The sequence below is a fragment of the Dipodomys merriami genome, unplaced genomic scaffold (assembly GCF_024711535.1).
Source record: "Dipodomys merriami isolate MVZ:Mamm:240054 unplaced genomic scaffold, mDipMer1.0.p SCAF_802, whole genome shotgun sequence".
NCBI classification, from domain to species: Eukaryota; Metazoa; Chordata; class Mammalia; order Rodentia; family Heteromyidae; genus Dipodomys; species Dipodomys merriami.
In genome coordinates, this window is record NW_027206405.1 from 345,305 (window position 1) to 417,393 (window position 72,089).

Sequence of the window (72,089 nt, forward strand, 5' to 3'; positions counted from 1 at the left end):
CTAAATAAATATCTACCAGGACACAAAGGTCACCAGCTACTAACTTACTGGTTCCAAGTTTGAGGCATAGGTGTGCTTTGAAGAATGTACAGTAAGAGAGTAAAAGGATTTCTGTAAGGATCATAACTAACTTCAATATCATAATACATTTCAAAGTTGTGAAGTTTGTGCCCTCCCAAACCACTAACAGTACCTATAGTCTACTTAAGAGACTTTGGGGAAATACAGTTCCCTGACTTTCAATTTTGAAATAATTTTAGATATATAGAATAATTACAAAAATATTTCAAAGAGCTACCTGTCATTTATCAGCATCTCCTAAGGCTAAAAACCCACAGAACCTTAGTGTAACTACCAAGAGGTGTAATGCTTTAAACTAAACTTCTTTAGTTCATTGGCTTTATTAATACTCAACAGCATTTTCACTAATACTCTATTTCCATCACAAAATCTAATCTAGCCTGCTTAGTTATCCTGTCTACTTAGCTTACATAATATGTGACAATTTCTCTATCTTTCCTCATCTTTCATTAATTCAAATATTAACTATTCAAGTGAAAGTCTGGAACAAAGTCTTCCAAAAAAGTGGCCCTCATAAACAGGCTGGGGTAGTAATACTAATTTAAGATAAAGCCTATTTCAAATTTCGATTAGAATTACAATTAAAATATAATTTTAATGGTCAATATTTAGGAAGATAGCTGGGTACACTAGGAATTAGGAACCCCGAGTTTTCATGTATCTGTATATTATTTGTCAAGCTACAGAGATCCTTTTTCAAATTACATGCCTCTATTTCTCTAACTTGAAAACTTTCAATCTGTCTGCCTGTCAATCTGTCTTTCTGTCTGTCTATGTATTTAGTGATGGTACTGGTGCTTGAACGGAGAGCCTGGGATTATCCCTGAGCTTTTTGTGTTCAAGGCTATCACTCTTCCACTTGAGCCACAGCTCCATTCTGGCTTTTTTGTTGATCGATTGGAGGTGTGTCTTTTTTTCCTGCCCCATCTGACTTTGAGTATTATATCTCAGCCTCCTGCATAGCTAGGATTACAGGCATGAGCTACCAGCCCCCAAGTGTTTCTCTATGTTCATCTAGGAAATGTCTACCATTTATTGAGAGCTTGCTATTATAACAAGGTATACCACTTTTATAATTTAATCTTTTATAAGTTATAATCCAGCTACTACCATTAACTCTTTTTTCACTGAAAATGAAATGGAATTTAATATCAAAGTCACAAAGACATTAAACAGTCAGTACAGAAGCTCCCTTCAGATCTGTTTGGCATTCAGGCCACATTTTAAACTATTGCATAAAGGTTCCAAATTAGAAGCCCAACGGCAAGATTAAGTCCACCAATTTAATTTCCTTATTAAAAATAATTTTTTGGAAATATTGGGGTTTTCCTTTTCCATGGAAATAATCAGCTGACTGAACATTGCTCTCTCAAGTTTGCCATGATCTCTCCCAAAGAATCTGCCATGGTATTTGTCTAAGAGTGCAGTTAATAGACTGGAGGTGAGGCTCAGGTGGTAGGGCACCAGCTGTGAGCAGATAGTCACTAGCTGTGAGGGAGACTATAAGGCCCTCAATTCCATCCCCAATACTGTTAGTCCTCCCCCCAAAAATAGAAAATTAAACTTTAGTTAATAAGAGTAATTGTTCAATTCCTCTTTCTGTAAAATAAATAAATAAATAAGAGAGAATAGAGTACAGAGAGGCTATGGTTTTACAGATTTATATCACATTCAATATTCACTTGGCTTCTCTATATTATCTATGACATTTTTGGGGGATGCCGGTTCCAGGATTTGAACTCAGGGTTCTTATGCTATTTGCTGGATGATTCCTGCTGATGTTCTGCCACACCTCTGGTGTGGCTTTTTGCTATTTATTTTAGAATGGGATCTCATAGATTCTGCAGACCAAGTTTGTTTTGCACTGTGATCCTCTACATGTCAGCCACCTAGTAACTAGTATTACAGACATGAACCACTGAAACTCAGGTTATGTGTACTCATTTTAAACAAATATCTACAATGAACAATTCTCTTGCTTTCACACACAAAAGTATATGTATTCTAAATTAACCAAATTTCATCCACATTTTGAAGGAATAACCTAAAATTTAGCCCATGTTGCTATGTTGTATATATTAGAATTTCTGAAAATATATGCTCTTTACCATGTAAGAACAAATATGAGACTATTACCCTTCTACTGGGGACACTTTCCAGAACCCTAATGCATGCTTGAAATGGCAGAGACCCCTGAGCTCTGTAAGACTGGTTTCTCCATACAAACTGGTGCCAGGTAGTGAATAACAATGATGACAAATGATAATTGTTTTCATAATATACTGTAATACAGCTTTCAATTAAACTATTGTACATTTAGGACACAATGTTAAATCAAAGAAAGGCTACTTGAGCTCTTTTGCAGTGAGAGCATCAGTCAGCCTGATGACTGACAGAATTAGGTAATCAATAGGAGAGTAGTGTAGGCTGTACAGATACACTGCAGAGAAGTGAGCTACACTGTGTGTCAGGATGAGGAAACCTGGCTCCCAATCTCACTATGCTATCAGTAATAAAAGGATGCAACTTGAAACTAATGAATTGTTTATTTCTGGAATTTTTCACTGAATATTTACAGATTATGATCAATTATATGTAACTGAAGCTGAACCGCAAAACCATGGATAACAAAATAAACCTCTTTTTAATGATTAAATCTTGATAAGAGGAAAACTATACTGTAGGGAAAAAGTGAATGATATAAAAATAATTTTTTACAGGTTGGCAGGACATTATTTGTTCTATTTTTAATGGACCTTGACATTTTAAACATCTTTTTCCAATATTTTATGTGTGTCCCATTCAGATATATTGTTTCTCTAAAATTACTTAAACTCCAGTCTTCTTTAGCTCCTTGTGGCATCTGTACTCTTAATTTTCTATTAACAAAATTTCACCAGTGCAAAACAAGGTTTGGATTTGCACAAATGTTAATGTGATTCCTTTTTCTAAGGTATTGTACTGTTAATTGAAACATCTCTGGTTGTAAGCTTCATTTAAATAAGGGTTTAAATTTGTAAACACTAGTGCACCTGTTAAGAGAAGCATTCTGCATCGATTAAACGCGAGGCAGAGATGGCTGGGAAGGAAATAAAAAGACAGATGCTTTCTGATTAAGAGTGCAATATTTATGACAGTCTGGTAGTCCAAGGCACAGTTCTTCTGTCACTTACCAGCTGTTTCACACAATCCTTGTTCCAGATTGCTCTAGTTACTCCCTGTAGGCCAGGTCAGAGGGCCTCCCTCTCTTAGTATATCAAGAGATCAATTCATAACCTATCAAGCTTCATGCCACAGACAGAAGCTTTGGTTCCTCACTCTGCTTAACCTCATATTTCTTGCTCTTTTGTTTGAAACGTTCTACTTTAAACCAAATTTACCTCTAGAATAGAGCTTTGACATTTAAATAATAATAGGCTGAATGGGTATTATAGCTTTTATATATTCGAAGTCATGATATCATTATTTCTATATCATTTAGTAAATCATAGGTATATATCTAAGTAGCATTAGTGTATTGAAAGTTTTTATTAGCTTTTCCTTACATGCTAGATGGCCTGAGTGACAATTGAGATTCTTTTTTTTTATTGTGAAAATACCGTACAGAGGGGTTACAATTACATGGGCAAGGTAATGAGTACATTTCTTATCAAGCATTGTTGCCTCCTCCTTTGTTTGCTCTTCCCATCCCACTACCCCCCAATTGAGATTCTTGAATCAATATTCAACAGAATGTAGGAAAGTATTTGTGTGTATGCATCCATGTGTGTGCATGCATACGTGTGTGTGTGCATAAGTATGTGTGTGACTTTGACGTGGAAAATTTTATGGAGTAAAACCAATAATTTATATTTGCAGATATAGTAAAATACAGCTCAGTAACAAATATATACATATTTTTGATTAAAGTAATAAATAGTTTACATGTTGATGCATCATGCTTTATTCCAAATAGAAGAAGAATTTGTACTTTATTTGGTGATCACTATTTTCTGCTTGGAATTTGCTCCTGTCCCTGTTTAGTTACTAGATATTGTTAGTATAAATGTCAATTATAATAACCAGAAGAGTTCTGCTTCACTCTGTGTTCTACAAGTGATTTGCAGTATATGATAGAATGTGCTCCATACTAAGTGCTAAACATACTTAATCAATGCTACTCACTCTGAGATGAGAATTTCTTGTTTCATTTTTTATTAATTTGCAGGTAGTGCATTCTCACTCCAGTTTGTTTGATTTTCTGGCACTCTCATAGCTGAACCATTCCACCAGTCCAGCTTTTTGCTGGACTGATCCTATGTACCTCAGATTCCTGGGCAGTTAAGATAATAAGCTTGAGCTACTCAATACTCAGATCTTTTCTACTTCAAATTATGCCAACCAGAAAGAAAGGTTCTTTAGGCATGTCTCTGGCCTAGTCTTTGTACTTTATTTTAGCAAAACCACTGAAAAAATTGTACCAAGATACATGGCATTATTATCTCCTGATCAAATTTGCTTCATTTGAGGAAGTTCTTGCCCATTTTTGATCTGACCGTCTAAAATTCTGAAGATTGATTCCCCAAAATAGATTTTGTTTTCTGAATAATATGTACAAATATTTATCATATTAGGAATTAATTTTTATTTAACTTTCATTTATCCACTTTTATTTAACTTTCATTTATCCACTTTTATTTAACTTTCATTTATCCACTTAAATGACAATAATCCCTAATTTATTAATGATCTATTGTTAAATTTATGAAACTTAATTAACAATGAGAGTAAAATTTAATATGAAATATGGAAAGAACTTATTTTACAAAATATAACCATATTTACAAAGACAAAAACAAATAAATTAGAAGAGTGGTTTTGTTTCCCATCTTTGCAAATTTCTTACAAAAGACTTTTGCAAGATGCAGCTGGATGTTTCTGTTTCTGCATCTCCTTTCTGTAATGTCTTGTTTTGGTGAATAAGCAGTTGTGGTAAGTTTCTCTGTCTGATACAGAAATCAATAAAACATAAATATGGAAAAAAGAACTTTGCCTCTTAGTAGCCAACAGCCTAGATTAGGAATTACAGATATAAACCATCAAGTGAGTTACAAGGTAAGAGCATGTTGTTGACTCACAGGCTGAGCAGACAGTTCTCACTCATAAGGATCAAGACTCAAGGATCTCTTCATCTTCCCCTTCAAAGAGTCCTTTCTAAACTTTGTCCACTTCTTTCAGATTCAGGGGTATGATTGCCTGGAGTCTATGAGATCCTTGCATCTACCTATGACCCTTGAATTTAAAATCGATAATTACATAATTTAATTATTACATAAATTAGTGCATAATAAGTAAGAAAAAATAATATTACCTTAAAAAGAAGCATCTAAAGCCAAGAGCTATGGACTCATTCCTGCAATCCTAGCTACCCAGCAATCTGAGATCTGGATGCTAACAGTTCAAGGCCAGCTTTAGTGATGAAAAGTCAGAGGTACTGTGCCTCTCATCTAAAATAAAACCAGGCCAGAAGCATGGCTCAAATGGTAGAATGATACCCAAGCAAATACAATCAGCAAATATTAGACCCAGTACCAAATAACACAAACAAAAATAAGCTTCTAGTTAAAAAAAATATGTATAGAGAAGAGGCAATGTTCAGAGACTGGAGAATTTTAGTATTACTGTAGATGCATTTTGCATCTAATATGAAGTAAAATGCCTTTTATAGTATGTTTATCTTTGAAAGTTCTACTTTAAGTAAAAGGTTTTTTTTATTGGGGGGGCAGTCCTGGGGGCTGAACTCTGGGCCTGGGCTCTGTCCCTCAGCTCTTCAGCTCAAAGGGAGTGCTCTACCACTTGAGCCATAGCGCCACTTCAAGCTTTTTCTGCTTATGTGGGCTGAGGAATCAAACCCAAACTTTGCATTTCAGATATTCAAGTGACTGAATTAAAATATGCAAAAACAAGCTAAAATTAAGCTATTCCAAATATGACCATTTACTTTCATAAATGTAAAATAATGAAGATATAAGCTGAGTGCCGGTGGCTCACGCCTGTAATCCTAGCTACTCAGGAGGCTAACATCTGAGGATCGTGATTCAAAGCCAGCCCGGGCAAGAAAGTCCATGAAACTCTTATCTGTGATAAACCACCAGAAAATCAGAAGTGGCACTGCAGCTCAAGTGGTAGAGCTCTCGCCTTGAGCTGAAGAGCCGAGGGACAGCACTCAGGCCCAGAGTTCAAGCCCAATGACTGACCAAAAAATAAAATAAAATGCAAATATGACACTGGGGCACCTGTAGTTCATGCCTATAATCCAAGCCAATGAGGAGGCTCAGTGCGGAGGATCATGGTACAAATCCACTTTAGGCTAACAAATCCAAGAGAATCGTACCTTTAATTAAATCAATTGGACTTAATTTAATTAATTAAAATAATTAAAAGACAGATATGATGATTATTTGGCTTATTTATTCTTTCTTCAAGAATTGTCCACATTATGTAATAGCTACCAGCTGTCTGTGTGTGTGTGTATGTGTGTGCATTCCATCCTCTGTTTCCTAATTTCATTTCCAAGTTAATTTTGGAAGCTAGAAAACAGACAAATTCTTTTCTTCTAATTCAGTGTTCATGCCAATTTCTTTGAATATTTTTAGATCTACAGACATTTGGAAGAACTAATTTAGAAAACTTCTTTTTTTCAAAACATCGAACTAAAATGTTAAGAACTTTGGTACCAACTTCCTTTAGTAATGAAGTCTAGAAGTCTAGATGGAGGGACTTACCTAGTGCTCACATTTTGAATGAGGGCTGTGGCCACCAATGAAATATCTTGTGCTTTCTTTGCCTTGATACCTTTGTCATTTCTCTTCATTTGTGTCTGGAGTCACAGATTTTCTGGGTTATTTTTCACCATTTACATAAACCAAAGTTTCTAACTTCTGAGGCTTCTTTCCCCCCTCCTCCAACCTCCAACTTGGGCTTCTTTTTTAGATAAGCAAATGTTTCTATATGAACTACAAAGAATGACATGTTTCTTAAGTCCCATAAATGTTAAGACATTTTAAAAAATTCCTCAGATGAAAGCCAAGGACACTGCCATATAATGATCCTTATTACTTCCTAATGAAAGTTCTGACTTTTCTCTAAGTCTCAAGAAAGAGATCATTGTCTTTGGTCTCCTTTTTTATTTTGTTCTTTAAATGGAGAGAGGATTCTACTGGAAGAGAAGAAAGTGTTTATCAGACTTTTGATTTCTTTTTTAAAATTTATTGTGAAAACACTGTACAGAGGGGTTACAAAGGTTACAAGGTAATGAGTGCATTTCTTATCAAGCATTGTTGCCTCCTTCTTTGTTTCCCCTTCCCATCCCTCCCCATCTCCCCAGCCTCCCCACCAAAGTTGTGAAGTTCGTTTTTGACATAATGTCTTGTACATCTCATTGTTGCAATGGGTCCACCTGTATCCCTATTTAAACAATTTGGTTTTTCCGTTCCCCTCCACAAATTATACCAACATCAAATACAGTGAAAACAGGGATTATACCTTGTGGAAGGGACATACAAAGCAACAAAGAAATTATAACTATGTTAGAAACAATCTCAAGAAAGAAAAAACATTTGAATCCTTATCTTGGGGTTCATTTCGCCTAACATCAACTTATCTGACCTTTTCTGCTTGTCTCAGATATATACTAGTAATTGCAAATAAGGGAAACCATGGGACTTATGTTTCTTTGGGCTTGGCTTACTTCACTTAATAATATTTTTTCCAAGTTTTTCCATTTCCTAACAAATGGGGCAATGTCATTCTTTGTGATGGAGGCATAGAATTCCATTGGGTATACATACCACATTTTCTTGATCCATTCATCTACTGGGGGGCATCTGGGTTGGTTCCATATCTTAGCTATGGTAAATAATGCTGCAATAAACATAGTTGTGCTGATAGCTATAGTAGGGTCTTGTTTGCGATCATTTGTGTAAATGTCCAAAAGTGGGATTGCTGGGTCATAGGGGAGCTCTATGTGGAGTGTTTTCAGGAATCTCCATACTACTTTCCAAAGTGGTTGAATAAGTTTACTACAAAGTGTTATCAATAGCTTGCATCTTGAAATTATTCTGGCCCTATTTTCTCTTATCAGAGAGAGCATTTTAAACCTAAATAGTACAGTATTTATGTAGTACTGAGAAGAGGGCAAAAGTGGGAAAGAAGTGGTATCTTTATGTACAAAATGACCTGGGACAAGGGCTGCCTAATCAGCATATCTGAGATTTTAGAAATAAGGATAATGAGAAGTGGGTATCGAAAAGGAGAGTTTTGGCTAGCTGAAATATATCTTTTTGAGTAGGCTAAAAAACTACAGACCATAAAAAGTACAAAACAACAATTAAGCTCTAGAACTTGATGTCCAGTATCCCAAATGATAGATAGTCCCAGTGCAGAAAAGTTAACTTCTTATAGACAGCTGCTCAGAGGCATTAGACTTGTGAAATGTTTGTCATTAAAAAACCTAGAGACCTGAACCAATTATTAAAATGTCATTGGCAATTTCATTCGTAAATTGTGAAAAACTGGGTTTACAAAGTATGGATTTGTAGCTGAAGCTTAGGAGGTACTGTAATACAAGATGAATTTGAAAATTTGTTCAAAGATATCAGGCTTAACGGGAACATTAAAAAAAACAAAACCTAACAAGTTGGCCTATCATGAAGAGTCTTCAAAGGTGTACACATATTCGGTTTAGGTAGTATACTTTTAAGGGAAAATTCACTGCAGAAGACTTTCTAAAAATAGAATACATGGGCTGGGAAGATGGCTCAGTGGTAGAGTGCTTGCCTTGCATTCAAGAGGCCCTCGGTTTGATTCCATAAGCAGAAAAAGCTGGAGGTGTTGCTGCAGCTCAAGTGGTAAAGTGCTCGCCTTGAGCTGAAAAGCTGAGGGACAGCACCCAAGCCCAGATTTCAAGCCCCACCACTGACACCAAAAAAAAAAAAAAGGAATGCATTACTGAATGTGGATGACTGAACTAGATTCTGCTTCCAGTGCTGTCTGCCACCAGCTCCATTTCAGAGCTATGAACACATACATGGTAGTTTGTGTGTTTAGAGCAACAGAGTGTATGGGTATGAGTAGTAAAATGTTTCAAGCAATGCAACATCTTGCATGTTTTTGACAGAGAGGTATTACCCTTTACATGTTTGAATCCTAATCAGAAAATGTAAATTCTAGATTTAAACACTAAAAGGAAAATAGAAAATGTTAAGTATTCAGGTCAACTAACACAGGTTCCTTATATTCTATCATTAGCCATGGTATTTAGGTTCTATCTTGCCAAAAGAAACAATATGTAGACTAATAAAACTACAATATTAGACCAGAAAATAAAATAATTGTGCTGATATTATATTTGTTAAATGAAAGGGTGAGTAAATTCATACAGCAATGTTATTAGTATTTTGATTAGTTTCAAGACACATCTAAACTTTAACCTTTTCTTTCCTCTCCTTTCTCTTCTCCTCCCTTCTCTTCCTTTTCCTCTCTCTTTCCTCTCTTTCTTCCTTCCTTTTTTGCTTCCTTCCCTCCTTCCCTCTTTCCCTCCTTCCCTCCTTCCTTCCTTCCTTCCTTCTTTCCTTCCTTCTCCTTCCTCTTTTTTATTTTTTTGTGTTGTCCATATTTTTACATTTATTTATTTTAAGGAATGTTAATGGTATTTTATTTTATTTTAAAACATGATCATAGTGTATAGTATTGTCATGCCTATTATAATTATTTACTCATAATTAGAAGTTACCATAAAACCATAAAATATTTTATTGACTATTTTTAGACTTGATCATTGTACTTGTCTCTAGTTTGTCTTGATAAATTCCTATCCATAAAGTTTAGATCAAAGTATAAATATTTAAAGCCCTGAAATGTACTGAAAAGAAACCGGCCTCACTGGTTATACATTTCAGAACCTTTATATAGAGATCAAAGTATTCTTTAAAGTCACTCTTACTGAAAGTTAGTGTATATATTTTTTTAAAGTCTACAGATCTGTGTTCCAATCAATTTTATCTTATTTAACTTGCTCAGCTGTAGTTTACTGATATGGATTATTTTTTAAAAGATATTCAATATAAAGTCAGTTTTGAGAAATGAATACATTAGCATAGAACAAGAAATTGAACTTTCCTTTCAGAAATAAAAATTGGAAATATGGCATCAAATTTAACCTGAGGACAAACCAAAAGAGAATATGAATTTGTAATTAATTTACTAGTTAGTGCCAAGATGGCATTCATAAATGATTCTGTTTAAGTTTAGCACTGTTGGAGTGTTTCTGCATACTCACATATTCTTGAGATGTAAGAAGCACTGAAGTGTTTGAAATGTTGAGACTGGAACATAGAAAATGTGTGAGAACCAGCTTGACAGGTGTCAGAGATTTCCTTATGAAAATCTCACTACTTTTCCCCCAAAACTACTGCAAAGAAATAGCATATAGAACTCCTTCAGCAAGGTCAGAACAGATCCTAAGAAAGGGAAGAAAGGGGGAGCTAAAAGTGTGCAAAAATCAAGGTTAATCATTCCAAAGACATAATTTTAACATTACAGATATTTGCTTTTAGTGCTGAACAAAGGTATATGTGTGTGCTTAAGGATGGGTAGTGCGCAGGTTTTTAAGAGACTCAAGACATGATTAGTATCTCTGTCTAGTGAGCATGCCACCCTTCAAAATAGCTTGTGCTATTACTACACTATGATTAACCTGTAATGCAACAGAAAAATAGACTCACACCACATTGCTTTCTATCATTCTCTGAAATCATTTTTTAGAAAGTGCCATAAGAAAAAATTACACTTCAGCTTTGGTAGTTGGGTGGATAGTTCAGTGCGTAAGGTGCAGGTATAGATTATTCGATCTAAATTCTATTCAATACATCTATTTTATTAGTAGATTATATCTGCTTTTCATATATGATGCAATGTAAAACATTTTTTTCAAAATAACAAATGGAATTTAATTTATGTTAAACATAAAACAATGTTGGGTGTAACAATGTTTGACAAGAAATGTCCTTATTACCTTGTTTATGTAACTGTAACCCCTCTGATATCACCCTTATAATAACATAATATTAAATTTTAAAAAAGTCTCTACCTCTCATGCTAAAAAATAACATCAGACCTGAGCACTTAGAGATTTCTTACAATCATTTATAAGGCAAGCGTATATTTGTAAAAAAAAAAAAAAACCAGATTGGGGAAGGTGGAATAAACAGGCATCTTATGGTAACAGGAAAGTAATTTCATCTTTTCTTCCTTAAGAATATTAATCATAACTCTTCAGGATACTATACCATTTGCAAAGAACAGATAAAGCAATGATATAATCCATAGTCCTCAAGGGATTTATAATCTCATTAGAGCATCCAAGCATAAGCATAAACAAATATATGGCAATAAAAAGAAGCCAAGGCTCAATGCCAAGAGATTTCTGTAGACAGTAAGGTTATCTGTGGCATATCAAACAGAGTGGTGCATTTAAATATAAATGAATATTTAAATGTACCTACAGTTATATCTATTTTAAAGTTCCTTGGATAGTACAGATACATATACTGAAGATAAAATTATCTTGAGTAACAAGAAAAAAAATGAAGCTATGTCTATCCAGTGATAACTTAGAGATAGTGGTTTCAGATAAGCAGGTATTTAAGTGTTCAAACCACTCTCCAAAAATGATGTCGATTACCTTTGTATAGTAATCAGAGTGAGTTTCTAGTATCACCCAGGTAGAATCCATTTTTAAAGACTTCTGTTGGAAGTGGCACTGTGGCTCAAATGGTAGAGTGCTTGCCTTGAGCTGAAGAGCTCAGGGACACTCAGGTCCAGAGTGCAAGTTCAATGACTGACAAAAAAAGACTTTCATATATAATAACATATTTATTTCAAAACTTAGACTTGTATTAATACCACTCACCAGGAACATTGTTATAAACACCTCAATCTAAGTGTTGATTTGGATTTATTTTCTGATGCTGGTACTGGGCTTTATAAGCATGTTTGCTGAGCTTTTTCTGTTGAGGCTGATGCTGTAAAAATTGAGCCATACTTCTACTTCCCAACCTTTTAATGCTTTATATTATTGTTTGCTATTTTCATTTCTCACTCAAGTCAGTTTTTAGAAGTACTGCTATTGACAGTACTATGTAGTTGAGTTCACTTTTCCCCTTAAAGACTTTGTATCATGGCCACCAATTAATTGCTAATAATTACTACTCATTCATGCCATTCAGCATTCTTTCACATCTAGTCCTTGTTGCTTTTTACCAACCATATCATCCTCTACATTACTTGAAAATGGTTGTCTGAACAACTTTCCATGTTTGCTGTGAACGATTCTTTATGGTACCATAAATAAATACTACTATCTTTTTCTTCTTTTTTTTAATGCTAGTACTGGGGCTGAACTCAAGGCCTAGGTACTATCCCTTAGCAGCCATGTTTTCCCCCAAAGCTGGCCCTCTACCTACCATTTGAGTTACAGCTCCACTTCTGGGTTTTGGTGGTTGATTGGAAATAAAGAGTTTCATGGACTTGCTCAGGCTGGCTTTAAGCTCCAATCTTCAGATCTCAGCCTCCTAAGTAGCTAGGATTACCGTGAAGATCCATTTGTGTCTGGCTATAGTCTTTCCTCTTTCCTGTTGTCTTTAGCATTCTCATGACATTTAAGAGGGCAGTAATATGAAGTTAATTGAGTTCTTTTTTTCCTAATAGTTCACTGAGGGTTGATGATATTTTTCCTAGTCCTTTTATATACTGCATATGTGCCCAGAGTCTAAAAAGACAAATAGTTCAAATTGTTTATTGAGATAGATTTAGTGCATAATTTTTAGTCTGTTAAGGTTTTGGATATCTATAACAGAGAACCAGAAATCAGATGTTTTAACAACAAAAAAAATTACCGTCTCTGTCCAGAGACTACAAGTTCAAGGTCAAGAGGTCACCAAGTAAGGCTGGTTGCTTCTGAGGACTTGGAAGACAGTGGCTTTAGAGTATTCCTTGCTTTTATAAAGCTTTTTTGGTCTGTTGCAGGATAATTTCCATCAACGCATTTTTTTACCTTCATCTAGCTGCCTAAATTTTCTCTATTAATACTACCTTAAATATTTTATTGTAAAATTCTCCTTTGATATCTCAGCTTGAAGACTTTACTCCTCAACAGAGTCTATTTTTGGATGAGGTGAGCCCAATTCACAATGATGATGTTGATGCAATAATATAGATCAATGGCTATTGAAGAATTTAGTTTGCAGGTTATTTCCTATGTTGCTATTTTTTCTCTTCCTGAAGTGCTCCTATGACCCTATAACATGCCTATAAAATGTCTTACTTTCCTATTTTTCCATACCCCTCTTTTAGCATAGACTTAAGAAACACTTGACACCAAGTTTCAATCTTGTTTTACAAAGAGCTTGAGTGATTTGAGTCAAGAGGATCTAACAAACTACTGAAACATTTCCAAGTTTCATACTGTGTATTTGTTTATGTTCCAGTTAGCCTGGTTCATGGCTCTGAATGATTATCTAATCACATTGCTACACAATATTGCAAAGTAGACAACTGCATAAGTTTTCCTTGATCGGTCATCATGGAAAATAGAATCTTGATTCGATGTGGTTCCAGATGGTGGTTTGCTTACAATAGTTCAGATTTAATCATGGTCATTATAAAGGAAATGCAAATAAATTATACAACCTTTGTGAGAATTTTTATGTTATGTGCAACTACAGGCTTTCATTAAAGGCATTGTAGAGACAAAAGTAGATTTTCTTTAGGATTTAAAAAAATATTTCTGTTATCTTCACCGTATGAATAATTTAATTTTTAAAACCAGTACCTCATAGTTTTGATTGTTATTTACTTGCTGTTCATTGCTTTGAGCATGTCAAGATGCAATATTTTTTTCAGTGTTCTTAAACCTGCTCTCCAGAAACATGACAAGTGGGTTAAGATTATTACTAGCATTGTCAATTTTTTCTGAGAAAATATTTTTAGTATATATTAGTATAAAATCTCTGTAGTTTAAAAATTATTTATATAAATTCAGTATGCAACATTTTATGCTAGCTGTCCAGAATCCTGCTCTGTATGACTTACAGAACATTTATTTTTACCACTGAAGTCATAAAAGTTGTTTTCCATATCCTCTGTCAAACTTAACTACAGGCAAAAAGCAGTAAGAAATTACCTGTCAAGGGTATAAAGTTAACCCCCCAAAATCAATGGCTTTTCTGTATGCCAACAAAAAGTATGCCAAAGAAAAGTGTGGCTGAATTTAGGAAAGTAACTCCATTTGTAATAGCCCCACAAAAAATAAAATACCTAGGAATTAACTAAACCAAAGAAGTGAAGGACCTCTATGATGAAAACTTTAAAATCTTGAAAAAGGAAATCAAAACAGAACTTAGAAAATGGGAAAAACTCCCATGCTCCTGGATTGGAAAGATTAACATCGTGAAAATGGCAATACTTCCCAAGGCTATCTACAAATTCAATGCGATACCTATCAAAATTCCAACCTCATTCTTCAAGGAAATAGAAGAGGCAATCCAAAAATTCATATGGAACAATAAGAGACCCCGAATAGCAAAAATGCTCCTCAACGGAAAGAACACTGCTGGAAGAATATCAATACCAAATTTCAAACTCTACTATAAAGCCATAGTAATCAAAACAGCTTGGTATTGGCATAAGAACAGACCTCAGGACCAATGGAATAGAATTGAAAACCCAGAAATGAACCTACAGACCTATAGCCATCTAATCTTCGATAAGGAAGCTAAAACAATAGAATGGAAGAAAGACAGCCTCTTCAGTAAATGGTGCTGGCAAAATTAGCTAACAACTTGTAGAAAACTAAAGCTAGATCCTTATATATTACCTTGCACCAGAATCAACTACAAATGGATCAAAGACCTCGAAGGCAAAGCAGACACTCTGAAAACATTACAGGATGGAATAGGAGAAACCCTAGGTCTCCTTGGCTCAGGCCGAAATTTTCTGAATAGAGACTCTGAAACACAACAAATCAAAGAAAGGTTGGACAAATGGGATTGCATAAAGTTGCAGAGCTTCTGCAAGGCAAAGGACATAGCTAGCAAGATCAATAGAAAGCCCACCGATTGGGCGAAGATCTTTAATAGCCATACAACAGACAAGGGTCTCATATCTAGAATATACCTGGAACTCAAAAAATTAAATCCCCCAACAACAAATCTTCAAAGAAACAACTGCCCAATAAATAAGTGGACTAAAGACTTACAGAGAAACTTCTCTGAAGAAGAAAGAAGGATGGCCAATAGACACATGAAGAAATGCTCAACCTCCCTAGCCATAACAGAAATGCAAATCAAAACAACATTGAGATACCACCTCTCCCCAGTTAGAATGGCTAAAATCAAGAACTCTAATAACAACAGATGCTGGAGGGGATGAGGACAGAATGGAACCTTATTGCATTGTTGGTGGGAGTGTAAACTTGTTCAACCAGTTTGGAAAGCAGTATGGAGGTTCCTCAAAAGACTCCACATAGAGCTCCCCTATGACCCAGCAATCCCACTTTTGGGCATTTACCCAAATGTTTACAAACAAGACCACACTAAAGCTACCAGCGCGACTATGTTTATTGCAGAATCATTTACTATAGCTAAGATATGGAACCAACCCAAATGCCCCTCAGTAGATGAATGGATCAAGAAAATGTTGTGTATATATATATACACAATGGAATTCTATGCCTCCATCAGAAAGAATGTCATTGCCCCATTTGTTAGGGAATGGAAAGGCTTGGAAAAAATTATATTAAGTGAAATAAACCAGGCCCAAAGAAACATAGGTCCCATGGTTTCCCTTATTTGCAATATCTAGTATATGTCTGAGTCAAGCAGAAAAGGTCAGATAAGGTGATGTTAGGGAAATGAACCCTAAGATATGTATTCAATTTTTTTTCTTTCATGCAATTGTTTCTAACACATTTATAAGATGATTTCTTTGTTGCTTTGTATGTCCCTCCCCCACAGTATAACCCCTGCTTTCACTGTATTTGATGTTGGTATAATTTGTAGAGGTGAAGGGGAAAAACAAATCATTTAACTAGGGATACAGGTGGAACCATTGCAACAATGAGATATACAAGTAGTTGTGTCCAAAACGAACTTGACAACTTTGGTGCCGGGGGGGGGGGGTGGGAGGGAGGATGAGCAGGGATGGAGGATGAGAAGGGATGGGAAGGGGAAACAAAGGCTACAATGCTTGATAAGAAATGTACTCATTATCTTGCCCATGTAATTGTAACCACTCTGTACAATATTTTCATAATAAAAAAAAAAACCTGTGAGATATCTTGCCAGTGCTAGGTCATGCCTGCAATCCTAGCTACTCAAGAGACTGAGATTTGAGGATAGCAATTGAAAGAATGTCCAGACATGAAAGTCCATTAGATACTTATCTCCAATAAACCACCAAAAAACTACAAGTGGCACTGTGGCTCAAGTGGTAGTGTGCTAACCCATAGCTGAAGAACTGAGGGACAGCGCCCAGGTCCAGAGTTCAAGCTCCATGACCTATATATATATATATATATATATATATATATATATATATATATATATATATATATATACATACATACATATATATATGTATGTATGTATGTATACATATATACATATATTTATATGTATGAATAAATGACCTCTCAAGTAGAATAAACTTCAGGTCCATAAAATCGGAGTCTGCTTCTGAGATACTTATATTTCATATATGGTTTTTATTAGAACAGTTATATTAAAATTTGACACAACTGTACTAAAGATATAAAAGCAAATTACTTTTTTTCTGACCTGTGAGGGACAAATAAAGATTGAAAAAAAAACATGAAAAAAAAGTTACAAAGAAGCACAGGAAACCATACAAACTAGGAACAGAAATGAGAATGACAGATCTGGATAAAACTATCATTTAATCCTGGGTGTCTGGTCTCTTCTCATTTAGAAGCTGAGTTGAGTCATTACAAAGTCTCCAATCTCAGGGTAGGTTGTAATTAGATATAGACCATGTTAAGTGAAAAGGGCAGTGTTTTCACTTCTGCCCAAGGATAGGCTCCACTGAGAGATGTCCCCACCGTGGCCATCCTAGAATGCCTAGTCTCCAAGTAGGACAAGGGCCATTGGCCAATGTCCTCGTGGTCCTCACATGGTTGCCATGGTAGCAGTAGAAGCATCTGTGGATGGGCCCAGAATTCCTTGACAATGATCCTCCTGGCCCAAGTGCATAACTGCCGGTGGGTTTGCCCTGGGCTCTGATTGGCCCATTTTCTCACTGATGTCAATGGCCTGACTTCTGATTGGTCCAGTTCCTCCTGATGTCACAGGCCATTGTGAGGTATGCCCAGCAGGATACATAAGAGGCAATTGCCCTCCAACTCTGTCAGTTACAGCACTGGGAGCTTTTCCTTGGTGACCCGCTGGACTAAGTCAGAGCTACTTGGTTGCTTTCTTTGGGTATGGGGGTTGTGTTTGTCTTGTTTGGGTTTGGGGATTTCATTTACTAGTCTGGGGGTTGTATTTACTTGTTAGTTTACCTTTTCGTAAGATTTATTAGTTGGCAACTTCATTGAGATCATCTTAGGTAATAGTTAAGCTTGATCACTTGTCATCTCAGCTGAAAGATGGTAATGTACAACAAAGTCTCCTTTAGCTCTTCCCCCAAGAAGGAGTTGATCACTGTACAACTTGACAGAGATCATCGACTATGGCTGCTATGGCTATGTCAATCTGGCCCATCACCGCCTCACAGACACCACAGTGGTGGTCAAAGTTCTCTGAAAGAAAGAGCTGGAAAGCCATGAGATAGAAAATGAGGTGGCCTTTGTGAAAACTGTACGTCACCCACACATCATCTGATTATTCCAGGTGATGGAGAATGAAGACTGTGTGTACCTTGTCACTGAGCTGGCCACTCGGGGTCATCTCTTGAGGTGGATCAAAAAATCCTCCTCCAGCTACCTTTTAGAGTTTGAAGCCAGGAGGCTATTCAAACAGATCACGAGTGCTGTTGACTACCTTCATGAGAATGGAATTGCACACCTAGACCTGAAGGCCAACAACATCCTATTGGATGCCAATCTCAATGTCAAGGTCAGTGAATTTGGGCTGAGTGACAGGGTGACCTACACAAATATTCCTACACAAAATGTTCGATGGGTACCAGGTGGACATTTGGGACTTAGGCGTGCTATTGTATGTGATGACAATGAGAAAGTTCCCATTTGAGGGGAGTAATATGGCTGACATAGGGTTACAAGTCCTAGAGGCCAGTACACTGTTCCCCTTCACCTATCTGCAAAGAGACAAGATCTCCTTTCTAAACTGCTGACTGTGGACTTCAATCTGAGGCCTGCTATTGAGGAGATAATGGAACACCCATGGCTGGCTCTAGGTGTGGGATTTGGCCTGCTTCCTGATGAGCCACTGCCTGGCAAGCTGGATCGCATTGTCAGAGTCATGTGTGACATGGGGTACAATGTAGCTGGCATTGAAAAGGCAATCCAGGACAGAGAATTCAATGAAGCCATGGGCACCTACCTGCTCATCCAAGAAAACTTAAAAGAGAATGCCAGAATTGTGGAATCAAAACTGATGCTTTTGGATAGTCCATCTGGCACAACTCCTGAGGACAATCCCACCACAACTCTCCCTCCACAAAGGAGAGCCAGCTTTTTTGCAGGACATAACGCCTTCAGCTTGTCCTCAGAATTTCAGTTACACAATGATGATGATCAGTTACCTCTCAATAAAACCCGAAGTGCCAGTCTGCTTGTCTTTCCTCTCTACTCCCTGCAGAGCTACAGTTCCAGCTTAATGTTGGGCCAGGATTCTTTTAGCTGCTTGACAGAATGGAGCATTCACACTCAGTGGAAAATGCCCTTCCCTCTGGGCAGCCTTAGGGGGAGGCCACAGCCCCCAGGTGGAATATTAGACAGGGCTGGAGGAGGGTGGCTAACAGGATAGTCACCATATTTCGCAGAATCTGCTGCTGTGTGAAGGCCCCAAAGTAATGTCCACAGATTGAAAGTAAAGCTGTCCCAGAGAAAGTGGTGCAGAACTCTGAAACAGCACAATTGAAAACCACCAAACTCAGACTTTCAGGGTGACTCTAACTGGGTTGTGGAAAATCTGAGAGGTGTGGATTTGAAGAGCTGCAGGAGGAGAAGGAGTCATGCAGAAAGTTCACACTGCAGAAGTCTCTGGCCAGCATGGCCAGGTTGTGTGACAAGTGCTAGGGGATTCTCCAGCTGGGATTCCTTCCCAAGAAAGGACACTGCACTGGCTTTCCAATGCTAAAAGATAAGCTGAAAGGTGATCTCAAGCTGCCTGTACTTTCTGAGCTGGCTAATTCCACATCGATCCCTTACTTGAGTATTGTCACTTCATTGAACAACCTTTCACATTTGTCCCTTGAACACTAAAGATGCTTTTGTCCCAAATGCTGCAGCAGGTCATCATCTCACCTTTTATGTATGTTGCTTGTCTGCCTATTTACTTTCTAGTTCATTTATTTAGGTTTAAAGTGAGACCCTTGATGCTATAGGAGCCCATGGATCTGAGGGGCAAGAGGCATCCTGGACTCTGCTTCTCTTTCAGCAGTCTTCAGGTGAAAGGGTACAACTCCTGAGCACACTAGGTACACTGGCTGGGTTGGAACATAAGAGCAAATCTTCACTGGGAATGGAGAGGGACCTGTCTCCATTCACCCCATACACTGTCAGTGGTTTCTGCCCCAACTTTCCTCCTATTCAATGCAGTTTTCTGTGGGTGTGATTTCTATCTAAACCTCATCATTATCCCAACATAATACCATCATCCAAGAATCCCTTATTTCAGACTTGTTTATTTGCTCACAGTCAAAGAGACCCTATTACCTAGACAGGTTGTTTGATTTGCAACTTCTCCCCCTCCCCAGGAGCCCCCATTTTCTTTAAGGGGAACCAGAATGTTGGGTTAGCTGTGTTTCAAATAAGAGAACAGTCTGAACAACCAGAGTTCCTGTTAGACTGGCAAAATATATGAAGTAGAATGATACCCCTTCCTTCAAGGTAGAGGTGAAGAAACCTGTGAAGGAGCAGGATTCCTGAGAAAGTATGGAGATACAGTGGTGCCTGTGGATGGATGCCTGGGTGGGCTTTGCTAGTGGGTGGACCTTGGCTGGGCTGACTGTTTCTGAGCATGAGCAGAAACTCGGTAAGATTGGATGTGGCCCTCGACCACTGCGTTATATGTGTTGGCTCAGCTACCGGGGGGGGGGGGGTTTAACAAGGGAGTGATGGGGAGCAGTTGGGCACACGTGGCCTTTGCTATTTGTGCTCTGAGTCAATAGGCTGAACCTGCAGAGCACACATGACATTTGTGGAAGGAAGTGAGCTGGAGCTCCTGGTAAATCAGATTCAGCTCAGGGCCATTTGGGAAGCAAATCTCCCCTCAAAGAATGAGATGGGATTCTGGTGGGCCAAAAGGAGGGGCCAAAGGACAGCCCAAGGAGGGCCAAAAGAGGGTAAAGGATGGGCACCTTATTGAAAGACAGGACTGACACTGATGCTGTATTACAACTCAGAGGAGGATGGCCAGGAAAGGAACTGAGGAATCCTGAACTCCACATGGACCAGTGTTTAGTGAAGAGGGTGGGTGGGGAGGGAAGTACTGTGAATTTCCTTGATTTCTCAATGCTTTTTCTTTTCTCTCCATGTTTGTTTGTTGTGTGTTTGTGTCTGTGCACCTGTACTGGCTCTGGGACTTGAACTCAGTGCTTTTCTCTCTGTCTCCTTTACTCTCTCTCCTTATCTTCCCCTTCTCAGCTCTCCACCCCATTCCATCTACCTTCCCTACTTTTCTTTCTCCCTCTTACATTCCTCGTATTCTTCCCCTTTCATTCTTCTCTCTCCTCTTCTCTTCCTATTTCCTCCTCCTGAAATCTTCCTGTTCCATTCGGTCTCCCTCTCTTCCTGCTCTTGAATCAGTCTCTGACAATGTTTGTTTCTCTGTCTCTCCTCTCTCTGTCTCTCTCTTTCTCTCTTTCAGTTTGTATGGTCATAGCTGGTTCTCTACCACTTGAGTCATACCTCCCGGCTTTCATTTCTCTAGTTAATTGAAGATGGAATTTCCTAGAATTGCTGTATCTGTAATCTTACAGGTGAACTTGTGGGATAGCTAGGATTACAGGCAAAAGCCTCCAGCATCAGGCAAACACATTAGACTTTGTTAGTTTGGTGTAGCAGAGGTTGTTTTCTCAGTTATTATGAAAGGGATTTGTGTACTTATGTAAGGGACAGCTGTGTGAGGGACACCTTACAAATGGTTGTGGAAGGAAGGGGGTGGTGGCATAGTGTGCAAATGGACAGGGAGGAAGGGACATGTGCACTGCACAAAGGGTCAGCGCTGAATGTTCTATTTTGGTAGAGATTCTGGGAGTCTCCTGAGAGGCCCCCAGCTGACACCCGCTTCCCCAGAGCACAAGGTTGTGGGCATGATGCTTCCTTTCCCCTGGCAGTTCCAAGGGGAAGTGTCTAGGCCTCATGGAAGAGTAGACCCTAATTTTTCTGCTGAGGAAACTGGCATGCTGGGGGAGCTGATGTTCAAATATTCAACTATTCTTTTTTTGTGGGGGGGGTCCGGTCGTGGGGCCTGAACTCAGGCCTAGGCACTTTCTCTCAGCTCTTCAGCTCAAGGCTAGTGCTCCACCACTTGAGCCACAGCACCACTTCCGGCTTTTTTCTTTTTGCTGAGGAATCGAACCCAGGGCCTCATGCATGCAAGGCAAGCGTTCTACCACTGAGCCACCTTCCCAGCACAAATATTCAACTATTCTAAATGTCACATCTCCATTTTAGGAATCACAAAGTGAATGAATTAAAATAAATTCCCTTCCTTTCACCTAGAGGTGGTGAAGGAACAGGAGACCTGAGAAAGCATGCCTATATAATGGTGCCTGTTGATGGACCCTGTCTGAGCTGACTGCCTTCCCACATGAACAGAAATCCGGTGAGAGTGGATGTGAGCCTTCATCACTGTGATGTTTGTTTTGGTTCAGCCAGGGCACTATATTTGCACAGAGAGTCAGTGCTGAGGGCCCATGCTGCCCTTGGGTGACAATGTGGGATGGGGAGGACTTGGGCACAGCAGGCCTTTGCTATGAGGGGACTGGACTCAGAGGGCTGAGCCTGCACTGCATAATGATGAGATTTGCAGAAGGAAGGCTGTGGCTCCTTGTAGACCAGTGGTGCCGCTCAGGGGTATTTAGGGAACAGAACTCTTCTCAAAGAATGAGATGGGTTTCTGGTGAGAGAAGCAGTGAGGCCAGAGTGGTCATATAGCAGGCATCTTGGTGATAGACAGTGTTGACATTGATGCTGAAGGAGAGCTGAGAGGAGGAAGCTAAGGACTCTTGTACTCTGGATGGAACCATCTTCAGTGAAGAGGAGGGTGGGCAGGGAAGTAATGTTGATTTCCATCTTGTCTCAGTCCTTTTGTTTTATTTACTTTCTTTTTGTTTGTTGTATGCATGTGTTTGTGAGTGTGTGCTGGTACTGGCACTTGAACTCAGTGATTTTCTCTTTCTCTGTCTCCTTTGCTGTCTCTTTTTTCTTTCCATTGCCTGTCTCTCTCCCCTTTTCCAGCTAACTTCCCTCCAGGTCATTCATCTTCTCCTCTTCTTCCCCTTTCCCTCTTCTCTTGTTCTGTTTCCTCTCTCTTCCTCTGCCTCAAATCTTTTTCTCTCCTACCCCTCTATATCTTTCTCTTTGAGTTTGCATGTTCATAGCTGGTGCTCTACCACTTGAGTCACTTGAGTCCAAGCCAACATTTTTCTTCTTAATTGAAAATGGAGTATGCCCAGGATGGCTTTAACTGTGATCTTCTGAGCATCAGCTTCTGGGAGAACTATGATTACAGGCATGATCCACCATCAGCAGCAATGCTTCTGACCTCGTTAACCTGGTGTTGCACAGGTTTGTTTCTCTGATTGAGAAAAGGGATTTAGGTACTTATCTGAGGGCTGTCCATCAAGGTGTAAGAGACAGCTTGAAAATGGTAGGGGAAGGAAAGGGTTGATGGATTTTGGGGCAGAATGGACAGGGAGAAAAAAACGTGCATGGTGCAAGTATGTCAGCACAGAGAGAAGTCAGAGGTTTTGTAGAGAACCTATGCATCCGCAGAGTCCTCCCACTGACACCCCCTTCTCCAGAACACCAGGCTTTGATCAGTTCTTATTTGAGGTCTTTAGGCCTCATGGAAGAATACCAGAGCCCAATTTTTTTCCTTAGCGAATCATCTTGCTAGGAGAACAGAGTTTCAAGTCTGAGAACATTCTGAACATCCAGAGCCCATTCTGAATGACAAAAATGTATGAATTAAATACTTTTCCTCCTTGTCAGCAAGAGGTGGAGAAACCTGTGAATGAGCAAGAGACCTAAGGAAGTATGAAGATATAGTGGTGCCTGTGGATGGACCCTGCCTGAGATGACTGCATCTGGACGTGAGGGAAAATTCGGTAAGATTGGATATGTCCTTCCAGCACTGGGTTATTTGTATTGGTTTAGCCAGGGCCATGAGATTTCCACAGAGAAGGTTTGGTGCAAGCTCCTGCTGTCTGCCCTTGGGTGACAAGTGTGTGATAGAGAGGATTTGGGCACACCTGGCTTTTGCTATGTGTGCACTGATGTGAGGAGGCTGAGCCTGTAGAGAAAACTGATGAGATTTTCAGCAGGAGGTGGACGGGAGCTCCTGTTGGATCAGTGGTCCAGCTCAGGGCTATTCGAGTGCATATCTCCCCTGAAATAGCAAAATGGGATTCTGGTGAGAGACCAAATAAGGGCTCCATGAGGGAAAAGATGCGTACAGGGTAAATGACTGGGTGGACACTAAATGTAAAGGAGAAGTGACAGGAGGCAGGTTAAGAAGGGAGCTGAGGAATCCTGAATTCCACATGGGCCGTTCTTCAGTGAAGAAGGTGGGTGGGAAGGAATTACTGTTGATTTGTAAGATGGCTTTAATTTTTTCCTTTTGTATGTTTGTTGTGTGTATGTGTTTGTGAGTGTGTGCTGCTACATCTCAGTGCTTTTATTCTTATGCTGTTTCCTTTCCCTTCTCTGTCCTCTCTCCACTTTTCTCACCTTCCCCCTGCCTTGCCCCGCCATCTCCCTTCCCTTGTTTTCATTCCTCCCATACCTACTCCTATTCTACTTCTCCTGTCCCTCTACTTGTTCTCCTACCCTCTACCATTTCCTCTCCCTCTCTTCCTGCTCTTAAATCTGTCTCACTCTCTTTCCCTCCCCCTCCCTCACTCCTTCTCTCTCTACACATCTCTCCCTCTTTCCCTTTCTCCTTCTCTGTCTTTCTCTTTCTTCTCTCAGTTTTCATGGATATGTCTGGTTCTCTTCTGTTTGAGTCACGCTTCCAGGCTTGCATTTCTCTAGTTACTTGAAGATGGTATCTTCCCAGCCTTGCTGTAAATGCAGTCTTCAAGTTGTCAACTTGGGAGATAGGTAGGATTACAGACAAGAGCCTACAGCATCAGGGAATGCAATTGACTTTGTTAATCTGGTGTGGCAAAGGTTGGTTTCTCTATTTTGAAAGGGTATTTGTGTATTTATGTGAGGGACAACTGTGTATGGTTCACCTTACAAATGGTTGTGGAAGGAAGGCAGTGATGGGTTGGTGTAAATGGACAGGGAAGGATGACTTTTTTGGAATCACAAAGTGATTAAAACATACTCCCCTCTTTTCAGCTAGAGGTGATCAAGGAACAGGAGACCTGAGGAATTATAGAGATAAACTGGGGCCTATGGAAGGACATAGCCTGGATGGACTTTGGTTGTGGATGGACCACACCCATGGATGGACCCTGCATGGGATGACTGCCTTCCCACAAGAAAAAAAATTGTTAAGATTGAATATGAGCCTTCACACTACAATATTTGTATTGGTTCACCTAGGGCATTTAGAATTGCACACAGAGGCAGTGCTGAGGACTGATGTTGCCTTTGGGTAACAAGTGTTTGATGGGGAGGAGTTGGGAAAATCTGGCCTTTTCTATGTGTACAATAGGTCAGGAGGCTGAACCTGCAGAGGAGACTAATGAGTTTAGCAGCAAGAGGAGGGCTGGGGCTCCTGGTGGATCAGTGGTACTGCTCAGGGCTCTTTGGGGAGAGCAGATCTCCCATGAAAGAACAAAATGGGATTCTGGTGAAAAATTCAATGAGTGCCACAAGAGGGAAAAGATGGGTACATGAGAAATGACAGGGTGGACACTAAATGTAAAGGAGAAATGACAGGAGCTGAGGAATCCTGAATTCCACATGGACCATTCTTCAGTGAAGAAGTGGGGTGGGAGAGAATTACCATTGATTTCCATGATTTCTCAATCCATTTTCTTTTATTTTTTCAGTTTTGTTTGTTGTGTATATGTGTTTGTGAGTGTGTGCTGGTACATCCATGCTTTTTTCTTATGCTCTGTTTCCTTTCCTTCTCTGTACTCTCTCCACTTTTCTCACCTTCCCCCTTCTGCCCTCTCTCTTAACCTTGTTTTTATGCCCCCCATAACTACTCCTACTCTATTTCCCCTGTCCCTCTTCTTATTCTTCTCATGCCCTCATTCTCATTCCCTCTTCTCATGCCCTCTTCTCATTCCCTCACCTTCTCTTCCTGCTCTCTGGTGTTCCTTATCTCTCCCCTTCTCCCTCTCTGTCTTTCTCCCTTTTTTTCTTTCTCTTTCAGTTTTCATGGTCATGTCTGATTCACTGCTTGAGTCACACTTCCAGGTTTGCATTTCTCTACTTAATTTTCCCAGACTTGCTGTAAATGCAGTCTTCTAGGTGGCAATTTGTGGGATAGGTAAGATCACAGGCAAGAGCCTACAGCATCAGAGAATGCATTGGGCTTTGTTAGTCTGGTACGGCAAAGGTTTCGTTCTCTCATATGAAAGGGATTTGTGTACTTTTCTGAGGAACCACTGTGTGAGGGTTACCTTACAAATCGTTTTGGGAGGAAGAGGATGGTGGGTTGGTGTAAATGGACAAGGAAGGTTAACTTGTGCACTGTACAAGTGCATTGAAAGGTGTTAGAGTCTTAGTAGAGATTCTATGAGTCCCCAGAGAGGCCCACAGATGACTCCCCATTTCCCAAAACAGCAGGCTTTGGGCATGGTTCTTCCTTTCCCCTGGCAGTTCCCAGTTAAAGACTAAGCCACATAGAGGAATTCAGAGCCCAGTTCTTCCCCTTACAGAACCAAAGATCTAACTTAGCCAAGTTTTAATATTTGAACATTCTGAAATCAAGAGTTCAATTTTGGAATGACCGAGTGTTTGAATTAAAATACATTCCCTTCCTTTCAGGTAGAGGTGGTCAAGGAACAGTTCAACTGAGGAAGCATGGTGATCTACTGTGCATGTGGATGGATGGGGCTGGATGGACTGGGGTTGTGGATAGATCACACCTGTGGATGGACCCTGCGTAGGATGGCTGGCTTCCCACAAGAACAGAAATTCAGTAAGATTGAATATGAGCCTTCACTACTAGGATATTTGTATTAGGTCAGCCAGGGCATTAGATTTGCACACAGAGGCAGTGCTGAGGAGTGATGCTGCCTTTGGGTGACAAGTGTGTGATGGGGAGGGGTTGGACACACTTGGTGTTTTATATGTGTACACTGGGTCAGGAGGCTGAGACTGCAGAGCAGACTGATGAGATTAACATCAAGAAGGAGGGTTGGGGTTCCTGGTGGATCAGTGGAAATGCTCAGGGGTATTTGTGGAACAGAACTCTTCGAAAAGAATGAGATGGGTTTCTGGTGAGAGAAAAAATAAGGGCCAAAATAGGCCAAATAATGGGTACCTGGTGCAAGACAGGGTTGATACTGATGCTGCAGGAGAGCTGAGAGCAGGAATGTAAGGAATCCAGAACTCCTCACCAATCAGTTTTCAGTGAAGGGTGGGTGGGGAGGGAAGTACTGTTATGTCCATTATTTTTCCATACTTTTTATTGTCTTTCTTTTAGTTTATCATGTGTATGCATTTGGGAGTGTGCTGGAAGTAAGGCTTGAAGTTTGTTCTTTTCTCTTTCTGTCTCCTTTCCCTCTGTGTCCTTTCCTTGCAGCCTCCTTCTACTGTCTGTCATCTCTCTTATGCCCACATTCCTTGACTTCCCCTACTCTCCTCCTTCTAATCATTTTTTCTCCATTTTCCATTCCTTCTAACGAGCTCCTTTCTCCTGAATCTGTTTCTCTGTCTTTATGTATGTGTGTATGTATGTATTTTTCTCTGTTATTCTCTCTGTTCATTTGAGTTCTCTTTCTCCATCCCTCTCTCTCCCTCCCTCAGTTTCTCTCTCTTGGCCATGGGCATGTTTCTCTCTAGTATTCTCCCAGTGGAGTCACACCTCTAGGTCTGATATTTCTACTGCGTTGGACATGGAGTCTGCCCAAGCTGGCTTTATCTGAAATCTTCTCAGTGTCAGCATGTGAAATAATTAGGGTTACACACATGAGCCTTCAGCCTTCAGTTGGTTTCTTTGTTTTTACAAAGGAATTTGTGTACTTGTGTGAGGGACAACTTACAAATGTTTGGGGAAGGAAAGGGTGTTGGTTTGGGCTGCAAGTGGAGAATGGACAGGTAGAGAATTACATTTTCACAGTGCTAGGGGGTCAGCCCTGAGAGGTGTCTGATCTTAGTAGAGATCCTGTGAGTCCCCAGAGAGGCCCTCAGCTGACACCCCCTTCCCAGAGCACCAGGCTTTGGGCATGGTGCTTCCTTTCCCCTGGCAGTTCCCAGGGGAAGCCTATAGGTCTCATGGAAGACTAGTAGGGCATGATTTTTGTCCTCATGGAACCACAGTGGGGAGAAAACTGAGTTTCAAATATTAGAACACTCTAAACTTGCAAAGGTGATGTCTGACATTACAAAGTATACAAAATAAAACATTTTTTCTTCCATTCAACTAGAGGAGAGAAGCCTTGGAAGGAAGCAAGACACCTGAGAAACCATGGAGTTACAATGGTACCTGTGGATGGACCCTTCCTAGGACATAGAGAAATTTGGTAAGACTGAATATGACCCTTTGCCCCAGGATTATTTTGCTGATTCATCCACAGGCATCAGACTTTCCACACAGAGGTACTGCTGAGGGCTGATGCTACCCTTGGGAGACAAGGGTGTGATGGGGAGGAGTTGGGCACACCTGGTCTTTGCTATGTGTGCACTGGGGTCAGGAGGCTGAGCTAGCAAAGCCAACTGAGGAGGAATTCACGAGGAGATGGGCTACAGCTCTCGTCAAATCAATGGCCCAGCTCAGGGGTATTTGAGGAGAAGAGCTCAGATCAAAGAATGAGATGGGTTTCTGGTGAGGGAAGCAATGTAGGCCACATTGGGCAAAGGATGGGCAGCTTGCTGATAGACAGAGATGGCAGTGATACAGAAGGAGAGATTTGCGGAGGAAGCTAAGGAATCCCGAAGTCCTTAAGGAGCAGTGTTCAGTGAAGAGGCTGGGTGGGGATGGAAATATTGTTGATTTTCATAATGTCTCAGTGTTCTTTCTTTTCCTTTTTCCTTTTTGTGTGTTTTTCTGAGTATGTGCTGGTACTGGGCTGGCTATCAGTGCTTTTTTTCTCGTCTTTCTGTTCCTTCTCCTTCTCTTTCATCTCTTCCCTTTTCCCATTGTTTCTTGCTTTACCATCTCTCTTCCATCCTCTTCTTCCACCACATACCATCTCCTACTGCACTTCCCCTTCCCTTCTTCCCCTCACCTCCTGCTTCCATTTCCTCTCCCTCTCCATCTGGTCTTGAGTCAGTCTCTAACCCTGTCATTTTCTCTGTCTCTCCTCTTTGTCACTCTATTATTCTCCTTTTTGTGCTTTATTTATTTGATTATTTATTTGATTAGTATTTATTTTTGGTCATGGGGCTTGATGTCTGGGTCTGAGCACTGTCCCTGAGCTCTTCAGCTCAAGGTAAATGGGTCTACAACTTGAGCCATAGCACCGCTCTGGATTTCTGGTGGTTAATTAGAGATAAGTATCTCATGGACTTTCCTGCCAGGGCTGGCTTTAAACCTTGATCCTCAGATCTCAGCCTCCTGAGTAGGTAGGATTATAGGTGTGAGTCACCTGCACCTGGTGAGTCACCATGAACATGATGTACAGAGGGGTTATATAAAAGAGTGCATTTCTCTCTGGGTGCTGGTGCATCCTAGTTACTCAGCCTTAGGATCATAATTCCAAGCCAGCCCAGGCACAAAAGTCCTTATAAGACTCTTATCTCCAATATCCACTCAAAAATTTAAAGGAATCATGGCTCAAGTAGTAGAACAGTAGCCTTGAGCCATAGAGGATCAGGGACAGTGGCCAAGCCCTGAGTTCAAGCCCCACAACTGACAAAAAAAAGAGTGTATTTGTTTTTAAAGATTGTTATCCCTTCCCTCGCTCTGTCATTGCCACTCAAAAGTTGTATTGTTCATTTTCACCATAGGGTCTAGTAAGTAGTGCTGATCTAATCCATTATTCTGATTTATACCCCTTCCTCTTCACCCTATCACTTTCCCTCGCCCTGTTCCACGCTCCCATGCTTCTTTTTACTTTCATGATCTTTTTAAACTGTCCTTTGTTTTCTTTTTTTCTAATTTATATAGTGAGAGAGTATTTGCTTTTGTGAGACTAGATTATTTCATTTAACAAGATAACCTTTCATTCGATCTATTTTCTAGCAAAGGAAGAGAATTCTACTCTGTTTATGGCTAAGTAATACTCTGTTGCCTATATAATATTTGATATAATGTCTATAAGTATGTTATACTAATGTATTTAGTATATTTCTTTAAGGGGGGATCTGGTCGTGGGGCCTGACTCTGGGCCTGGGCGCTGTCCCTCAGCTTTTCAGCTCAAAGCTAGCACTCTACCACTTGAGCCACAGCTCTACTTCCGGCTTTTTTCTTTTTGCTTATCGGGTACTGAGGAATCGAATCTAGGGCCTCATGCATGCAAGGCAAGCGCTCTACCACTGAGCCACTATCCCAGCCCCTGTATTTAATATCTTTATGTTTATTTATCCTTGTGATGATGGTCATTGAGGCTATATTCATGATTTGATTGTTGTGTACAATGCTAATATAGTTGTGAGTACAAAAATAGCTCTGTGGTAAGTTCTTATTAGTATGTAGCCATCGTATGGCTGTATTGTATGGAAAATTTCATTTCATGAGGCATTTCCCTGCTGATTTCCATTGTCATGAACAAATACATTCCTACCAGTATCCTGGCTACATTTATTATCTCTTTTCTGGAGATAGAATGTCTATACTCATATATTCCTTCATGCAATATTTTTCTGTTGTTGTACAAAATTATGTGGTTTATTATGACACTTCTACACACACACACACACACACACACACACACACACACACACACACACACACAGAACATTTTGATCCTATTGTCCCCTCATCACCTTCCCTTGTCTCCACTTCATACTTATCTGATTCTTCCTCCACAAAATGGTCTCTCAATTAGGTTCCTATCTTTTCATTGAACTTATCAATCTAGATTCTACATAGGAGAAAAATATGTGATATTTTCTGTCTGCCTTACTTTAACATGATGATAGCCAGTTTAATTCATTTTCCTGCATATGTCATATAATTTCATACATATTTATGGCTGAAGTAATACTCCATTGTATTAGCATGCACCTTTTTTTATCCATTCATCTGTTGATGGGCACTTAGGCTGAAGTACAACAACTCTTCACAAAGGGACAAAGGCCAAGCACACCTTTTGGTGGGGAGATGCAAAATCCACTCTTGAAGATAAGTGGGCTTTTGGGTTTTTTCCTTGTTGTTAGTATTGGGGCTTGAAGTCAGAGCACCTTGTGTGTTTTGTTGTTGTTGTTATTGTTAGTACTAGGGCTTGAACTCAGAGCTTGGTGCTCTTTCTTACCCTATACCCACTCAATACTGGTGCTCTATCACTGCAGCCACACCTCTATTTCTAGCTTTCTACTGATTGATAAGAATTAATACATCCCTTTGATTTGTCGACGTAGGCAGGCTTTGAACCTCAATCTTCAGATCTCAGTCTCCTGAGTACCTAGATTATAGGTGTGAGCAACCAGTATCAGGCTCACGAGAATGTGTGTTTATGGGTTTATTTATTTTTATGTAGTTGTGTAAAGGAGTTTCAATTCCACAAGGTAGATTATGAATGTAATGCATCATGATCAAAGTCACCTTTCCATCCTTCTATGCTGTCTTTCCCCATGATGTGAGTTTTGTGATCAGATAATATCCTTTTACTTTTCAGCAAAAGGCTTTTAGGGAGGATGGCTTATGCCCTGTCTTTTGACAATGCTTATTCCTTGATTCCTTGTCTTTTGTACTGTCCTTTTATAAACAGAAGAATTAGGTTGTCTCTCGCTATCCTCTGAAATTTGTCACAAGTATTGAAATTCTCTGGTTTACAGAGAATTCACCCACTTTGTCCCTTTACCCACTTTGTCTCTCAGTCTTGTAAGTTCATGGTACCCCAAATAGTTCATCCAGCTTCCCTGAACTTCAGACCTATAGAACTAAAGTTCTTTTTTAGGCCTGTGATCGAAATAATTTCTCACATTTTCTTAAAAGAAATGTTCTCATTTCCTGCCTTATGAAATGATAATCCCTCTGTACAACACTTTAAAATTCAATGTGTGACACACACACACACACACACACACACACACACACACACACACACACATTCCTGAGAGAAAATAATATTTCTGGTGCCACCATAGGCCTGTAAGTATACCTGTTGGTAAAAGAGAAAATACTAGGTTACTAGGACTACCCTTGGTACAAGAATCCACTTCTGCACTAATTCTCCTCACTTGGAAACTCCTCACTTGGCCACTGCATAGGTTAAAGGATCTGGCCTTCACTATGATATGTATGGGATTATCTCTGGTTTCTGTTTTAACCTCACAAGAATTTGGCAGTAGTCACAACTTGCAGAGTGCTGAATTTGAGGAACAGAAATGTGAAACCAAACTTTAAGCTTCTCTTTCCATCAGCAGAGCCATTTCCAGGAATCAAAATGTCTGGAAGGCACATTGGCAAAGTTTGCCTGTGCATTTGTGATTGGTGAGAAGACGAGATGGCAACCCAGGTAGGGGTGCATCTTCTCAGTGACTAAAGAAGTCGCTTCAACTAGAGCATGGCTTTAGGCAGACCCCGTACTTTATACCCACGATTCATGTCTTGCCCACCTCTCAGCAGCTCCCTTCTTCTGTTCATCCTGAGCTGTCCCACACATTGCCCCATACAGAGACTTAGTGTCTCCCCCTCCCACCCCTTCTAACCACAATCCTCAGATTTCAGGCCCCTGTGTAGTGTCTGGCCTCATATAAGATATATCTCCTATTAAACACCAAGAAATGAAAAAAAGCCAAAAGCTGATTTGTGGAGCCTAGCCTTGAGCAAAATATCTCAGGGATATTAACTGGGCCCTGAATTCAAGCCCTATGACCAGCACCAAACAACAAAAAAAGCTCAAGTGGTTGAGCTGTGGCTCAACGTGTGAAGCCCGCTTGCCTGTTTAAAAACAAGAACCCTCAAGGAGAGACACTAGGACTTTAAGAATGAGATATGAATCCTGCACTGAAAAAATGAAACAAACAAAAGACCCAGAATAAATGAAAATGCAGGCAAGAAAAAGAGCCAATTAAAGGTTTTGAAACTAGCACCAGCATGAAAGTCCATGAGACTTGTTTGAATGTGTGCCAGTCATGCACTTGAACTGGAGTGTTTTGCTCCTGGCTAGGAGTCTACTACTCCTAGTAGTTAATTGGAGATGAGTCTTATGGACTTGCCTGCCCGAGCTGGCCTCGAACAGCAATCCTCAGGCTTCAAGCTTCTGTGTAGTGCCTTTGGCTTCCCATAGGACTCTTATCTCTTCTTAAGGACCAGAAAATAGACAAACAGAAAAAGTCATGGGGGGAAATGTCAAATTGTAGGAGCTGCAAACCTTGAGGAAGAAAAACAACTAAACTGTTAAGAAGTGAAGGAGAAAGGATGGAAATAGACCAGACTCAATCTTCCACGGGCAATGACTATTAATTGAGATAGAGCAGCGAGGAACAGCCTTCCCACAGGCTTGGAGACTGTGTGTCAGAGCTGGGACAGGAGCTAGGTTTTATGAAGTCTGAGCAAGGAGGCAGCTAATGAAATAGCCACTAGGTCAAAGGCGGGGTGGGTAGGCCCACAGTGGTGGAATGCTCACAGCTGGGCTTAGAGTGATTGTCCTGCTGGAGTCAGGCAGTCGGCACTTATCTTTGGTGGGTTGCTGGTATCTGTATGCACCTGGGAAAATAGGGGGGGAATCAATCCTTCATATTCCATCTTTGGATACATAAAAAGAATTGTGCTGAGAAGGGAGCAACATGTTATAGCAAGAACAAAGCAGAGTCTTATCACAAACAAAAATAGTGGGCAGGAAGTGAGTTCAAGCCCTGGGGCCAGCACCATAAAAATAAAAAAGGCAGAATTTCACCTGTGGCTAAAGCTGTAAATCCAGTAACCTTGAGGGGTAAAAAATTAGTACAAATTGCAGGCCATGATTCCAAACCCTAGCACTAGCTCCTAAAATTTTAACATTTTTAAAAAGTCAAAATTTCTGCTTTGGCTTAAATTGTAGATTCTGCTATTCTTGAATTTAAAAAAAAAACTTAAAAATGAATAGGATGGTCAGGCCCTCACTTCAAGCCCTGCAAGTGACAAAGTGGCAGAGCAGAAGTCACTCCATCTGAGCATGAGTAATGAGCTCCCTCTTTAAGACAAGGAATGTCTTACATAAGGTCTTAAACCCCTTTACAATCTCAGCATGTCGGATTGTGGCAGGCAAGACCTGGTCTTGAGTGCAAACTTATGGTGATTCAGAAGTAGAAAGAAGTCCACTGGCCACACAGGCTGGTTGTTTTACTTTTTCAGTGCAGGTTTTATGTCTTATTCTTAAAGGCCTGGTGTCTCTCCTTGAGGGTTGTTGTTTTTCAACAGACAAGCAGGCTTCACACGTTGAGCCACAGCTCAACCACTTGAGCTTTTTTTTTGTTGTTTGATGCTGGCCATATGTCATGCTGTTGAAAACTATGGAGAAAGGGGGATATTGACATAGTGATAGGACCATAGATGGCCTCAAATACACTCAGCTGGGGGGAAGGGAGTAGAGAGACCCAGATGTACTTACCCTACTTCCTGTGAGCTCTGTCTCACTCTCTGATCTCAAAGGTGCCATTTCTATACTCTACATGCTTATGAGCCTCAGGTCCATACCCTGTGTGAACCTCTGGCCCCTTATTGGTAACATACACACATTCATAACACACACACATATACACACAAACCTCTTCCTAAGAACAAGCCTGTCAAATTAACAACCCTAGCAATCTACTGGTAGGAAACCTAATTGAGCAACGGTGAAAGGTCAGTTTCAACATGCAAGCTTGAGTTTTTTGAATATATCTCCTTTCTTTGTGTGAGCAACTTTGTAGCCAGTTGAAACAGAAAGCAGGCATTTTCATGTGGATAAAGGTGTTAGCAGGAGAGGGAGGAAATACTGTTTGTTTTCCTAAACTGTTGTGGAATGTGTGAGAATTGAAGTCTTCACTTATTAAAGTGTGAAGAATTTCTCTCATACAACCTGTTTATTATTATTATCATTATTTTTATATTCCCTGCTTGTCCTGGGGATTAAACTCAGGGCCTGAACACTGTCCCTGAGCTTCTTCTTTATCATCAAGGCTAACGAATCTATCACTTGAGCCACAGCTGTTAAATGGCTTTTTTGCTGGTTAATTTACAAATTTTTCTTCCATCCAGGGCTGGCTTCAAGCTGCAATCCTCAGATCTCAGGATACTGAGTAGCCAGGATTACAGGCTTGTTATAATTCTAAAAAAAAAAAAAAAAAAAAAAAAAAGGATTACAGGCTTGAGCAACTAGCCCCCAGCTTCAGAGCCTGATTTTTATAGAATCTTGGAGCCTGGAGATCACTGAAGAGTATTTGAAGGCAAGGTGGCAATGTATTCCCTGGTGGGAGGAATAATGAGGATCAGTGTTGGTCCCTTAAAATATTTCATAATCCCTGGAACTCTACAGGGATTCAGTAACATGGAAAAAAGAGATTTGGTGGACGTGAATATATTAAAAGGAAACTTTATCACATTATCTACGGTGGGCCTCATGATATGCTACTCAGGGTCTTTTTTATTTAAGAGAGGAATGTCTCAGGTAATGAGATGTGACAGCAGAAACAGAGTTTGGAGAGGTGCTGCTAGGAGCTAAGGAATATGGGCAGACTATGTAGACATTGGAAGAGGCTCTGCTTTATATCCTCCCAAAAGGAGACTGCTCTTCGCACACCTTGATTTCCTCTGAGAGCCCATAAGAACCCTGTGGGATCCATTTTGAATTTGTCATTTCCAGAACTTGGAAATGTTGTTGTCTGGTTGTTTTATGCCACTAAATTGGTAGTCATTTGTGACAATAGCAACAAGACACTGACACATCCATCCTTGGATCTTGCATTCCTACAATTTACTCCAGAAAACCACTAGAACCATTCCTTAGTGGCATTTGTGGAGAAGAGATGCTCTTTAATGTAAGAACATTTTAGAGACCTACTATACATTGTACTTGAAGTAAGAATTACACCTGTTACTCCTCATAACAACTCTGTACTCCAGTAACACTACTACCTACACCATCAGTTCTCTATTCCTGTGTAACAAATGCTTGCAAACACTAAGCATTTATTCTCACTCAGTTTCTGAGAGTCAGGAATCCAAGAGAAGCTTAGCATGGGGGTTCTGAGTGAGGGGCTTAGGAGACAAGTGTGAAAGTTTCCACTGGGGCTAGGGTCATCTGCAGGCATGACTGCTTCCTGCTCATGTACTCCAGTCATCAACTGGAAGTTGCAGCTCCCTGTCCTAGGGCCTTCTCCATATACTGCTCACACATGCAATTGTTTCACCCAGAGCAAAGGGTGAAAGAGAGACAAAGAGATCTCACTGTGAGAGTAGGAGCCACTTATATGGCAATCTCAGAACTGATAGCTCTCATTTTTACCGTATTCTGCTCACTAGAACCACGAACTAGATCTGGCCACATCTGAAAAATGAAAGTGCAGATGATTATTACAGTTGGTGCAGTTTTGACCTGGGACATACTTTGGAGTGTGTTCCTAAAGGGGACCTGTTCAGCTAATGGCTCATGGGTCTTGAAATGAAGGGACAATCTACACCTCATCTATGCTCTGTCATAACCAGTGTCTGAATGAGTCTGTGCTCAAGATACATGGTTTCAGAGAGGGTTGGGTGTGCCTGGCATAGTCTGGAACCGCCCGAAGGCTAAGGGTCACTGAGTGGGACAGGAAAAAGAAGAGCACAAGAGAAAGGTAAGGGCCCATTATTCTACCACATTGAGAATTTGGCAGTCAATAAAGAATGCTGAGGCAGGAAGATCATAAATTCCAGTACAGCTTAGGCTACATCACCCAATTCTATCTCAAAAAGGAAGGGAGGGCAAGACAAAGGGAGGAAAAATGCAATGAAGGGAAAGAAAAGGAGGAACTAGAAAAGAAAAAGAAGGGGTAAACCCAGGAAAGAAGGGAAGGAATTAAAAGAATCAATAATAGGGGAAAAGTATATGTTAGGATGTGTAAATAATCCTCAAGAATGAACCAACTATGATAAATGACAGCAACTAATTATGGAGAGTTTTAAAAGAGAAAGAAGTAGTAGGTGACAATAATTGAGAAAATGAAGTAGGGTTATGGAGGAACAGCTCCCTGAGATTCTTCTGTGAGTAAAATTACTGTTCTTGGGGGAGAAGGAGAGATTTTTTTTAACTAAGTCTTGCTATGTAGCCCAGGTTAGACTGGAACTCACTATACAGGCCAAGTTGGCCTCACTCCCTAAACCTCCTGCCTCTGCCTTCTGCATCTGTGTGAATATAGTTTTATTTGAGTGTCTCATTTTAATGCTGTTGCTGTTGCCAGTCCTGGGATCAGGACACAGGATGTGGGTGCTATCTCTGAGCTTTTTTCTTTTTTTTTTTTTTCTTGTTTAAGGCTAGCCCTGTCCCACTTTGAAACTTGGGGCTACTTGTGGTTTTCTGGTGATTAATTGTCAAGAAGAGTCTCATGAACTTGCCTGTCAAGGCTGCCTTGAAACCCAGATCCTCAGATCTCAGTCTCTACAGTAGGTAAAATTATAGGTGTAAACCACCAGTGCCCAACCCATTATTTTTCTTACAAAGACCTGTCAAGTAGAATGAGCTGTAAGCCCATAAACTATGGGTTGTCCTCTGGGAAAGACTTAGTATTTTATGCTTGGCCAACAGAGCTATATAAAAACTGTCATCTATATATACCCACTTGCATGCTGTATTATATGATTTATCATTTATTTGATTTATCATTTATCAATGTCTACCATGGAGCAAAATCTTCAGCTAGACATTTTTGTGGTGGTGTTATTGGTCATAAGGCTTGAACTCATCCTGGGCGCTCTCCCTGCGCTCTTTGACTCAAGGCTAGCATTCTACCACTTTGAGCCACAGTGCCACTTCTGGTTGTCTGGTTGTTAATTGGAGGTAAGAGTCTCACAGACTTCCCTACCCAGGCTGGCTTTAAATCACAATCCGCAGATCTCAGCCTCTTAAGTAGCTAGGAATGCAGGCATTTTCTAGCACCCCTGGCTAGAAAATATTTATACCTATGCTAAAACTGCATGTTGGTGGCTCACATCTGTAATCCAACTACTCAGGAGGCTACAATTGATCTGAGAATTGCAGTTCAAAGCCAGTCTGTGTAGGAAAGTTTGTGAGAATCTTATCTCCAGTTTACAATCAAAATGTCTTCAGCAAACATGGTCCAGGTGGTAAAATGGTAAGAGTGTCAGCTTTGAGCAAAAAGGCCAAGGGAGAGAATGAGGCTCTGAGTTCAAGCCCCAATACTGGCACAAAATTCAAAAACAAAAGAGACAAGTGCCAGTGTCTTATGCCTATAATCCTAGCTACTCAGGAGTCTGAGATCTGAGGATCAATGTTAAGACAGTCCAGGCAAAAAAGTCTACAAGACTCTAGTGTACAATAAACTATTCAGAAAACGATGAAAGTGGCGCTGTGGCTCAAATGGTAGAGCCCTAGCCTTGGGAACAGAGTCTAGAGACAGTAGCCAGGACCTGAGTTCAAGCCACAGGACTGACAATAAAGAGGAAAAAGAAAAAGAAAGTTGAGCAAAATGAGTAATAAGGGGCTGGGAAGGTGGCTCAGTGATAGAGTGCTTGCATTGCATGCATGAGGCCCTGGGTTGGATTCCTCAGCACCGCATAAGCACAAAAAGCTGCAAGTAGCATTGTGACTTAAGTGGTAGAGTGCTAGCCTTAAGCTGAAGAGCTGAGGGACAGCGCTCAGCCCAAAGTTCAGGCCCCCTGACTGCCCCCCCAAAAAAAGAGTAATAATAGTAATTAATAGGTGTTAATATATACCACAGTAATCAATTATCAATGATCAAAATTGAAAGAAAAATATTCACTTGGTATGTATATTATTCTCTACATATGTGTGTATATTTATATACACATATATAAACTCACATATATGTAAGTTTACATCCTTGTATATAAGCAGTTAGGTTTTTCTATATGTACATGGATGTACTTAACTATAGACAATTGTTCTTGTGTAAATATATGCATATATGTAAACATATATACATATGTAAATATATGCATATACACATATACAAGCATCTTACTAGGAAAGAATCCTAACTGATCAAAGTCCCAGAATGTTTATTTACTAAAAGGTTTTGAGAGAAAAGAACTGACATATCGCCTTAAAAATAACTTGACTTGGGCTTGGAAGTTAGCTCAGTGGTAGGGTGCTTGCCTTGCATGCATGAGCCTCTGGGTTCAATTGTTCAGCACCACACAAGCAGAAAAAAGCTGAAAGTGGCACTGTAACTCAAGTGGTAGTGCACTAGACTTGAGCTGAAGAACTGAGGGACAGCACCCAGACTCAGTATTCAGCCCCCATGACTGATAAAAAAAAAGAAATAAAATAAAATAATTTGACTTTTTAAATCTGTCACCTCTTGCTGTGTTGTTGTCTAAGAGTGTAGGCACGCAGACTGCACACATGCTATGTTTGGTGGTGACCCCAGGACTTTTGCAGTTTGGATTGCTCAGGTTGTGGCTGGAGGCAGATAGCTCTGCTTCTCAGTTGTCACTTTTGTTGGCTTCATCAATTCAGAAGTGGTCAAGAACTTCAGTTCCTCATGTGAATTTCCTATTATTCTTGTTATTTTTTTATTGTGAAAATACTGTACGGAGGGTTTACAATTACATGGGCAAGGTAATGAGAACATTTCTTATCATTTCTTCATAGCATTGTTGCCTCCTCCTTTGTTTCCCCTTCCCATCCCTTCCATGTCTCACCCCCCTCCCTTCTGCCCCCGGGCAAAGTTGTAAAGTTCGTTTTTTTACCTAACCACTTGTGCATCTCATTGTTGCAATGGGTCCACTTGTATCCCTATTTGAACGATTTGTTTTTTTCCCATCCCCTCCACAAATTATACCAACATCAAATACAGTGAAAACAGAGGTTATACCATGGGAGAGGGAATACAAAGAAACTAAGAAATCATCTTATAAATATGTTAGAAACAATTGCAAGAAAGAACAAACATTTGAATCCTTATCTTGGGGTTTGTTTAGCCTAATATCAACTTATCTGACCTTTTCTGCTTGTCTCAGACATATACTAGTTATTGCATATAATGGAAATCATGGGACCTATGTTTCCTTGGGCTTGGCTTACTTCACTTAATTTAATTGTTTCCAAATCTTTCTATTTCCTAACAAATGGGGCAGTGTCATTCTTTCTGATGGAGGCATAGAATTGCATTGTGTATATATGCTACATTTTCTTGATCCATCTACTGAGGGACATCTTGCTTGGTTCCATATTTTTTGTTGTTGTTGTTGTTCCATATCTTTTCTATGGTAAATAATGCTGCAATAAACATAGTTGTGTGGTAGCTTTAGTATGGTCTTGTTTGGGATCATTTGGGTAAATGCCCAAAAGTGGATTGCTGGGTCATAGGGGAGCTCTATATGGAGTCTTTTGAGGAACGTCCATACTATTTTCCAAAGTAGTTGACCAAGTTTACATTCCCACCAACGTGCAGTAAGGTTCCCTTCTGTCCACATCCCCTCCAGCATCTGTTGTTATTAGAGTTCTTGGTTATAGCCATTCTAACTGGGTTGAGGTAGAATCTCAATGTTGTTTTGATTTGCATTTATTTTATGGCTAGAGAGATTGAGCATTTCTTCATGTGTCTATTGCCCATCTTTCTTTCCTCTTCAGAGAAGTTTCTCTGTAAGTCTTTACCCCACTTATTTATTGGGCAGCTGTTTGTTTGAGGATTTGTTGTTGGGGGATTTAATTTTTGAGCTCCAGGTATATTTTAGGTATAAGAACATTGTCGGTTGTACTAATGAGAATTTTTTGAGTGTGTGTCTGTGTGTCTGTGTATTTGTCTGTAGAATCCCAGCATGTTAGTTTGGGTTCAGATCCAGGAATGTCATGTTTAAATGAGGGAGGAAGAGGGTAAAATGTCTTTGCTTCCTTGTGGAGAAGGTTGTTGTGAAATGGCACTATGTGTGACAGAGGTGCTGGTTATTACTCTGTAATGACTAATGCTGATTGAAGGACTGCTTACCCTTTCCATCTTGACCACTTCAGCACCAGGCAGGCACATTTATTCTCTGTGAATGATGTGTTTTTCTGGTCTCTACAAGAGACTGCATTGCTATCCCCAGAGTGTTTTGTGAGACCATTGTAATGCAGACAGTTCTTTCAAGATTTCCACAAGCATCTGATCATTGCATAGCCCTGAAACAGTCTCAGAGAGAGAGAGGTAGCATGGTGCCTTATCTTCTTCTTTTGTTGTTGTTCTTGTTTTGTCAGTGGCAGGGGAGGATGTTGAACTCTGGGCCTGGGTTCTGTTCCTGAGCACCACAATTCCATTGCCAACTTCCATTTGGTCAAGTGGAGATAAGCATCTCCAGGACTTTCCTGCCCAGGCTGGTTTTGAACTGCGATCCTCAGATCTTAGTCTCCTGAGTAGCTGGGATGACAGGCGGGAGCCACTGTCTGACACCCAGCCTGGTATTCATTCTTTTTTTTTTTGAGACAGACTCTCACTACCTCTGCCTTGGCTGGTTCCGACCTGGAAGTACAGATACGTGGCAAAAGGCCCTGAAGTGGTCCTGAAGGTCGTAAATCGTATGACTGGGGTTAATTTGTAACTCTTCCCAACTAAGAATTAATGAGAGTTGGAAATAAAACAACAACAAAAAATAACCCAAAAGCTCTTCCCTAGCATTCTTATGTCCCATGTTTCTTTCTCTCTCCTTCTCCCCACCCCCTTCATGAATTCTTTTGTTCATCCACAGGAGGAACTAAATCAGGGCAGGAAACCATGACAGAATAAAGGGAAGTTCTATTGTGTCTCCCCTCGTATCCCCACCAAAGCACTGGCAGGCACGCAGCCCAGCAGCCCAGCTACCAAGGAAAATATCTGAGAATTACGGTTCAAAGCCAGCCTGGGACAGAGAAATCCATGCAACTCTTATCTCTAGTAAACCAACAAAAAGCCAGAAGTTGTGGTATGGCTTGAATGGTGGAGCTGTGTCCTTGAGCCAAAAGAAACTGAGTGAAAGCTCAAAGCCCTGAGCTCAAGCCCCAGAACACAAGTGTGTATGTGTGCACAAGATTGAGTACCAAGCAGTAGGTTTTACATCGAAGAATATAGTACTGGGCCTAGAAATTAGCCAGGTGCCCATGGCTCACACCTGTCATCCCAGATACTTAGGAGGCTTAGATGTGAGGATTGCAGTTCAAAGCCAGCCTGGGCAGGAAAGTCCATGAGAGTCTCATCTCCAATGAACCACCAGAGAACCGGAAGTGGTGCTGTGGTTCAAGTGGTAGAGTGCCAGCCTTGAGCTGAAGAGCTCAGGGACAGCGCCCAGGCCCTGAGTTCAATCCCCATGACTGACCAAAGAAACAACAACAACAACAAAAAAAAAAACACTCGAGTCTCACTGGACACTCTGTGGGAAATGTGGGTGGAGATGGGAGGGAGAGAGCGAGGGAAGGGGGACCCTGTCCAGAAAGATGTCACTGTCACCCCTCTGCATGTCACCTTTATCATAACTAAAAATAAAATCCAAAAACAAAAAAACTAAAGTAACAGGAAAGCAAAGAACAACAACCACTAAAGTCTCATTGCAAAAGCCGAAACCTAGCGGCCAGAGTAGGTTAAAAGCAGATTGGGAGATGGCGCTGAAGCCAGTCAGAAAAATTGCAAGCGCTGGGCCTTTGGGTAGAATCAAAGGAAAGGGAGAAACAGCCGGGGGCAGGGGAGGGGGGTCCTCCCTCTCTCCCCCTCTGTCTCTTTCCTTTGCTCTTTCTCTCTTCCTCTGTCTCTCTCCTCTCCTCCCCACGTTTCTCTCTCTCTGCTTCCTGGCCACCATGATAAGAGATACTCTTCCTTTCGACATTCTACCCACTGCAGTTGATAGAAATCTCTGCAAGGAGTCAGGATAAGTCCTTCTTCCCCTGGAGTCATTCCCATCCAGCGTTCCATCAGAAAGACAAGTGCCCATGAATACAATGACTGGCTGTCCAGCGGAGTTTCTAGAAGGTGAGCAAGAGGCTGTGACCAGGGGATACCTAGGTGCCGCCCCAGCCACGGACTCTTTGGGAGGGGGGAGGTAAGGGTTGAAGCTGCTCCTCCCACCCAGACTTTCTGTCTTTTCCAAGTGTTAGCCGGACTCAGAGCTGCCTCGAATAAATGTGACACTTCCTCCTGTTCCTGGAGACTTCTCGAGAGGTGGAATATTGCTTTGAGAAGAACAAGACCAGCCCCACATCAGTCCACTCTGTATCCTGATGGATAGAATGAGGACACCCCATCCAGAGCTTTGTTAAACATCTTAGGAAGACTGGGCCTTGGTGTTCACACTTGTCATCCCCACTACTCAGGAGGCTGAGATCTGAGGATCATGGTTCAAAGCCAGCCTGGGGAAGCAAAGGCCATGAGACCTTATCTCCAGTGAGCCACCACCACACTGGATGTGAAGCTATGGATCAAGTGGAAGAGCGCCAGCCTTGAGTGAAAAAGCTCAGGGACAGCACCCAGGCCCTGAGTTCAAGCCACCGCAGAACTGACACCAAAAACAAAACAAAGGAGGAAGGACGCAGTACTTTGATGAGATCCAGCTTCGCCAAACCTCCACCCCTGGCCTCTACCCACCTCAGCTTCTGCTCTGGAATTTTGCTTCCTGGGATGTTGATCTCTGAACCTCCTTTTTACCACCCTGGCTCCTGACTTTAGCCCATCTCTAGACTCCAACTCTTCCTCCCCACCCCCAAACTCCAGGTGAGGCTCTTCTCTGTTTCCAGTGAATCTTCTGGGGAGGGGGGTGTTCTTTTTGGAGAGGAGGAACACCCATTTTGTCTTAGCTACTTCCCTTGAGTTGTGTTTTTTGGGGGAAGGGCAGAGCCTCTGGCTGGCTCTGCATAGATTTTTTGTTCTCTTTTACAGCCAGGGGCCAACTCATTCCTAGGAAGGGTGTAGCAGCAGGGGCTAACTTTGGAATCAGGACTTTCTGATGTATTACTTACTTACAAGGTTCAAAAATATAAATAAAATAAGGAAAAAATTAAAGAAGAAATTACATGGGCTAACCATCCACCAGCTAGATGTGTCTTACAATGCAGTGTTCCCAACCAAGGCTCTGGGGGAGGAAAAGGATTTGGGAAAGCAAATTAACAAGTTATTCAGGCTTGGAAACTCCCTCCTTCCTTTCCTCCCTCCCTCCCTCTCTCCCTCCCTTACCCTCCCTGCTACCATCCCCACTCTCCTCTTTCTCTTTCCCTCCCTCCCTCCCTCCCTCCCTCCCTCATTCCCTCATTCCCTCTCTCTCTCCCTTCCTTCCTTCCTTCCTTCCAACTTCCCTCCCTCCCTTCTATGACATTGAGACTTGAACTCAGGACCACATGCTCTGACTTGGGTTTTTGACTCAAGGCTGGCACTCTACCACTTGATCCACACCACTCCTTCCAGCTTTTTGGTGGTTCCTTGGAGACAAGAGTCTCATGGACTTTCCTGCCCTGCCTGGCTTTGAACCAGGATCCACAGCTCTCAGCTTCCTGGGTAGCTGGGATGATGGGCATGAGCTGCCGTGTGCCCGACTGTCCTGCTTGGTTTATAAAATACTTCCAGTGCCTTAGGTGGGGGCCAGCACCCCAATCCCAGTTCTCCTGTCCCCTCCTTCTCCTGATCCTTGCCCATCCCCTTCCATTCCCAGACCTGTCCAAACCCAGACCCAAGGAAAGGGTTAATGAGGCCTGCTGACCAACTGCCTTTCTCATTGGTTAGCATGCATACCAGTCACTCTGGGGTGGGGCCTTGGCTCCCAGTGGACTGCTAGCCTGGTCCTCAAGGGCTGCAGCAAAGCCTCCCCTCCCCCTCCCTGCCCCTCCCCCTCCTGCTCCCCTCCATGGTCCCAGTTAGTGATTCTTGTGTGGTCGGCTGTGGAAACTCTGTAGATTTTGACTCTGTGCAGAAAAGCTGAAGTTTGGGCAGATGAAAGCAGGGAGATGCAGTGGCACCAGCCTCTGTGCTTCCCGCTCCATTCCTTTCTTTGATTTTTTTCCCTTTTTTTATTTGTCAGTCCTGGGCCTTGAACTCAAGGCCTGGGCGCTGTCCCTGAGCCACAGAACCAGATTCATTGGAGATGAGAGTCTCACAGACTTTGCTGCCTGGGCTGGCCTTGAAATGCAATCCTCTAGATCTCAGCCTCCTGAGCAGCTGGGATGACAGGCGGGAGCCCCAGTGGGGGAGAGGGGGGTGGACACTGACCCCGGGGGTTGGGGGGCCACTCTAGGCAGGACTGGGGACAACTCTGCAAGCCCAGGGCTGAGCCACCTGGAAATCTTGGGGATTACAAGCCCCAGCTGGGGTCCTGGGAGGAGGCCCTGAGCTGGAGGGGTGGAGGCTGGTGGGGCGGAGATGGAGGCCAAGTACACTCCTTCCTCTTCCACTTCCTCCTCTCTTGCTTCCTGCTTCTCCTTCCTCCTAGCCCCTCCTCCTCCTTTTCCTTCCTCCTCCTCCCTCTTCCTTTCCTTCCTCCTCTACCCTCTCCTCCTCCTTCTCCCCCCTCCTCCTTTCCACCCCTCCCTTTCCTTCCACTTCTTCCTCTTTCTCCCCCTCCTTTTCCTCTAGCTCCTCCTTCTCCCTTCCCCCTCCTCCTCCCCTGTGGTGGGGGGAGGGGAGGGGCAGGGCTGGAGAGAGAAGAGGGGGCAGGGTCATTGCAAAAGAAAGCCCAAGGATCAGCAAGTCTGGCCACCATGATCAAATCCGCTCCCCCTCACCCCAACCTCAGTTCCCCCATCTGTAAAATGGGTGCAAAGGGGTCGCGGCCACAGAGAATCAGAAATAAAAAGGAATCGCAGCCACAGAGAATTAGAAGCAAAAAGGAATAAGAGAAAGACACACAGGAATCCCTTTCTCAGGGACAAAAGCACCCCTTCATCCTCCGCTGGGGTGGTGGATTGCAAAAGGCAAAGCTGGGGCCCTGGTTGGAGAGGGGAAGGGAGGTGCGCCCACCCTGTGGGGTTGCCATGGTGATGGCAGGGATGCAGGAAAGATGGAGATACTCCAGGCCAGCTGGTGGTGAGTTACTTTGAGGGAAAAACAACAAACTTGACAGGACTGCAAGCTGGCAGAAGGCAGAGACAGGGCCCTGGGGAGAGCAGGGGTCACCCCAATGAGGGACAGGATCAGAGGGCCCAGGATGGAGTCACAGAGCCTGGGATGGGGTCACCCCAGTAAGGGACTGGGTCCCAGGTGCTGGGCCCAGCCCTGCCTACCACAAAGTAAGGAAGAAACCAACTCTCCCAATCTCCATTTTCCATATCTCTAAAATGGGGTCGATCACCCAAATCCAGAGATTCAAGAGGAATGATGTCGATTAAGGTGGGAAATGTTAGCCAAGCACCCATGGCTCACATCTGTCCTCCCAGCTACCCCAGAGGCCGAAGCCAGCCCGAGCAAGAAAGTCCATGAGACTTCTATCTCCAATGAGCCGGCAAAAAGCCAGAAGTGGAGCTGTGGCTCAAGTGGTAGAGCGCCAGCCTGGAGCACAAAAGCTCAAACAGAGCCTACACCCCAAGTTCAAGCCCCAGGAGATACACACTCTCATGCACACTTGCGTGCACACACGCATATTACAAAAAGATGATGTGAAATTTTTAGTGTGTTTATCTGAAGCTCAGACTTAATCTTCTCAGGATCACTGTGATTTTCAGTTCACTGGGTCTTCACGTGGAGAGACTGTTCCACAAACTCAACAGAGGCCCTGGCAGGGTGCACGGCTGCCCAGGCCTACTGGTTAACGGAAAGAACTTCCTTAATAAGTTGCACAATGAGCAACAACCGGAACCGTGCCTGTAGCCAATTGAGCCTCAAAGTCACACCTAAGCAAACACGTTTCTGGTTGTCTGTTCAGAGACCTGTCCACTGCCCACTGCCCACGGATGGTACACAGAATGAAACAGTGTGGAACCCCTTTCCTCTCCCCCAGGGCATCTCTGAACCCCTAGAAACCTTCCTTCCCGGCCAAAGCCTGGGGAAGGTTGACCAGCTCCATGGCTCCTCCTGTCCCCCCACAGGCTCAGGTCTTGAGAAACCCTGCAATCTGGAAAATTCGTGTGTGTGTGTGCACGCTTGTGCACTGGTCCTGGGGCGTGCATGCCGGGGCTGGCTGGGCGTCGTCTCTGAGCATTTCACTCAAGGCTGGTGCTCTACCTCTTGAGCAGCAGCTCCACTTTTGAATTTTTTTTTCTTTTTGCTGGTTTGCTGGAGATAAGAGTCTCTGGAACTTTCCTGGCTTCGAAACGCGATGCTCCAGATCTCGCGATGCTCCAGATCTCAGCCTCCTGAGCTGCTGGGATGATGGGTGTGAGCCTTGGGCAGTGTGGCCTGGCTTCTAAACATGAGTGAACACTTTGGAGGGAGGGAAAGGACGCCGGCCTCCACCTGGCCTCTCCCCTGTCCGGGGCTGACCTGGACGTTGTCCACAGCTTCTAGGGTGGAGGGCGAGGGCAGAGGGCGGAGGGCAGGCTGCTGCTGTTTTGGGCCCACCTTGGCCTCAGGATGTGGTCAGAGTGGACTGGGGCCAACCTTGTGATCACACCTGGGACTGAGGCCCAGTGGGGCCTCCCAGGTGTGGTGGAGGCTGGGAGGGTCCCACTGGGGTGGTGTCCCACCCCCACAGTGTGTCTTTGTGGACCAAGGGTTGTTTGTGGGTGTGTGGTGAGGGTAGGGCCCCTCCACTCTCCTCTCCCCCTGAGGGGTGGGGAGGGAGGCAGCTGCAGGGCTGGGTGTGCAAGGTTGTGCAACAGTCAGACAAGGGTGTGTATGGGTGGTGAGAAAGGCTGGGGCTGTTCTCCAAGCCCCAGGGGCCTGTCGCACACACAGAACCCACAGAGCACCCCCTCCCCTCCACCAGCAGGCCAGCCCTCCCCCAGCCTGGAGGGCCCAGCCCCAGGGTTGCCCTCTCTCCTGACAAGGGCAGTCAGGGGTGGGTGCAGTGGTCTCCTGGCCTGGATCTTGACTGGGGGCCGGGCCTCCGTCTCTCCTCCTCCTCCCCTGGCCTCTGTGAGGCGAGGCTCCAGACCTGATCTTCCAGCCGGCTCTGCTGCTCCAGGAAATAGCTTGAGGCTCCAGCCTGCTTGGCCCTAGGCCCTACTTCTCCATTCGCACAGACAAATACAAACAATACAATGGAACACAAACATAAATAACCACCAGGAGAATCCAGTCCCTGTTTTCCCTCCCACCAACCCCACCCTAGGAGGGGTGGAGGGAGGGAGAGAGGGAGGGAGGGAAAGAGGGAGGGAAGAGGGCTGGGACACAAACCCACTCAACCTCTGGCTATTGTTCTCCAGCTCAGAAACCGACTCAAACTTCCCAGAACTGGATCTGGTGACTGTTGTGTTGGTTTCAACCTTTTGTGGTGAGGGCCTTTAGCGCCTCCCAGGGCCTGGCCCTCCCACCTGCTCCCACCCTCCCCACCCCGCCCCAGTTTACTGTTTATTTATTTATTTATTTTGCCCCTCTTGGCCCAAGGCTCCCCCATCCCCCACCCTAGCCCCACCACACAGACCCTCCAATTCCTTCTTTCTTCTTTTAAATGGGCTTAGGTTGCAAACTTGGTGCTTTTGTTGTATTCACCATGGAGTTTGGTTTTGCTCAAAGGATATAGTACCCCAAAAGTCTTTATGGGGGGGCTTGAGGGGTTGATTAAGGAGCTTAAACTCAGCGCCTGGGCACAGTCACTGAGCTTTTGGGCTCAAGGCTGGCCCTCCACCATTTGATCCGTAGCTCCACTTCGGCTTTTTGGTGGTTTCCTAGAGATAATAGTTTTTACAGACTTTCCTGCCTGACCGGGCAGGAAAGTCCATGAGACTCTAATTTCCAGGGAACCACCAGAAAACTGAAAGTGGAACTGTGGCTCAAGTGGTAAAGCACCAGCCTTGAGTGAAAGAGCTCAGGGACAGCACCCAGGCCCTGAGTTCAAGACCCAGGACGGGCACAAAAACAGAATGGAGAAAAAGACCTGGAGGGGTTGAAGGGAGGGGGCTTACACTGCACATTTATTTCTCTTCTGCAACTGTACTTAGGAGCCCAGATACCTGTGGCTTCGCAGGATGGGGGTGGGGCCAGGGCAGGAACATTCCGATCTTTGGGCAGTGGGGCAGAGGCCAGACATGGTGGAAGATGGCCTGCTTCATCTCCAGATGAAGGGGAGGGGGAGGAGGAGGAGGAGGAGCAGGAGGAGGAAGAGGTAGTGGTGGAGGAGGTAGAGGAGGAGGGGGGAGGAGGAAGAGGGAGGAGGTGGAGGAGGAGGTGGAGGAGGAAGTAGAAGAGAATGAGAGGAGGAGAAGAGGATGAAGAAGAGGAAAGGAGATGGAGGAAAAAAGAGGAGAAGGAGGAGAGGAGGAAGAGGAGGGAAGGAGGAGATGGAGGTGAAGAGGAGGAAGAAGAGGAAGAGGAGATGGAGGAGGAGGAGGGGAAGAATGGAGGAAGAGGAGGGGGTAAGTGGAGGTGGTGGAGGAGGAGGGGAGGAGGAGGAGAGGAGGAGGAGAGGAAGGAAGGAGGGGAGGAAGGGGAGGAGGAGGGGAGGAGGAGGACTATTTCAGGATGAGTGTTTTCACTTTGAGGTCTGCTGTCAGCGGAGTGGAGCTGGCATGGCTGGCCACCTGTGGCCCTGAGGCCTCTCGGCTCCCTCTGCTGGCCGGTCCATGAGAGACAAGGCTCCCAGCCTCTGAGTACTTGGATTATTTCCCACCCATCGTTGCCCAAAGGCCCCGAGGTGAGGTTGGGTTGCTAGGGTCTGGGCCCAGGAACAGGCGTGGGGTTAAACTATCGCTGAAACTAGGAGAGGTTCGCCCTAAAGATCAGCACCCTGAAGATCAGCACCGAGAAGAAAGCAACAACCAAGAACTGTGGTTTCTGCTCTGTGAACCAACAAACAAAATCCAGAGTGAGCTTGCTCGCTTAAACATTGAATTTCCAAGAAGCCTTAAGGAAGCCCTGGGGGAGGGGTGTGGCAGTGGATCCCCAAATCTACTTTCATAGGAGGTGAGTCCTGTCACTGCTGGGGCTCAGAGATTCCAGATTCTGCTGGTCCTCAGTGGCTCACGCCAGTCATTCCAGCTACTCAGGAGGCTGAGATCTGAGGATTGCGGTTCAAAGCCAGCCCAGGCAGGAAAGTCTGTGAGACACTGATCTCCAGTGAACCACCAGAAAACTGGAAGTGGCACTGTGGCTCAAGTGGTAGAGTGTCAGCCTTGAATGAAAGAGCTCAGGGACAGTGCCCAGGCCCTGAGTTCAACCTCCCCCCCAACAAAAGGTCCTTTCTTCTTGGCTAAATGGTGATTGTGGTTGTGTTAACCACCTCTTGGCACTATACCTGGCAAAAATAACAAGTAAGCAGGGAGTATTTGTTGGGCAGACCAGTGAAACTGAAATCCCAGTTCTCTGGCTCCACTGCAGATTCCTCCAGACCACGTGACCATGGCATGGTCTCCCCTTCCTCTCCCGCGCCACCGCCCCCTGCACCCCCCCACTCCTCACCATGATTAGATCTGGGTCCTCATTTGTCTGCCCGCAGGGTGGAGTACATCCTTGTGTTTTATCCCCTAAAACAACGATCACTTAATTCTCTTTTCTCAGCAGTAGTCTTTGAAATAAGCCTGCACCCTGTTTCTGAATTCCTTTATGTGTGTGTGCACATGTATGCATGCACATGTGCATGTACCCATGCACACACATATTGGTGCTATCCTTGGGGATTAAACTCAGGGCCTGATGCTGTCCCTGTGCTCTGTCTGCTCAAGGCAGCCGAGTGCTCTACCATTTGGGCCACAACTCCACTTTTGGTTTGTGTGTTTGCTTAATTTGAGATGGTAATTTCACAGACTTTCCTGCCCAGGGCTGGCTTCCAACAGCCCATGCTCAGATCTTGGTCCCCTGACTAGCTGGGATTACAGGCACCATTCACAGGTGCCTGGGCCCTGATTCTGAATTCAGTTCTGGTCAACCTTCGCTGATGTTTTCCTGCCTCCTCCCGCTGCCCAGAGACAGCTTTTTTTTTTTTTATTGTAAAAATACTGCACAGAGGGGTTACATGGGCAAGATAATGAGTACATTTCTTATCAAGAATTGTAACCTCCTCCTTTGTTTCCCTTCCCATCCCTTCCCATCCTCCCTCCGCCCCCCCCCATCCAATCCTCCCCTCTTCCCCCTCCCCCCCACCAAAGTTGTAAAGTTCGTTTTCGACATAACGACTTGTACATCTCATTGTTGCAATGGGTCCACCTGTTTCCCTATTTAAATGATTTGTTTTTCCCCTTCCCCTCCACAAATTATACCGACATCAAATACAGTGAAAGCAGGGGTTATACTGTGGGGGAGGGACATACAAAGCAACAAAGAAATCATCTTATAAATGTGTTAGAAACAATTGCATAAAAGAAAAAAAATTGAATACATATCTTAGGGTTCATTTCCCTAACATCACCTTATCTGACCTTTTCTGCTTGACTCAGACATATACTAGATATTGCAAATAAGGGAAACCATGTGACCTATGTTTCTTTGGGCCTGGTTTATTTCACTTGATATAATTTTTTCCAAGTATTTCCATTTCCTAACAAATGGGGCAATGTCATTCTTTCTGATGGAGGCATAGGGGCTGGGAAGGTGGCTCAGTGGTAGATCGCTTGCCTGATGGAGGCATAGAATTGCACTGTGTATATATACCACATTTTCTTGATCCATTCATCTACTGAGGGGCATCTGGGTTGGTTCCATATCTTAGCTATAGTAAATAGTGCTGCAATAAACATAGTCGTGCTGGTAGCTTTAGTGTGGTTTTGTTTGTGAACATTTGGGTAAATGCCCAAAAATGGGATTGCTGGGTCATAGGGAATCTCTATGTGGAGTCTTTTGAGGAACCTCCATACTGCTTTCCAAACTGGTTGAACAAGTTTACACTCCCACCAACAATGCAGTAAGGTTCCATTCTGTCCACATGCCCTCCAGCATCTGTTGTTGTTAGAGTTCTTGATTTTAGCCATTCTAACTGGGGAGAGGTGGTATCTCAATGTTGTTTTGATTTGCATTTCTGTTATGGCTAGGGAGGTTGAGCATTTCTTCATGTGTCTATTGGCCATCCTTCTTTCTTCTTTGGAGAAGTTTCTCTTCAAGTCTTTTGCCCACTTATTTATTGGGCAGTTGTTTCTTTGAGGATTTGTTGTTGGGGGATTTAATTTTTTGAGTTCCAAGTATATTTTAGATATGAGACCTTTGTCCATTGTATGGCTAGTGAAGATCTTCTCCCAAGCCTTAGGCTTTCTATTGATCTTGCTAGCTATGTCCTTTGCCATGCAGAAGCCCAGAGACAGCTTTGTAGAGACAAAGGCTTAAAAGTTCTAGACAGACAGGCACCAGTGGCTCACACCTGAAATACCAGCTCCTCTCAAGGCTGAGATCTGATGATTGCGGTTTGAAGGCAGCCCAGGGCAGGAAAGTCCTTTAGGCTCTGATTTATAATTAACTTTCAAAAAAGAAAAAGAAAAGCTGGGAGTGCAGTTGTGGCTCAAGTGGTGGAGCGCCAGCCTTGTGTGAAAAAGCTCAGGGACAGCGTCTAGGCCCTGAGTTCAAGTCCCAGTCCCAGGACTGGCACACACACACACACACACACACACACACACACACACACACACACACACAGGAAACCCCACAGTCTCTGCCACCATAGCACAGCAGTAACCAAAGGGAATGATTCTTCCTAGAAACAACCCAGGCCTGGGGGGGGGCTTCCCTCTCTCTCCCCTCCTCTTCGTCCCTCCCTCTCCCTCCCCTCCTTCTATCTGCCCCTTCCTCTCCCCTCACCCCATCAGGCCTAGAGGGCCCTGGGGCTGTGATGTAATGCTGAGAATAGGGAGTCACCCAAAATCGAGAGGAGTGAGTCCTCTCTCCTCCTCCAAGAGCCCTGCTTTTTTCTTCCCTCTCCCCCTTCCCCTGCCTATTCTCCTCCCTCCTGGTCCTCCCCCCTCCCCCCACAGCTAGGATGCTGTGATTGACTGTGGGAAGGATGGGGTGGGAAGCTTCCAGAAGGAATGTAGACAAGGGAGGCTGGGACAAACTCTGCTAACCGTTTCCTGCTACCACCAAGTGCCCAAGTGCTTCCTGCTTGCTCACTAGCCTCAATTCTACTATTCAGAGATGCCTGACCTGACCCTCCATGACCCTTGACCTCCTAGGCCTGGTGATCTGTCTCCACTCCCAGCCCCACGGCTGCAGGGATTCCTGCCTGGCCGCATTCCTCTGAACCTGTTTGTCCAGTCAGATCACCCCAGTCAAAGTTGGTTTAACTCCTTCAATGGTAGGAGGAGCCTGCTCATGCCTGTCACCCCAGCTACTCAGGAGGCTGAGATCTGAGGATCCTGCTTCAAAGCCAGTCCAGGCAGGGAAGCCTGTGAGACTCTTACCACAAAAGAACCAGCAAAAAGCTGGAAGTGGCACTGTGGCTCAAGTGGTAGAGCACTCGCCTTGAGCTGAATTGCTGAGGGACAGCGCCCAGGCCCTGAGTTCAAGCCCCATGACCTATCAAAATAATAAAATAAAAAAAAACTGTTGACTGTGAGTGGACTCATGTCTGCCCAAAAACTTGCGGCCTCAAATGCACTTAACACGGTGAGGCAACTGAATCACAGAGGGAGGCAGAATAAAGGAAGAACAGGAAAACCATTCCAACAAAGCAGATCAACTCCAGTGGAGAGAGGGGAGGGACGCCATGGGGGCCTGGTACAGGGGGCCTGGGATGGATAGCCTGGGACCTGGGTAGGGAGGGAGCTGGGACAGGGTGTCTGGTGCAGTGGCGCTGAGCTGGTCCAGGCCTAAACGGGGTGGAGGCTGGGATATGGGGGGTCCCAGGGAGATGGAAAGCCTCGGGGATCAGGGTATGGGACTGGGGGACCAGCGCCTGGGAACAGCTTTCACCTTCCTCCACCAAGGACACAGGATGACTCCAGTCAGACCCAGGAAAGGTCCTCTGGTGCCTGGACACCTCTGTGCACCGAACCCCACATCCAAGATTCCTGGACACCTCTGCACCCCACATACAAGGCCCCTGGACACCTCTGCACCTAACCCCATATCCAAGGCGCCCAAGACCCACCCGCAGCCGCCTGGGGCTCTGAACCCAAGAACTGGGCGATTGCTTCCTATCTTTAGACAAACCAGCTTCAAGCGAAGTGTGTCCTCCTCCTGTCTGTCCTACTGTCCATCCTCCTTCTGCCGGTCCTCCTCCTGTCAGTCCTCCTGTCCGTCCTTCTCCTGTTCATCCTCATGTTGGTACTCCTATTGGTCCTGCTGTCGGTCCTTCTCCTATCAGTCCTCCTCCTGTTCATCCTCCTGTTGGTCCTCCTACTGTCGGTCCTGCTGTTGGTCCTCCTCCTGCTGGTCCTCCTTTTGGTCCTCCCCACACAGAAGCACTGCTGTCTCCACTTAAAGCAGTCTTCTGGCCATCTCCACCCTGCCAGCATGGGGTCTTCTGTTCCTGTCTGTGCACAGGGCCTGCGGTTACATCCAGGGCCTGGTGAGGTGCAGCAAGGTCCCTGGCCCTCATTTGTTGGAGGGCTGGGATGAATCCTTCGCTGGAATTTACTGGAAAATGCCAGGAAGTGCATCTAGCTATGGTTTAGGAGAGCCAGGGACAGGCCTGGCTGTAAGCTGGCTGGCGAGTGATCAGCCTGGCCTCACATCAGCTTGGTTGAATTTGGGTGGGCGATTGATGGGCCTGAGTGCACATCGGCTGGCAATTGATCGGCCTGGCTGCATATTGGCCAGCGATTGATCAGCCTCAGTGCACATCAGCCAGTGATTGATCGGCCTGGGTGCATATTGGCCAGCTATTGATCAGCCTGGTCTCACATCAGCCGGCAATTGATCAGCCTGGTCACCCTTTTTCACCGGTTTTGAAGGAAGCCGATGGGATGGACAGGGCAGGACCCAGGAAGGAGCTGGATGTCTGCACAGAAAGCAGGCGGGGGTCTCTCCTGCGCATGAGAACACGAGTTCGCAGCCTGCAGAGAGCATGCAGCAAATGGACCCTGGTGTAGACAATGGAGGGTCTGCACTGCCAACCCAGCTGGGGCAGGAAGGCAAGGATGGCTCGACCCCGAACCAAGGCCCGCACCGTGGAGTGCTGCGGCTGTGCGCATGCGTGCCCACAGCCCGGGGAAGTGAGGCAGGATGGAAAAACGCATGCGTGCCTGCGGCCTGGGCAGTGAGGCAGGAATGCGCATGTGTGTCGTCGGCCAGGTGGAGAGACAGGAGGGGAATGCGCATGCGTGCCCATGGCCAGGGCTGTGCTTGTTCATCTGAATCAAGAGGCAGGAAAGGAACACACATGTGTGGCCTGGGAAGGCAGAGTTAAGAAAAACCCTTATACCTAAAATCAGTTCCCAAAGGAAGCAAAGGGTATACACCATGTCTGTCCTTACACGTCTGAGATACAGTGTGTGTGAAAAGAAAATGCACTTCTTTGAAGATAGCAGGAAAGAGGGGGGCAGGGGGAGGTCTGAGTGGAACATACTGGGGCTTCTTTCTTTCTTTTTGTCAATACTGGGGTATGAACTCAGGGCCTGGTTGCTGTCCCTGATCTCTTTCATTCAAGGCTGGAGTGAACAGCTCCACTTCCAGTTTTCTGGGTTCACTGGAGATTAGAGTCTCACAGACTTTCCTGCCCAGGCTGGCTTTGAACTCTGATCCTCAGATCTCAGCCTTTTGAATCACTGGGATGACAGGTGTGAGCACTGTCTGGCTCGTTGGCCATTTTTGAGGTAGACTCTCACTTTATGTCCAGGCCAGCAGGGACTGTGATCCTCCTGTCATCCTGTCTCCCTCTGCTCACTGCCCCCAGCCATGCACTTCCCCCTAGCTGGAACAGCACACACCACCAAGCCCCCCCCCATAAGGTTAAGATGGTGTCTTGAGACCCTGTTCTCTTCCCTGGGCTGGCCTTGAACCATAACTTTCTCCAATCTTTGTCTCCCAAGTAGCTAGGATTATAGGCTTGAGCCACCACATCTACTCCAGCTCCTTTTGATGTTTTTTGAGACATGGTTTCACTACAGAGCCTGGGTTGTCTTTAAAACTACAACTTGAAAGCCTGAGATGTGGGTTGAGTGTGAGAACAACCTCCTCGCAAGTGGGAGGCCCTGCGTTCAGATCTGAGCGTAGAGAATCCCGAAGAAGAAAGGAAGGAGGAATGGAAGGGGGTTCAAGAGAGACACAGAAAGACAGAGAGAACATATTGAACTGGAGGCATTGGCTCAAGTGGCAGAAATCACCAAAACCACCTTCATGGAAATATAGAATTTCTTGACAATAATTTAGCTTCTGCACTTGACATCATTATTTAGGACTTGTTATGCTTTAAAAAGTTATTTCAAAGCTGGGTGCCAGTGGCTCACGCCTGTCATCCCAGTTTCTCAGGAGCCTGAGATCTGAAGATCGAGGTTCAAAGCCAGCCCAGGCTGGAAAGTCTATGAGACTCTGATCTCCAATGAACCACCAGAAAACCGGAAGTGGAGCTGTGTCTTAAGTGGTAGAGCACCAGCCTTGAGCTGAAGAGCTGAGGGACAGCACCCAGTCCCAGAGTTCAAAACCCAGGAGCAGCACACACACACACACACACACACACAAACACACACGTGTGCACGCACGCACACACATACACACATGCAGAGTTACCTCCATTTAGGAAGTTCATTGTGTCAGTGGTAGTGGTGAAAACTTTGAGGAAAGTATCCATCAGTGGTGCTTTAGCTTAACCATGCTGCCCCCTGCTGGGCACTCCAGAGCACTGTGGATTCTAAAGCCCTGAGATGATAAGGTTCTTGGGGTGCAGATCCCGATAGCTGTGGGGCGCATGCTTGCTGACTGCACCTAAGAAGTACCCCCCACCATCCTGTGACTCCTCAGCCCAGGCTTTGCCACCCACCCTCGCTGGCAGTTGATGGGTTGAAGTTTTTCTCATGTTCCTCCCTAGCTCTTGGGAGTCACTAGTCCCATTCCAAAAACGTTCCTTTTTTAAAAATTATTATTTTTATTTTTTGTGAACATACTGTACAGAGGGGTTACAATTACATGGGCAAGATAATGAGTACATTTCTTATCAAGCATTGCAGCCTCCTCCTTTGTTTACCCTTCACATCCCTTCCCAGCCTCCCTCCCCCCCCCCCCGCTCCCCCACCCAATCCCCCCCCACACACACCAGAGTTGGAAAGTTCATCCAAAAACTTTTCTTTATAGTATGTCTGAGTGCCTTCGATGGGATCCCAGGGATTAAAGTTAAACATTAGAGCCCAGTGTCCCTGGTTCGTACCTGTCATCCCTGCCACTCAGGAGGCTGAGATCTGAGGATCACAGTTCAAAGGCAGCCTGGGCAGGAAAGTGCATGAAACTCTTATCTCCAGTGAACCACCAGAAAACTGGAAGTGGTGGTGTGGCTCAAGTGGTAGAGTGCCAGCCTTGAGTGAAAGAGCTCAGGGAAAACACCCAGTCCCAGAGTTTAAGACCCAGGAGCAACACACCCACACCCACACCCACACCCACACCCACACCCACCCACCCACCCACACACACACACACACACACACACACACACACACACACTTAAACCTTAGGACACAGAAAGGGTTTAGGGAGAGGTAAGGTAGTGATTTGGTATATAACTTATGTATGTATATATGTATGTATGTGCTTATTTATTTAGTTGATCATGGACTTGAACTCAGGGCCTGGGGGTTGTCCCTGAGCTCTTTTACTCAAGGCTGGTACTCTACTACTTGAACCACAGCTCCAAGTCTGGTTTTCTGGTGGTTCATTGGAGATAAGAGTCCTGCCCTAGGCTGGCTTTGAACCTTGACCCTCAGATCTCAGCCTCCTGAGTAGCTAGGATGATGAGCATGTGCCTGGCAGGCATTATAATTTTCTTCTTTTTTTTTTGGGGGGTCCGGTTGTGGGGCCTGAACTCTGGGCCTGGGTGCTGACCCTCAGCTCTTCCGCTCAAGGCTAGCAGTCTACCACTTGAGCCACAGCGCCACTTCCGGCTTTTTTCTTTTTGCTTATGTGGTGCTGAGGAATCAAACCCAGGGCCTCAGGCATGCAAGGTAAGCGCTCTACCTCTGAGCCACCTTCCCAGCCCGAGGCATTATAACTTTCAAGGCCTCATGTTGAGGGGTAGAGCACAGCTAGAGGTGGGGTGTATAGCAGATCACTCTCCTCCACAGGCCCATGGCTTTTCAGGGCCCATATTTGGTCACTTTGGGGTTATACAGAACATTCTCTGTGCTTTACCATCTCTGCGTTTCCACACTATTTATCTATCTCTTTTCATGGGTCTGACTTCCAACCCAGACTGAAACTCAGAGGTTAGGAACTGAGTCTCCATTGTGTGTGTCAGTCCTGGGGCATGAACTCAGGACCTGGGCACTGTCCCTGAGCTTCTTTGGCTCAGTGCTAGTGCTCTACCACTTGAGCCACAGCACCACTTCCAGCTTTTTTGTAATTTATTGGAGACAAGGGTCTTACGGGCTTTCCTGCCTGGGCTGGCTTTGAACCATGATCCTCAGATCTCAGCCTCCTGAGTAGCTGGGATGACAGGTGTGATCCATGGTACCCGGCTCAAGAGCTCGGTTTTCTAATCTCTGTATCCCCAAGACCTGGCAGTGTTGAGTGCAGGGGCGGCCTTCCCTGAGAGAGGCCTTTAGGTTAGAATTTGTTCACAGTGAGCTTCCGCTCTTTCTTCTCCATGGTGAGGAGCCTTAACTCAGGACAGCACTGTGGGCATTTGGTGGCTGCTGCTGAGGTGCGGATGACATCTCATTTCCATGGCAACAGGCCTATATACTGACAGTGTTCCTTGGAGGGTGGGGGTGGGGGGATATATATATAGATATAGATAGATAGATAGATAGATAGATAGATAGATAGATAGATAGATAGATAGATAGATAGATGCTTCCTCCCACACTGGAAGAACATCTGTTGTATTTTGGCATTTCTAGTCACCTATTTGCCCCCTCTAAATGTATTTATTCTGAGTTGTCTGTGTACTGTGGTCTGGGGTGGGGAGATGAAATGGATTCAGACAGGAAGAGAAGCAGAGATCAGGTAAAAAATAAATAGGGCTGGGAAGGTGACTCAGTGGTAGAGTGCTTACCTTGCATGCATGAGGCCCTGCGTTTGATTCCTTAGCACCACATAAGCTGAAAAAGCCAGTAGTTCTGTGGCTCAAGTGGTAGAGCACTAGGCTTGAGCTAAAGAGCTGAGGGACAGTGTCCAGGCCGAGTTCAAGCCCCATGACTGACAATAAATAAATAAATTCAATAAATAAATTATTAAATAAAAAATTAAACAGAAAGGACACCAGGCACTGGTGGCTCATGTCTGTCACCCTACTACCAGGAAGCTGAGATCTGAGGATGGAGGTTCAAAGCCAGTCCAGGCAGCAAAGTCCACGAGATGCTTATCTCCAGTGAGCCAGCAAAACCTGGAAGTGGAGCTGTGGCTCAGGTGGTAGAGTACCAGCCTTGAGTGAAAAAAGAAGCTCAGGGTGAGCATTCAGGTGCTCAGGTCAAGCCCTAGGACTGAGGAGAAAAAAAAATCAAATAGAAGATAATTAATAAGGAAAAATGAAGGTCCCCCTAAGAAAAAGGTGTCAGATGAAATTCAGAGGTACAGACAGCCATAGTCTAATACAAGGGAGGGGGGGAAGTGGGGGAAAGGACAGGAAGGATGAGAGGGAGAAGGAGGGAGGGAGGAAGGGAAGGAAAGTGAGGGAGCAAAGAGAAGAAGAGGAGGAAGAGGAGGGAGGGATGGAAGGAGGAAGAAAAGGAAGAGATATATAGAGGTAGATGAGAGATGGATGGGTGGATGGATAGGAGCAGAATGGAGAGAGCGAAGGGAGGGAGGGATTTTTCTTGTAGGTGACCAGGTAGAGGATGCAGCCCTGGGGAGTTGTGTTAGCAGCACTGGTGCCTCTTCCTGGCCGCCATGTTCCCAGAGCTGGCGTGGTGGCCGCACAGACATGGGAAGGCCTGCGGAGGTGGGCCCACCGGCTCACCGTAGACATAACCACAGTTTGTTGTTCTTGTGAGCTAAGAAGAATAAGATTATTAGGAAATAACATGAATTACATGAATAATATGAATATGAATTATTGGAAAAGTTCAACTGAACACTTGCAGTCCATTGACTTAAAAAAATTTTATTGTGGGGCCAGGAAGGTGGCTCAGTGGTAGAGTGCTCGCCTAGCATGCATGAGGCCCTGGGTTCAATTCCTCAAGACCATATACACAGAAAAAGCTGGAGGTGGTGCTGTGGTTCACGTGTTAGAGTGCCAGTTTTGAGCAGAAGCAGCAATCCTGAGTTCAGGCCCCAGGACTGGAAACAAAACAAAACATCCAAAAATTTACTGATGATGTGACATGCAGAGGGGTGACAGTGACATCATTCAGGTCATGAGCGCATTTCTTTGTGGATCATGTCCCCCCTTCTCTCACTCTCTCCCCCAGCTTTTCCCTCCTGTCCCCACTCACAAGTGATAGAGTTCATTCTCCACATGGTGTCCAGTGAGGTCCACGGCTGCCTTGATTCCCCTTCTGTCCCCCTATTTCTATGCCTCCCTCACCCGAAGACAGAGAAACCCACACAGGAGACCAGAGATAAGCAAGCAAAAGTGAAGAAAAATCCTCTTTCCATTTCTACTCTTTTTTTTTTTTAAGTAAATGACATGCAGCTCACCAAGGTGAATAACGTGTCAAAGACACACGGAGAGCACACACCGAAGTTCAGCCAGGGAATAATGTGGGCACATCTGGACTCAGACACCATTCTCTTGCATGCATGTATGTGTGTGCATGTGCACGCATGGGTGGGCACACATCCATGCGCAATGGGCACACATGCACATTGCACACACATGCACATATGTGCATGCACAATGCACGCACACGCACACACACATGTACAGGCGGGTATTCCTGGCAGGACCGGGGTTTGGAGCCAGCCTCCGGCTTGCTCTGCAGGCACTCCACTGCCCACGCCCTCAACCCACCCTGCCTGAGTTAAGGTGTTCATTTGGTCATCAGCAAGCCGGTCACACCAAGCTGCCCCCGGTGGGTACCTTCCCGCCTGTGGCCACGAGGGGTCACCCGAGGGTCGAGACAACTCCAGGGTGGATTCCCAGAGCATGGCCAGGTGGGATTCGATCAGAAGCTCCAGGCCCCTCGTCTGCCTTCGGTGGGTGGGGCGGGAGTCGGGGGGTGGGGGCCCTCAGGGTGTGGGTCGTGCACAGGTGGCATTGATCCCCTGGCTGTGGAGGCCTAGCTGCCTCACACAGATACAGACACACAGACATAGACAGACACACACACACATGCCCAGGCATCTCTGCCCCCCCAGGCCCGGGCCCATGTTTGAAATGCAGACTGTCATGTGAGGAGGCCCGTGTGCAGTTTGTGTGCACTGCCCCTCTGCCCACGGGCACTGAGGGGCCGGCGGGTGGGCGGGGCTGGGTCCAGGAAAGACCCCCCAGAGATGGCAGTAGAAGCAAGGGGGTCTCCCTGTGTCCTTATCCCCATCGGTCCATCTACCCATCCATCATCCATTCACCCATCCATCCACCTACCATCCACCACCCATCCATCCACCCGCCATCCATCCACCCATCCATCCATCCATCCACCCACCCATCTATCCATCCATCCACCCATCTGTCTATCCACCCATCCATCCATCCATCCATCCATCTACCCCATCCATCATCCACCCATCCATCCATCTTCCATACATCCACCATCCATTTATCTATCTACTCATCTGTCCATCCATATGTATGTAGCTGTCATTTATCATTTATCCACTTTCAATCATGTATCATCTATCCATCTATCTCTTATCAATCATCTACAATTTATCCAGTCTATCAATCATATTATCTACTTCCCTCCTTCCCTCTCTCCCTTCTTCCTTTCTTTTCTTCCCTTCCTCCCTCCCTTCTGTTCTCTCCAGCTCTCACCCATCTCTTGTCTGTGTCTGTCTGTCTGTCTGTCACCTGTGGAGTTGGTTCTTGTGACTACAGAGTTTGGCAGCTGGGATCCTGCCAGTGGCAGTGGGGTCGGTGGTTGTGGTGGGTGTTGTGTCTGGAGGCTGGGGGGTGGTCTGCTGCCCCCTGCTGGCCTCCCTGCCTCGGTGGATCCGGTTCTCCTCCCAGCTGTAGTGACTTGCAACCCCTGTGTGGCATGATGCTGTGGCTGCACTGGGCTGTGAATGAAGAACTCATCTTCTGTGAAAGTGCTTCCCACATGGACTCTGGGCATGACCAGGCCCCTTGACACTGACATACCAGCAGAGCTGGGCGTGTGCACAGCAAACCCTCCGTCTCCCTGCCCAGAAAGCCATGAGTGGCCACGTGGTTCTGAATAAATCTGTGACACGCTTGCACTTGAGTATTGTAAAAGTCAAGAATTCGGCCCTGTGTCCCTTCTGGAGGCCTTGGACAGGGAAGGCAATGAAGAAAGTACACATGATGTGAAATACGGAAGCATCAAGTATTGTTTATTACCAGTACTGGAATTTGAACCAAGAACCCTGTGTTTGCTAGGCAGACGCCCCACAAACTTGAGCCCCACTTCCCATCTCCTTTCACAACAGTGTTGTGAAAGCCCCACACCTCCACTCCTAGCCAGCCTCAGGCCTCCTTCTTCCTCACTCAAGACTTCTGTCTGGCTGAGATTATAGATGTTAACCACCATACTTGTATTCTCTGTAATTTTTTGTTTTTTGGGCCCAGGATGGCTTTGAACTATAATCTTCCCAACTGCCCAGAACCGGATTTGTTTGGACGTCTTCGTGTTACGGAGCAATGGAGATTCAAGAGGATGACGTGAGTGTCCTTAGGAGGAGGCAGGGGGCACAGTGCTCGTGTGGGGTGTGTGGGGCCTTACACGAATCTCGGTTCATGCAAGAAGTGGCCAGGGTGAAGGCAAGCAGATGGCGGAAGCTCAGAGCAGGCCTTCGGGAAGGAAGTGGCGCTGTGGCTCAAGGGGTAGAGCACCAGCCTTTGGCCGAAAGAGCTCAGGGACAGCGCCTAGGCCCCAAGTTCAAGCCCCAGGACTGGCACAGAAAAAGAAAAAAAGGAAAATTAAAAAAGAAATAACGAAGCTAAATCACAGCAAAGACGTGCCACGAGGCATAACAACATCTGCCTCGTGTTATTTCTGTCACGGAAGCCATAAGGAAGCTTTGAAATTTCCTTTTGCTCCCTTTTCCTTTATTTTTTCCTTTTCCTTAAACAAACAAGGCACCTGCCTCCCCACAGCCAGCGCCACCTGCCCCGCGCTCAGCTCTGCAGAGGACATGGTCGGAGAAGTGAAGGAAGGCACACGTGGTGTGGGGTTGGTGGCTGCCCTCTCTACATTAGCAGTGTTTTGGGGATCACTCGGGTGATCCAAGTCAGATCGGTCTACCTGGGCTGGCTTTGAACCTCAGTCCTCAGATCTCAACCTCCTGAGTAGCTGGGATGACAGGTGTGAGCCACAGCAACCCACTTCTCTCTCTCTCTCTCTCTCTCTCTCTCTCTCTCTCTCTCTCTCTCTCTCTCTCTCTCTCTCTCTCTCTCTCTCTCTCTCTCCCTCCCTCCCTCTTTTCCTTGGGCTTGAACTCTGGGCACTGTCCCTGAGCTCCTTTTTTGCCCAAGGCTGACGTTCTACCACTTGAGTCACAGCAAACACGCCTAGTTTTTTTTTGGCGTAGTTTACTGAAGATCAGAATCTCTCAGACTTTCCTGCCCGGGGATGGCTTTGAACCTCGATCATTGGATCTCAGCCTCCTGAGTAGCTGGGATGGCAGGCGTGAGCCACTGCGCCCCGCCTGCTTCATCTTGTTTTGGATGCAGAATCCAGGCACTGTTGGCTGGTGGTGCATCTAAGCGAACCCTGGCTAGGTTTCTCCCTCCCTGCATTTTCTCCTTCACCTCTGTGCCAGTCCCTGGGATCTGGAATTATCCTGCCACAGAACCTCTTCATCTGTTCCTCAGTCATCTGCCTCCCCAGCCTGCCTTCAGTGCCCATTCCCTGGCTCTGCTCCACTGGAGTTTGTGGTGATATCATCTTCCTCCTCCTCCAGCTTTGGGCCCCACCACACCCCAAGCACTGAACTCCTGGATGCTGAGCTCTGCCACGAACCCTTCCTTCATCCTCCAGCCTCTGCCGACTTCATTTGATTCTTGCCACACCGTTGGTAATTCTCTATCTGAAATCGCTTCCAGTCTCGCAGATCTTTGCAAAGATCCTTCTGGAATAACATGTGGTTAAATGGCCACTTCATTTTGGTTTCATTTCTCCACTTGGCTTAACAACAACAACAACAAAGGCCAGTCCTAGGGGCTCACGCCTGTCATCCCAACCACTCAGGAGGCTGAGATCTGAGGATTGCGGTTCAAAGCCAGCCTGGGCAGCAAAGTCATGAGACTCTCATCTCCAATGGACAACCAGAAAACTGGAAATGGAGCTGTGGCTCAAGTGGTAGAGCACCCAGGTCCTGAGTTCAAGCCCCAAGATAGGTATACTGTACACACACACACACACACACACACACACACACACACACACAGATGAGATTTCAGCCCTCATGGAGTGGCAGTGTCTGCTCCTGCCAGTTAACACCATCGTTTTCCCTTTTGTCTCGGATGATGGTGTTTTGCACATGGCACCATTAGACCAGGGGTGAGCTGGAATTGTCCTCTCACCAGCCAGCCCCGGCACCTTGCAGTGGATGTTCTATGGACTCCTTCCTGTGTGTTCTGGTGCCTTCTTGAACAACTCCTTGAAAGACCTCCCACGGTATTTGTCAGCTCCGGTCAACCACCTCTGCAGGCCAGGTCAGCCAGTGGACCAAACCTTTCTCCTCCAAGGAGAGAGAAGTAAAACGTCAGAACACTACATATTGCTCACAGGGTGGGAATATTAAAAAAAAAATTAGGTTATCATAGACTGTCCTTGGAAAATTCTGTAGCCCCAATTCTGACCTGAGCCAAACCATCGGGAAAAAACACTTCTCTACACGATCTTCCTCCCTGGACATGGCCCGTATCATACATACCGTATCATACACAATATATAGTATATATTACATATACTGTGTACTATTTAATATAAGTTATTTAAGTATAACACATGTATAATGTATAGTATGTATATATTATATAATATATAAACAGTATATTTAAATAACATTTAGACTATAACATATTTAAATATATATATATATTTAAATTATATATTATTTAAATATGTATATATTTAAATATATTATATTTACTATATTAAATATAATCATATATATGCATATATACATATATGTGTATATATATATAGACCTATATCTATATAGATATCTATATTTATGTCTATATCTAATATCTACAGATCTAGATCTATCTATCTATCCATCTATCTATCTTTCTATCTATCTATCTATCTATCTATCTATCTATCTATCTATCTATCTATCTATCTATCTTCTGTTTATCTATCTATCTATCTACAAGTCTTTGCTCACTTGGGCTTGAATCTTTGTATCCTCTGGAAGGTTCTGGAGCTTTCCAGATGTCTGAGGAGAGGCTGATGTGGGATTGGCCCCATGTGTGGATGGAGTTGGGGTGTGGAGAAGTGCAGTGGCCCCTGGTCCCACAGCAGCACACACCGGGGTCTTCTGCCTGGGAATAGCCCCTGGGTGGATGGGGATGCATGTGCATGTGCACACACACAAACACACACACACACACACACACACACACACACACACACACACACACACACACGGCTCCTCAGAGAGCGTTCTCCAGTTCCTGGTAGACTTTAGGAAGGCGTCCATTGGTCTCCACGTGTAGAATGTTGTTTGACTTAAAAGCATGTGTTCTCCTTTGCATCTCTCCCGCTGTCCTCCAACCAACCAGGTGTAAGGCAGGGCACTCAGAGCAGTCAGCTGCCTGCACACGGGCCCTGGTTAAAGCCCAGCAAACTCACCATCAGGAGAATGGAGGCAAGGCAGCCTCGCCATGGCTGTGAAGCTTGTTTGTATAGTGCATGTCAAAAATGACCTGGAGGATGAGGTCTTAAATGCAAAAGCTTTATGGGTGCTTGGGGGCAAAATAACAATAAGAATAACAATAACAATAGCACAAATATAATAATACTAATAACAACAACAATAATAATTATAATAAATGAAATAACACTCCCCCAAATGAGACCGTGAGATGTTCAAATGCTACTTATATCTTTTGCTTTATGCACTCTCCAAATGTAATTTGAGAAAATATGCCATTATTCTCTTTTTTTAAATCTTTGGTTGGTTGTGGGTCTTGAACTCAAGACCCCGGATGCTGTCCCTGAGCTTTTCTGCTCAGGGATGGAGCTCTACCACTTGAGCCACAACTCTGCTTTTGGCTTTTTGAGTGGTTCATTGGAGGGATAAGAATCTCACAGACTTTTCCTGCCTGGTCTGGCTTCTAGCCATGATCCTCAGCTCTCAGCCTCCTGAGTCGCTGGGATGACAGGCGGGAGCCACCAGCGCCTGGCTGTATACCATAATTATTTAGAAGCTACTAGAATAAAAAATGCAAGGAAAGGAATTGACTATTCTAGAAATCTCAGGTTGAGGAAAAGTGCACGCTAGGGAAGTGCTGTACACACAGCTCCTTGGGCGTTTGAAACAGGCCTTTCTGGATACCTCCGGCTGTCCTTGAACTTGATATTCCCCCGGCATGCTGGGACTACAGAGGTGTACCATGACACTTGGCAAACAACATCTGTATTTAACAACCTAGTCGTCAGCCTGAGCTCTAACTAGGGCTGTTTTCTCTAGTGAAGCCGCTCTTAACTCCCTCCTTCCCTTCCTCTACTACCACCACCATCACGTGTGAGAGCCATGTTCTTCAGTAAGACAAGAATTGTGTCCTCCTAAAAAGAGTCCTTTGTTGGGGCTGCTACCATCATCACCGCAAATGGTACATATACGTCACAAAGTTCCTAGAGAGAGAGATTGGGTCACGCAGCCCATGAATGGACACAGAATTTAAGTGTCCGGCTGCCAGCCTTCAAAAAAGCCAAGTGAGGGCATTCGAGGCTCTGGGTTCAAATCCTGATACTCACTCTCGTACACACACACACACACACACACACACACACACTAACACACACACAACTTAGAGAAGAACATAGGTTGAAGATGACCTCATATGTGACAATGATTCATTTTCTTTGCAGATTTCCATGCGCATCTATAGACTAGCAGTAGCAAAAGCAAACAAAACAACAAAACAGAACTATGGTGGCCCTCTCAAATTGAAAAAATGAAAAACAAAGCCAAATTAAGCCCATGGTTCTGTCAGCTTCAGGCCTCCCACCAGGCAGAGAAAGTCGTTAAATAACACGAGGAGAATGCTCTAGAACCAATATACACACTGTGCCGAACAATCCGGTACTTGAGACATTGAAATGATAATTGTCCATTTGGTGACAATCATACAGATTAAGGTTAATTTCTGTGATTCTCAGCCACTCAGGAGGCTGAGATGTGAGGATCGTGATTGGAAGCCAGCCTTGTCAGGAAAATTGATAAGGCTCTCATCTCCAGTGAACCACCAAAAAGCTGGAAGTAGAGCTGTGGCCCAAACGATAGAGCACCAGCCTTGAGCACAAATTGCTCAGGGACAGTGCCCAGGCCTTGTGATTAAGTCCTAGGCTTGACACACACGTGTATTTTTGTTGGTCATGGTACTTGGACTCAGGGCCTGGGCGCTGTCCCTGAGCTCTTCAGCTCAAGACTAGCGCTCTACCAGTTGAGCCACAGTGCCACTTCTGGTTTTCTTGTGGGTTATTGAAGATAAGAGTCTCAAGGACTTTCGTGCCCTGGCTGGCTTTGAACTGCGATCCTCCCTCCTCCCCCCACCCAATTATACCCCCCTCCCCCCCCACACCGACATTGTAAAGTTGGTTTTGACATGACATTTTGTACTTCTCATTGTTGCAACAGGTCCACCTGAATCCTTAAACGACTTGTTTGTCCCCATCTCCTCCACATGTTATACTGACATCAAATATAGTGAAAGTGGGGGTTACACTGTGGGGGAGGAACATACAAAGCAACAAAGAAATAATCTTATAAATGCGTTAGAAACACATGCATGAAAGAAACGAAAACATTAAAATACATATTTAAGGGTTCATTTTCCTAACATCACATTATCTGACCTTTTCTGCTTGACTCATACCTATACTAGATATTGCAAATAAGGGAAACCATAGGACCTATGCTTCTTTGGGCCTGGCTTACTTCCTTCCCTCCTCCCTGTCTTCCTTCCTTCTTCCCTCCTTTCCTTCCTTCTTCCCTCCTCCCTATCTTCTTTTCTTCCTCCCTCCCTCCTCCGTCTTCCTTCCCTCCTTCTATCTTCCTTTTCCTTCCCTCCCCCTTCCTTCTCTCCCTCCCTCCATCTTTCCTTCCTTCTTCCCTCCTCCCTGTATTCCTTTCTTCCCTCCCTTCTTCCTTCCTTCCGCCTTCCCTTTTTTCTTCACTCCTCCCTGTATTCCTTCCTTCCCCCTTCTTCCTTCCTTCCTCCCTCCCTTCTTCCTTCCCTTCCTTCTTTCCTCCTGTCTTCCCTCCTGTCTTTTCTTTCCTCCCCCCGTCTTCCTTCTTCCTTCCTCCCTATCTTCCTTTCCTCCTCCCTGTCTGCCTGCTTGCCTTCCTTCCTTCCTTCCTTCCTTCCCTCCCTCCATTGTTGTGTCCCCTGGGATGAGGAGCTAAGGTACAGAGAACTGGCACACAGACTGGGCTGAGCTGTGTAAGCCTTGGGGTTGGTTTGTGGGAGATTCTTAGGAAAGTCTGGGGGTTGGGGTGGGGCTGGGACTGCTGATGACAGGGCATGGCTGGGGGGCAGACCAGAGGGCTGGTGATGAGAGTTTTGAGGTTCACCTTTGGTGCTGACAACAGGTGGGGTAGTGCGTGGTACAGTATCTGCCCCAGAAGCATTTTCCTTGTGCCAGAGGTTGGTTATCATGTGTGTGTGTGTGTGTGTGTGTGTGTGTGTGTGTGTGTGTGTGTGTGTGTGTGCATATGGTGTTTTCTTTTTCCAGTGCTGGAGTTTGAACCTGGGGCTTCATGCTTATTAGGCAAGTGCAGTACCACTGAGCTATAGCCCAGGTACTGTTATATGTATATGATGTTGTTGACCTTTTATTTTTGATGCCAGTCCTGGGACTTGAACTCAGGGCCTGGGTGCTGTCCCTCAGCTCTTCAGCTCAAGGTTGGCACTCTACCCCTTGAGCCACAGCCCCACTTCTGCTTTTCTCATGGTTTATTGGAGATAAGAGTCTCACAGACTTTCCTGCCCAGGCTGGCTTTGAACTATGATCCTCAGATCTCAGCCTTCTGAATCTCTGGGATGTCAGGCAGATGCCTGGCTACTTCCTTGCTTTTTAAGTTCCCGATTAAGAAGACAGATGTCAGCATCTGCTTCCCACCTAGGCAGAGCCGAAGACTGATCATTAGGGAAATTTAAACTTCATTAATTACCCCATGTTCATAAGAGGCTCGGAGAGAACAGGAGTGCTGCTTAAGTAAATATGTTCTCCTCCCCAGGTGACGGCTCCCCTGCCATTCAGACACAGGCATCAGGGTTGGCTTTTTTGCCATTTAATTTTAATTTTAGTGGGTTGGGCCATTAAAAAACATTTGGGTTACCGAGCATTTGATCAGCTTCTTCCAGCAGGTTCTCTCGCAGAAACTGCTCTGTGCAATTTTGAAGCTACAAGCGATGTCTAAATCTAAAGTGGTTTATTTTATGTTACGTGTTTATTTTTACTTTAAAAAATTGTTATTATAAAGGTGATGTACAGAGGGATTACAGTTCTATAAGTCAGATAAAAAGTACATTTCTTTTTGGACAATGTTTATCTTGTGTGTGTGTGTGTGTGTGTGTGTGTGTGTGTGTGTGTGTGTGTGTGTGTGTGTGTGTGTGCTGGTCATGGGGCTTGAACTCAGGGCCTGGGTGCTGTTCCTGAGCCTTTGGATTTAAGGCTAATGCTCTACCACTTGAGCCACAGAGCCACTTGTGGCATTTTTGGTGGTTCACTGGAGGTAAGAATCTCATGGACTTTCCTGCCCAGGCTGGCTTTGAACTGAGATCCTCATATCTCAGCTTCCTGAGTAGCTAGAATGACAGGCGTGAGCCACTGGCGCCTGGCTCTAAGTTTGCTTATTTATTTTTTATTAGCACAGAGCATTCCATCTGTGAATAGCTGCAGCCGCCATCTTCTGGTTCCTTTACCCGGGAGTCCATGAATGCTTAAAGATTTTTCTTGTCAATTGTAGCCCAGGTTTAAGGGGACAGAGAAATGTCAGTTGATAAGTGAATGTTTCATGCTGAATTGTCCCATGTCAAGATTTCTTGACCTCCCATTACCCCACCCCTCACCTCCCAATCTCCGAGACGCTGAATAAAAATTGTGGTTATGTGTGTTGCTGTTTGATTGTCTCTTGCTTTAAAATTTAAATATTTTCCTTAAAATTTAAATACTTTGTTCATTCTGAGTCTCAAAAAGTGATTTCAAGCCAAGCACCAGTGGCTCACGCCTGTCATCCCAGCTACTCAGGAGGCTGAGATCTGAGGATTGTGGTTCAAAGCCAGCTCGGGCAGGAAAGTCCATGAGACTCTTATCTCCAATGAACCACCAGAAAATCGGAAGTGGAGCTGTGGCTCATGTGGTAGAGTGTCAGTCTTGAGTGAAAGGCTCAGGGACAGTGCCCAGGCCCTGAGGTCCAGCCCCAGGACTAATAAAAAATAAAAAAATAAATCTCACAGTTTTATTTCCTCTCCTTTTTCCTCCCCTCTCCTTGATAACTCAGGCTTCTCATTTGTGAGTAAGCTGAAATACAAATTCCTAAAGACTCCCTTAAAAAAACTGTCTTCCTCAAAACCTCTCCTTTGCAAGTTGTTATAACTGATTGTGACCGTCTGTTTGCACGGCTCTCACTATTTTTCCTTTTCACAAATCTGACCACCTTAGAAGCTGAGATCATTCTTGAGTTATTTTGGTCCATCAGTTGCCTGGTGAAATTTAAAAAAAAAACCCACATACAACCCAGTAAACACTCAATAAAGACTGTATAAATAAGTAAGTCTTCCCCTTGGAGATCTTTCATGGACCTTTCTCTCTTCCTCATTTGGTACCTTAATTATGTCAATTACTGTAAGTGTTCCGTTCCTGATTGCTGCAAGAATTCAACCCATTTACCCTCGAAGAATGGTTCTTATGAGAAGCAAGCAAGCCGGACATCAATGTCAGGAAAAGGACATCATATCACCACATATCTGATGCATCTGGGTCCAGGATTTCTTCGTTCTGTCACAGCAGGGGTCATGTTTTCCCTGAGGGGGTCACTGCCATGACTCTCAGGGGCTTTAAACATTGCTTGTGGTCCAGTCCCACACACACAGAAGAGTCATGAGGTCAGACTTCACTGATAAACCTTACATGACTTCCCCAAACCAAAGACAGCCAGCCTTCCATATTCACCTGGGCCACATCTATGGGTCCAACCAATGGTAGACAGAAAATCTCTGCATCACCGGCCACCAGTGACTCATGCCTGTAATCCCAGCTATGCAAGGAGGCTCATGGTTCCAGGCCAGCTTTTGCAAAAAGTTAGTGAGACTGCCTGCCCCACCCCCCACCTCAATAGAAAGAGCATGGTGGCACATGTCTATAATCTCAGCTATATGGGAGGTGTAGGTAGGAGGATCAAGGTTTGAGGCAGGCCCAGGCAAAAGCATGATGCCCTTTCTGGAAAAAAAATAGAACCTAAGGAAAAAAGTATTTGAGCTTATGTTTCAAATGGTAGTGCTTCTGCCTTGGAAGAATGAGGCTCTAGATTCAAATCTTGGTGCGAGCCCCAGAAAAATCTTTTGGTGTTCTATTTCTCTCCAATCCTCTTTCCCACATCAGCCTCTAACTGGCTCCCTGTACCCCAAGTCGTCCCATCCCACATTGCATTGCAGACCGCAAGTGAGCTGTGCATTTCCACTGTTGAACTACGGTTTCCTCAAGCACGATTGTCATCAGAAAGCTAGCACTGGAAATAGGGCTGATTCTCATTTTTTGGACTTTTTTTTTTGTCCTTGCACCCC

The 72,089-nt window shown here is 44.3% G+C and overlaps 1 long non-coding RNA gene across 2 annotated transcripts; it reads left to right on the forward strand.

The window, feature by feature from the left end:
* Positions 1-17,532: 17,532 nt before the first annotated feature.
* Positions 17,533-28,196, forward strand: LOC138819634 (uncharacterized). 2 transcript variants are annotated; one of them, XR_011369538.1, is made up of 6 exons: positions 17,533-17,615; positions 18,027-18,251; positions 22,046-23,113; positions 23,540-23,655; positions 26,498-26,651; positions 28,102-28,196. It is a non-coding gene; the product is annotated as an uncharacterized lncRNA (long non-coding RNA). The 2 variants fall into 2 exon arrangements; XR_011369537.1 differs by lacking the exons at positions 17,533-17,615; positions 18,027-18,251 and having other exon boundaries at positions 21,766-23,113.
* The last annotated feature ends 43,893 nt before the right edge of the window (positions 28,197-72,089 follow it).